The sequence below is a fragment of the Zosterops lateralis genome, assembly GCF_965231275.1.
Source record: "Zosterops lateralis genome assembly, chromosome: 6".
In the NCBI taxonomy this organism is placed as follows: Eukaryota; Metazoa; Chordata; class Aves; order Passeriformes; family Zosteropidae; genus Zosterops; species Zosterops lateralis.
Genome location: NC_139761.1, coordinates 3,211,222 through 3,281,795, shown reverse-complemented (window position 1 = coordinate 3,281,795; position 70,574 = coordinate 3,211,222). Strand labels below are relative to the sequence as shown.

General features: G+C 45.6%; 3 protein-coding genes across 4 annotated transcripts; 2 read left to right on the top strand and 1 right to left on the bottom strand.

Annotated features, from left to right (window-relative positions):
• The first annotated feature begins 22,835 nt into the window (after positions 1-22,835).
• Positions 22,836-32,899, top strand: GMFB (glia maturation factor beta). Of its 2 annotated transcripts, none has more exons than XM_083864313.1 (7): positions 22,836-22,933; positions 25,479-25,575; positions 25,971-26,020; positions 26,957-27,008; positions 28,031-28,111; positions 29,338-29,411; positions 31,718-32,899. In XM_083864313.1, the coding sequence occupies exons 1-7, from the start codon at positions 22,931-22,933 to the stop codon at positions 31,787-31,789; spliced, it is 429 nt and encodes a 142-aa protein (XP_083720439.1). In that variant the 5' UTR covers positions 22,836-22,930; the 3' UTR covers positions 31,790-32,899. The 2 variants fall into 2 exon arrangements, with proteins under 2 accessions (XP_083720439.1, XP_083720438.1); XM_083864312.1 differs by lacking the exon at positions 22,836-22,933 and adding an exon at positions 23,372-23,404.
• A 15,253-nt stretch (positions 32,900-48,152) lies between these two features.
• Positions 48,153-55,345, top strand: CNIH1 (cornichon family member 1). The gene is made up of 5 exons (XM_083863175.1): positions 48,153-48,289; positions 49,461-49,529; positions 52,958-53,070; positions 53,508-53,651; positions 54,430-55,345. The coding sequence occupies exons 1-5, from the start codon at positions 48,209-48,211 to the stop codon at positions 54,455-54,457; spliced, it is 435 nt and encodes a 144-aa protein (XP_083719301.1). The 5' UTR covers positions 48,153-48,208; the 3' UTR covers positions 54,458-55,345.
• A 2,706-nt stretch (positions 55,346-58,051) lies between these two features.
• CDKN3 (cyclin dependent kinase inhibitor 3) lies at positions 58,052-62,879 on the bottom strand (the record flags this gene model as incomplete). The annotated part of the gene is made up of 7 exons (XM_083863955.1): positions 58,052-58,138; positions 58,835-58,938; positions 59,462-59,493; positions 60,577-60,799; positions 61,554-61,598; positions 62,229-62,284; positions 62,668-62,879. 7 exons carry the CDS (start codon positions 62,877-62,879, stop codon positions 58,052-58,054), a joined length of 759 nt encoding a protein of 252 aa, XP_083720081.1.
• Between the last annotated feature and the right edge of the window lie 7,695 nt (positions 62,880-70,574).

Sequence of the window (70,574 nt, the reverse complement as noted above, 5' to 3'; positions counted from 1 at the left end):
TGGGCAGCCATTGACTTCCTTCTCCTCCTTCATGGCCATGGGTGCGAGGAATTTGAAGGGCTCTGCTGTTTCAATCTATTGAAATCTATTGAATCCAGAAGTGAGAGAATCCAGACCACTCTAGTGGTGAGTTTTGGGGTTTGGCCAGTTTTTTGTATGTATTTGCTTGTTTTATGTTGTTTAATGATGGTTTTCCCCATACACCCCATTCTACCTCATTACGGTTTACCCCAGTTATCGTTATTAATCAATCATCATTTGTGTGACATCTGGATCCTGTCTATCACTTAGAGGCCTCACCCTTCGTCTAGAAAATTCTTGTGAAGGCTTCAGATGATTGGCAAGGTCTAGGTTCCCCGTCCCCTTTTATTCCTTGATTTGTTCTATGGTTTGTCACTTAAGTTTGGGGTCACTCACTTCCCATTCAGGATTGGTTCCAAGATGTAACTTCCCCATTCCCCCATCCCCAGATTTAAGGGGAGAACCAGCAGGATTGGCAGGCTTTTCAGTGGAAGGTTCCTGGGGAAAGGAAGTGGCATGAACCTAATAAAACCCAGTTGAACCTTCCCACCGGAGTCCCATTCCTTCATTTCTCAAATTGCTCATGCTGCTGCTGAGGCAAGGATCCACAGGAGCGGAACTGTACTCTGGAAAACAGAACCACACCTTCTTGTGGTGCTGGTGCTACAGCTAGCCAGGGGGAGAAAAGGCAAAAGCCCTGAGAGAAGCACTGCACCATTGCAACTGGTGCCCACAACGTGGGGCAAATCTCAGCAGCTTGGCAGGCATGTTCACAAGGCTGCCACGTAGAGTGTCTGTGACTGCCACTAGACCGCATGGAAACCTGTTTTCTATATGCATCTGTTTGTGTTATACTGTTTCCCAATGGTTCTTCCCACATACCCCACGTTTTACTCCATTGTGGTTTACCCCAGTTACTGTTATTGATCAATCATCATTTATGTGACACCTGGATCCCGTCTATCACTTCAAGGCGTCACCTTTTGTGTAGAAAGTTCTTGTGAAGGCTTCAGGCAGAGTCTAGGTTCCCTGTCCCTCTTTATTCCTTGATTTGTACTATGCGTTGTCAGTTTGATTCAAAGTCACTCCCTTTCCATTCTGGATTGGTTCCAAGCTGTAACCTCCCTACTCCCCCACCCCCTGATTTAAGTTGAAACCCCTTAAGAATGTCTGGGGGATCCATCATAGAGTGAAGTGGGTCCTTGATGGCCCATTAAACAGAGAGAGCTCCCGGAGGGAGTTACCTGTGAGTCATGGGCAAGGCATTGATGGGCCATGAGCAGGGACAGCCCAAAGGAAGGGGGCCTGGGAAAACATTGCCCCACTTGGTTCCAACAGCTCATGAAGATGGTGACAGAATAAATACTTTGTGTACATCCTACACTCCCAGGACACCCTCCCCAAACCCCTCCCTCTCACTGCGCTCCGAGGTCTGCCCCCCCAGATGACATCATCTGAGTGCTGGACCACTCCCCCTGAGACTCAGAGGCCCTGCCTTGCCTCTGGTTCCTAAGGTAATCAGCCTGGTTCCCATGCCTCCTCCCTCCCTTCAAATGATTGCCAAATAGGGGAGGATGAGTCAGAACCAGGGAATTCCAATTGCAGCTGACCCCAGTTGCCTATAGGAGAACTAGAGGTAGAAATGCCATAAATACAGCAACTGCCACCGAGGTGAACATCTATGAAGTGAAGGCCAGTGGGAGTTGGGTCCTACCCAAGTCTCAGATATCCCTGCTCCTCTTCTTGAAAAAAGTTAAAGAAGCAGCAAAGCAAGAGTTTCTCAATATGCAGACTTGTAGTGGTGTGTTTTGGGGCTTTACCTGTTTTCTATATGCATCTGTTTGTTTTATACTGTTTCCCAATGGTTCTTCCCACATACCCCACGTTTTACTCCAATATGGTTTACCCCAGTTACTGTTATTGATCAATCAGCATTTATGTGACACCTGGATCCTGTCTATCACTTCAAGGCATCACCTTTTGTGTAGAAAGTTGTTGCGAAGGCTTCAGGTGACTAGCACAATCTAGGTTCCCCATCCCCTTTTATTCCTTGATTTATACTGTGTGTTGTCAGTTTGATTCCGAGTCACTCCCTTTCCATTCTGAATTGGTTCCAAGCTGTAACCTCCCTACTCGCCCACCCCCTGATTTAAGTTGAAACCCCTCAAGTTCAGTGGGCTTTGGTGGGCTGACTCCTGGGTGGAAGGAAATTGTGTGAATCTAATAAAACCCAGTTGAAGTTCCCCACCAGAGTCTCATTCCTTTATTTCTCACATTGCTCACGCTGCTGCTGAGACAAGAACCCACAGGATCGGAACTGTATGCCAAAATACGGAACTGTACCTGGTTGCCAGTGGAACTGGGTCCTACCCAAGCCTCAGATATCCCTGCCCCTCTTCTTGAAAAAGTTAAAGAAGCAGCAGAGCAAGGATTTCTCAATATGCAGATTTGTAGTGGTGTGTGTTGGGGCTTTACCTGTTTTCTATATGCATCTGTTTGTTTTATACTGTTTCCCAATGGTTCTTCCCACATACCCCACGTTTTACTCCATTATGGTTTACCCCAGTTACTGTTATTGATCAATTGTCGTTTATATCACACCCAGGTCCTGGTCTGTCACTTTGAGGCCTCACCTTTTGTGTAGAAAGTTCTTGTGAAGGCTTCAGGCAGAGTCTAGGTTCCCTGTCCCTCTTTATTCCTTGATTTGTACTATGCGTTGTCAGTTTGATTCAAAGTCACTCCCTTTCCATTCTGGATTGGTTCCAAGCTGTAACCTCCCTACTCCCCCACCCCCTGATTTAAGTTGAAACCCCTTAAGAATGTCTGGGGGATCCATCATAGAGTGAAGTGGGTCCTTGATGGCCCATTAAACAGAGAGAGCTCCCGGAGGGAGTTACCTGTGAGTCATGGGCAAGGCATTGATGGGCCATGAGCAGGGACAGCCCAAAGGAAGGGGGCCTGGGAAAACATTGCCCCACGTGGTTCCAACAGCTCATGAAGATGGTGACAGAATAAATACTTTGTGTACATCCTACACTCCCAGGACACCCTCCCCAAACCCCTCCCTCTCACTGCGCTCCGAGGTCTGCCCCCCCAGATGACATCATCTGAGTGCTGGACCACTCCCCCTGAGACTCAGAGGCCCTGCCTTGCCTCTGGTTCCTAAGGTAATCAGCCTGGTTCCCATGCCTCCTCCCTCCCTTCAAATGATTGCCAAATAGGGGAGGATGAGTCAGAACCAGGGAATTCCAATTGCAGCTGACCCCAGTTGCCTATAGGAGAACTAGAGGTAGAAATGCCATAAATACAGCAACTGCCACCGAGGTGAACATCTATGAAGTGAAGGCCAGTGGGAGTTGGGTCCTACCCAAGTCTCAGATATCCCTGCTCCTCTTCTTGAAAAAAGTTAAAGAAGCAGCAAAGCAAGAGTTTCTCAATATGCAGACTTGTAGTGGTGTGTTTTGGGGCTTTACCTGTTTTCTATATGCATCTGTTTGTTTTATACTGTTTCCCAATGGTTCTTCCCACATACCCCACGTTTTACTCCAATATGGTTTACCCCAGTTACTGTTATTGATCAATCAGCATTTATGTGACACCTGGATCCTGTCTATCACTTCAAGGCCTCACCTTTTGTGTAGAAAGTTGTTGCGAAGGCTTCAGGTGACTAGCACAATCTAGGTTCCCCATCCCCTTTTATTCCTTGATTTATACTGTGTGTTGTCAGTTTGATTCCGAGTCACTCCCTTTCCATTCTGAATTGGTTCCAAGCTGTAACCTCCCTACTCACCCACATCCTGATTTAAGTTGAAACCCCTCAAGTTCAGTGGGCTTTGGTGGGCTGACTCCTGGGTGAAAGGAGATTGTGTGAATCTAATAAAACCCAGTTGAAGTTCCCCACCAGAGTCTCATTCCTTTATTTCTCACATTGCTCACGCTGCTGCTGAGACAAGAACCCACAGGATCGGAACTGTATGCCAAAATACGGAACTGTACCTGGTTGCCAGTGGGAACTGGGTCCTACCCAAGCCTCAGATATCCCTGCCCCTCTTCTTGAAAAAGTTAAAGAAGCAGCAGAGCAAAGATTTCTCAATATGCAGATTTATAGTGGTGTGTGTTGGGGCTTTACCTGTTTTCTATATGCATCTGTTTGTTTTATACTGTTTCCCAATGGTTCTTCCCACATACCCCACATTTTACTTCATTATGGTTTACCCCAGTTACTGTGATTGATCAATCATCATTTATGTGACACCTGGATATCATCTATCACTTCAAGATGTCACCTTTTGTGTAGAAAGTTCTTGTGAAGGCTTCAGGCAGAGTCTAGGTTCCCTGTCCCTCGTTATTCCTGGATTTGTTCTATGAAGAGTCAGTTTGATTCAGAGTCACTCCCTTTCCATTCTGGATTGGTTCCAAGCTGTAATCTCCCTAATCCCCCACCACCATATTTAAGTTGAAACCTCTCAAGAATGTCTGGTGGATCCATCATGGAGTGAAGTGGGTCCTTGATGGCCCATTAAACAGAGAGAGCTCCCGGAGGGAGTTACCTGTGAGTCATGGGCAAGGCATTGATGGGCCATGAGCAGGGACAGCCCAAAGGAAGGGGGCCTGGGAAAACATTGCCCCACTTGGTTCCAACAGCTCATGAAGATGGTGATAGAATAAATACTTTGTGTACATCCTACACTCCCAGGACACTCTCCCCAAACCCCTCCCTCTCACTCCGCTCCGAGGTCTTCCCCCCAGATGACATCATCTGAGTGCTGGACCACTCCCCCTGAGACTCAGAGGCCCTGCCTTGCCTCTGGTTCCTAAGGTAATCAGTCTGGTTCCCATGCCTCCTCCCTCCCTTCAAATGATTGCCAAATAGGGGAGGATGAGTCAGAACCAGGGAATTCTGGTTCTGAACACCAATTGCAGCTGACCCCAGCTGCTTATAGGAGAACTAGAGGTAGAAATGCCATAAATACAGAAATACAGCAACTGCCACTGAGGTGAACAGCTATGCGGTGAAGGCCAGTGGGAGTTGGGTCCTACCCAAGTCTCAGATATCCCTGCCCCTCTTCTTGAAAAAGTTAAAGAAGCAGCAAAGCAGAGGTTTCTCAATATGCAGACTTGTAGTGGTGTATTTTGGGGCTTTACCTGTTTTCTATATGCATCTGTTTGTTTTATACTGTTTCCCAATGGTTCTTCCCACATACCCCACGTTTTACTCCATTATGGTTTACCCCAGTTATTGTTATTGATCAATCATCATTTATGTGACACCTGGATCCTGTCTATCACTTCAAGGCATCACCTTTTGTGTAGAAAGTTCTTGTGAAGGCTTCAGGTAACTAGCACAATCTAGGTTCCCCATCCCTCTTTATTCCTTGATTTGTACTATGTGTTGTCAGTTTGATTCAGAGTCACTCCCTTTCCATTCTGAATTGGTTCCAAGCTGTAACTTCCCTACTCGCCCACCCCCTGATTTAAGTTGAAACCCCTCAAGTTCAGCAGACTTCGGTGGGCTGACTCCTGGGTGACAAGAGATAAAATAAAACCCAGGTGAAGTTCCCCATCAGAGTCTCATTCCTTTATTTCTCGCATTGCTCGCGCTGCTGCTGAGACAAGAACCCAAAGGAACGGAACTGTATTCCAAAATACGGAACTGCACCTGCTTGTGGTGCCGGTGGCAGAGCCAGCCAGGAAGCACAGGGAAAAGCCCCAAGAGAAGCACTGATCACCACAGGCAGGGTTCCTGGTAAAAACCAGACTTCTGATTTTGTTTATTATCATTTTAATTTTGATTGCTTTTTGTTTCATTAAGTGCATGGTTTATAGGTTAATTTACAAATTGATCCCCGATGCCATTGCACCCCCTGAAGTGAACCAGGTCACCATGCCAGCTGCTCCTGCAGATTGGGAGGACCTGGATGAAGTCTCACTCAAAGTGGATTAAATCCTACCTCCCAAGAGATATTGGCTCTTCTCTAGAGGAATGGTCCACCAATCATGAGTGGGACAATGTCCTGTACCTCAAGACCAAGCGCCCCTCTCCTCAAATGCAAGACACCTTCCTTTAAATAAAGGAAAAGGGGGAGATGTAGTGGTGTGTTGTGGGGTTTTACCAGTTTTCTATATGCATCTGTTTGTTTTATACTGTTTCCCCATGGTTTTTCCCATGTACCCAGTGTCTAACCCCATTGGGTTTACCCCAGTTACTGTTATTAATCAGTCATCATTTATGTGACACCTGGGTCCTGTCCATCACTCTGCAGCTCACAGAGAAGGGGTGACCTTCCGCTGCCGTCACCATGGCACAGGGGCCGAGGGCACTGGTGGCACCGTGTAGTGGTGTGGCTTCAGTTTTATCAGTTTTATGTATGTATTTGTTCCTTGTTTTATATTGTTTTCTGTAAGTTGTAATGGTTTGCCCCATGTCACCCATGTTCAATCATTTTTGGTTGTACCCCAACCCCAGTTATGTGTCCATCATAAGTTATACAGCCCCTGGGTCTTGTCTATTCCTTTGGGGTCTCTCCCAAAAGTCTAGAAAATTCCAGTGAGGGTCTCAAGTGATTGGACAAGACTTCGGCTGTCTCCCGACCTGAGTTATTGATTTGTTGTAATATGTGTCATTTACCTGCAGAGCCATACCCATATGATCCCCGATTTGTCCTCAGTTAAACCCATCCCTGAGTTCCTCCCCCCAATAAAAGATGCTGCTTTTTTCCCGCTGCTTCTGCTAGAGGGTCACTTCTGCTGAGGGGTGTCTGCTACGGCAGATACCCTGAACTGAGATTATCCCCACTGGGGATGAATATAGCCAGTAGTTAATACTGAGCAGACTCCCTCTTTCTTTCCTGCTGTCGTCACTTGACTCTTTTGGGCAAACAAGACTCCAAGGGATCGGTGAAGTTCGTCCAGCTACCAAGCTGTGCCCTTTCCTGTCGTGGTGTCAGGGCTGGCCGAAGCAGAGACACACAGACACCTCCACAGGTTGGCACCCAAGCACTGCACGGGTGGCTCCCTCCCCCGAAAATGGTGGCTGCGTGCAGTGCTCGTCGCTTTTCATCCCTTTGCTTCCTTTCTTCTTCCCACAACCCCCTGCGCTACTCTTCCGACCCCTGCCTCTCCCAAACCCAGTTCCCACCTTTTTCCCATGAGGTTTCCTTCCTGCCTTCTCCCCAAATCCCTCCCTCTCACTCCGCCCCAAGGTCTGCCCACCAGGTGACATCATCTGAGTGCCAGACCACTCCCCCTGATGGCCAGAGGCCCCCCAGTTTACGGTTCCCATGCCCTCCCCTCTGATTCCCATGATTGGGATTCAGAGGAAGATGAGCTGGAACCTAGAAATTCAGGCCCCAGCCAAACTCCATCCCTTGCACCAGTCACCTTACCACAGGTCAAAGGGTGGAAATGTCACCAGCACATCCTGGCAACCCATTTCTCATCATGCAGTGAAGGATCTCTGCAAAGCCCTCAAAAAGTATAGGCGTTACAGTCCCTACTTCAGAGGATTGCTGAATGCCCAGCTCACCGGGATGACAACAGCCCCATTTGATCTTAAGCACCTTTTCCGATGTCTCACAAACACCACAGAGTACAAACTCTGGGAGGCATAATGGAAAGACCTGCTGAAGAGGGTCCTCCAGAGCTTGCTAGCAGATCCCACAACTGCTGTGGATGAGAAAGGGGTCAAACTCACCCCCAATCACCTGAGTGGTGATGGCCAATAGGCATTGGCTCCAACCCAGGCCTCAGACATCCCCATCCCAGTTCTTGACAAGCTCAAACATGCAGCAGAAAAAGCATTTTTAAGGATGCAGCCCCCAGATCCCCCTCCTACATACTCCAGAATTTTCCAAGGCCCAGAAGAACCTTACACTCAATTTGTTGAAAGGCTCTCACAAGCTGTTGAGTTATAGGTCCGCAAGGAGCATGCAAAAGAAGAAACATTAGAAGAAATGGTGTTCTCCCATGCAAACGAAAAGTGTCGCACAGCTATACTGAGTTTGTTGTGGGAGCCCCCACTGACGCTCCAGGACATGCTGTGAGTGTGTGAGCGAAAGGTGCCGCGGCTGGGCCAGCCAGTGAGTCATGCAAGAGGGAAAGCTGCCATCCGGACTGCTGCTGCCGTGGAAGCTGATTCATTGAATGCTTCATCTGCCCCACAAGCACCGGCCCAAAGCAATCGATCTTTTAAGAAGAATGCAAGCAGGCCGTGTGCACTGTGTGGAGAATGGGACACCGGTGTCAACAGTGTCCCATCAAAAAAGACTTTGACAAGTTCAAGAACAGGGGAGAGAATGAGGGAGGTGGGGGGAAAACCTTTAAAAATCAAAAAAACTAAAGGGCGAGCGTGGGTCCACCCAGCGTGCAGACAAAAACTGGGTGGCCCAAGCCAAGTGGGGGAGAAGGGGAAGAGGAAAAAAGGGAGAACTGAGGGAGGAAAATAATACTCTCGTCTTGTTTCCCTAGCCAGGAAGTGACACCGGCTCCAATTCAGGAGCCAACACCTGCCTTGACAAATTCACCAGACGTGACACCTTCTGACAAGGACCTAGCCACACTGTTGCTGACAACAACCTCTGTCTACGAGCCTTTCAGGCTTCGCCTAACAGAGCTGTTGCACCTGACTGACTTCGATTGGCGTTTTGTTTCAGTCAATTCAAACAAACCAGCTACTTGGTCCCAAATTGAAGGGAAGTCTGTAGTCATTGGGGACTGCAAATTCACCCCGCGTGAGGTCGAAATTGCGCCGGGTCTCATTACATCAAATCCCAAGCGTTTTGTCCTCTGGCTGCATTGTGTAAACCCACCAGTCTTCCTCCCTAAGGGACAGATAATCGCCCAGGTAATTCCAGTCCCAAGTATACCTGTGGAGGATGGTGTCCCTGAAGTGAATGCTGTAAGGGTGATTGGGGAGGACAAGCCTAAAGAGAGGTGTAGGCTGATAATAGGTGAGGAGACCAAAACCATTAAAGGTCTCTTAAACACTGGAGCATATGTGACAATCATTCCTGAAAGAATGTGGTCTTCACATTGGGCTTTGCAGAGTGTGCCTGGACACGTCCAGGGCGTAGGGGGTCTTCAATTACCGAGGCAGTCAGAGAGTGCGGTGCAAATTGAGGTGCCAAAAGGACAATTGGCGAGTCTCCGTCCTTTTGTTTTAGATTATCCGGAGCCCTTACTGGGGAGAGACCTCATGGCCCAGTGGGGAGTCACCATTAGCATACCTGACTCCCCACAACATTTTCAAGTGGTGGTCACTGCAGAGCGCCCCACCCAGAAGCTGAATTGGAAGACTGATGAATTGGTTTGGGTAGAACAGTGGCCGCTTTCTAAACAAAAATTGAAGGCGCTCAATGAGCTCATTAAGGAGCATCTCAAAAAGGGCAACACTGAGGAGACCACCTCACGGTGGAACTCTCCAGCGTTTGCCATTCAGAAGTCGGATAAAACCCGATGGCGGCTCCTCCACGATCTCTGCCAAATTAATAATGCAACTGAAGATATGGGCTCTCTCCAGCCAGGGATGCCGTCCCCAACCATGCTCCCAAGAAACTGCAATCTAGCTATAATCAACAACAAAGACTGTTTCTTTCATATTCCCCTATACCCGGATGACACCCCGTGGTTTGCGTTCTCAGTACCCACCATCAACCGAGAAGCCCCAAGGATGAGGTACCATTGGAAAGTTTTACCCCAGGGAATGAAAAACAGCCCTGTGATCTGCCAGTGGTACGTCTCTTCCCTGCTGTCTGCAGCACGTGCAGTTGCGGACAAGGCCATTATTCATCATTACATAGATGAATGTAATGACAACCCCAAATGACAACCTGTTGACTCACATGCTTGGCCTAACAATGATTGCACTGGATGCTGCAGGAGTCAAAGATTCAATGGATGCCACCACGGAAGTACCTAGGCCTGGAAATCGGTAGTTATTGATTTGTTGTAATATGTGTCATTTACCAGCAGAGCCATACCCACATGATCACTGATTTGTCCTCAGTTAAACCCATCCCTGAGTTCCTCCCCCCAATAAAAGAGGCTGCTTTTGAGAGCTCCACGCTTTTCCCGCCTTTTCCCACTGCTTCTGCTAGGGAGTCACTTCTGCTGAGGGGTCTCTGCCAAGGCAGATACCCTGAACTGAGCTTATCCCCACTGGGGGATGAATAAAGCCAGTAGTTAACCCTGAGCAGACTCCCTCTTTCTTTCCCGCTGTCATCGCTTGACTCCTTTGGGCAAACAAGAACCCAAGGGATCGGTGAGGTTTGTCCAGCTACCAAGCTGTGCCCTTTCCTGTCGTGGTGTCAGGGCTGGCCGAGGCAGAGACACACAGACACCTCTACAACACCTGGGTCCTGTGTGTCACTTCGAGGCCTCTCCCTGATGTCTAGAAAGTTCTGTTGAGGACGCCCAGTGATAGGCAGGTCTTGGTTCTCCTTCCCCCTTTGTTCCTTAATTTGTTCTATGGTTTGTCATTTGTGTTTGGGGTCACTCCCTTCCCATTCTGGATTGGTTCTAAGCTCTATCCTCCCTACTCCCCCACCCAGATATTTAAGGTGAAAACCCGGGAGTTCAGGGGGCTTTGGCGGGCTGATTCCTGGGTGAGAGGAAGTCATGTGGATTTAATAAAACCCAGATGAAGTTCCTCACCGGAGTTCCATCTCTTTATTTCTCGCATTGTTCATGCTTCTGCCGAGGCAAGGACCCACAGGATTGGAACTATATTCCAGAATACCTTTTATGCAGCACCGGTGCCAGAGCTAGCCAGGAAGCGCGGGTGAAAGCTCCCAGAGAATCGCTGCCTGCCTGCAATGTTATGGTCTGGTTTTTATTTAAATGGTTTGCTCTGTTGTCCCTCTATTGTAATAGGCCCTCTCTGGTTGTACCTTCCCATGGAGCTGTCAGTTTTCCCTAGCCCTGCCTCTTATTCCTGATTGTTCCATGCCAGTCTCCTAAGCTGCCTCCCACATCCCTTGTCAATCTTTTTTGTGTTTGCCCCTTCCTCCACAAAGTTCAGTGTTCAATGACTGATCGGTGGTTCAGAGTTGTACCCTCCTCTTTTTTTATTCCATTAGTTGGTATCATACCATCCAATCCCCTGAGCCAAATTTTATCATGACTAAATGATGGTTCGCCACCATCAGCAACATGGTAGGGACTCAGAGAGGATGGGTTATTCTGTAAAAATAAAGGACAAATCTAAGACAAAGTATTTAGAAGGGTATCTAAGTCATGATGAATGCGCACCCTACTCCCAAGCCAAGGTCAGTAGGCTCTCGGGTGACCTGCACCAGGTCCTCCACATGCTGCTGCGACACATCCTCATCCCATCTTTAGATAAGATTTTTGCCTAATATTACAAAACTATATGTAGACTCCAGTTCTACATATAAACATTTAATATAAACATAGGTAAACTTTGTATTTATAATGAAGCTGGGAGAAGATAGATATAGATACAGGTTATCGCAGCCCCAACAGGCTGCAACTCTCAGAGCTGTTGGTTATGAGTCCACAGTGGCCGATAAGAAGACAGACAGGCCCACTTTAATGCAATCCAGAACAGCACTAGTTTAAATAGGCAAAATAATGAACCCATGGAAAGCTGAGCAACGGATGTGGGATTGCACCGAAAGGGCAAGATCCAGGGTGAACACAGTACTTATATAAGGTAGGGGTAGGGGTGGAGTATGAGGGACTGGATCCAATGGGGAAATACAATAACAAATATGCATGACAATGCAGTGAAAATGAACCAATCCTTGAATAAGGAACAGGGAACATTCTAGCGCTAACTTCCATATAATCTCCCAGCAAGATACACAGGCTGTAAGGCAGTAGCTTCCGTAAATCAATGCCCTCAGAGGTTGGTCCTCCAAGGCTGGAGACTGACACTGAAGGTTGGATTGACCCCTACAAAAGGTAATTTATATACAGATCATATATACACTATCATCAGGCAGCTCAGCTGTCATCAGACACCTCTGTGCCTCAGGATCTCTTTCAAAGGTTGCAGAACAGGAATCATTTGAACCCGTGTGGCACACCAGTGTAATCATGAATGGCCTCAATTGTGGGCACCTGGGTCACATGGGTCAGGTGCCTGAAAAGCCTGCCTTGGTGGTTCAACCACTCCAAAGTCTGGCCAAAAGCCAATCTCCACAGGAAGCCTCTTGTTGCCTACAACAAAGTGGTCAAGGTCTGTCTTCTCCAGGTAGCGGTGCAGGTGCTCCATGATACCCAGCAGGAAATGCCTCCTGAGCCACCTTGGCAGGGGTGTTCAGGAGACGCATCACAACCATTGTTAAGGTGTAGGTGGAATGGCCTATGTCCACCTGGATGCAGGTGAGGAGCCCCTGCATTTGTAGTGCCAGCTGTGCTGCTGGGCCCACACAGATACATGCCTGAAGAACTTGATCTCAGCCATGGCATTGTCTCAGGTCACCTTGTGCTTGGCATGTTTCCGAGACAGAAATGGTGTATTTGATGACTTCAACTTGACTGGCCATTTTCTTCTACATTACTTTCATTGGCCTCCATATTTCCCTAATCTCTTTGAATCCCGTCTTTAAGCAAAGCTTGATTCCCATCCTGTGCTGTCTTGGTGCTATTCCAGCTCTGTGGGCTGGGGCTCCCTGTCTCATGGCTGCTCTCCCGTGCCTCGACCAATGGTAGGAGCAGCACTTCAGCAATAGCCCAGATGGGACTGCCCCAAGGCACTAACAATGCTGTGCACCCCAGCCAGGGTCAGTAGGGTCCTGGGTGCCCTGCTCAAAGTCCTCTACTTCCTGCTGCCAAACATTCTCATCTTTCAAAAAAATCTTCATACAAGATTTTGGCTAATATTGCAAAACTACATATATAACACGAAGTTTTACATACATAAATTTTATATATACATATACATATACATTTTTTTATGTACAATGAAGCTGTCCAAAGAGAGCTATAGAGACAGATAATTTATATACAGTTCGTATATACACTATCATCAGGTTTAAAATGGGGAGTGAGGTATGCTGGTAGAGTGTTTCACTCCCCATTGATTTAGGAATTGCTTAAGGTTTTGAGAGATGTTCGCAAGACTATTGTCCATTTTGATGGCCTGGCTGAAACCTCGGAGGCCCGAGCTTGGACTGTCGCAGATCGCTGGCCGTCCCAGAGGTGCCGCAACCTTCCCTGACAGAAGTGTCCTTAACAAGACACCCGACCTGCCAAGAGCACAGGCACACATGAGGTGATGGTGATTTAGCTCAGTTGTGAGGGCTGCCTGAGTGGCAAGGTGGCACAGCCACTCCAGGTGACGCAGGAACAAAACGAGAACGGATCTTCTGGCTTCCGGGAGACTTCTCCAATGAACAGGAACTGGCGACCAGAAGACCCTGAGGGCTCAGGGAAGCGGGATTATATAGAGGCTCAAGAGGGTGGAGTTAAGAACGTGGACCAATGAGGAAAAGGACTGAGGAAAGAGCCAATCAGGGGAAGGATCCAAAAAGAACCAAATGGGAGAAGGGAAAACCAGGAACTCAAAGATTAACGTTTATTAATAATGGCTCATGGGAGCACTTAGTTTTGCCCACCATGAGGGAGAGGAAAGTCTCCTAAGGAGACATCCCAGGGGGAGAGCACAGCAACCTAAAAGCCATTCATCAATTGCTGGCCCTCCAAGGAAGGGCAAACTCCTGGGTGGATGGCCCAGGGGCCATCACAGTCTGTCTTCTCCAGGCAGCGTTGCAGGTGCTCCAACACATCCGGCATGAAAATGCCTCCTGAGCCACCTTGGCAGGGGTGTTCAGGAGGTGCATCACAACCATCGTTAAGGTGTAGGTGGAATGGCCTATGTCCACCAGGATGCGGGTGAGGAGCCCCTGCATCTGCAGTGCCAGCTGTGCTGCTGGGCCCACACAGATACATGCCTGAAGAACTTGATCTCAGCCACGGCATTGTCTCAGGTCACCTTGTGCTTGGCATGTTTCCGAGACAGAAATGGTGTATTTGATGACTTCAACTTGACTGGCCATTTTCTTCTGCATTACTTTCATTGGCCTCCGTACTTCCTTAATCTTTTTGAATCCCATCTTTAAGGAAAGCTACGCATATAACACAAAGTTTTACATACAGAAATTTTATATATACATATAAAATTTTTAATGTACAATGAAGCTAGCTAAAGAGAGCTGGAGATACAAAAGATAATTCATATACAGTTCATACATACACTATCATCAGGTTTGAAAATGGGGAGTGAGGTATGCTGGTAGAGTGTTTCACTCCCCATTGGTGTAGGAATTGCTAAAGGTTTTGAGAGGTACTTTCAGGACTATTGTCTGTTTTGATGGCCTGGCTGAAACCTCGGGCGTTGATGAGGTTCCAGAGAATCTCAGCTAGTCCCTTCCAAGACCGCGTCAAGAGTGGCCCCTCCCAGACCAGGATCAGTTGGGTGGAAGTAGAGCAGGGCTGCTTTGGGCAACAGCAAAGCTGCTCTCTATGACCCTTTGGTGCTAAAGAGACATGTTGATGTCTCTTCCCACCATGACTCTGTCTTGGTTGCTGCTGCGGTAGTGACTTTTGCTGAGGAAGAGACTAACTTCTTGAAACTTTTAGCCAGGATCCTTTTCAATATCCAATGGCTAGGTGAAGTAAAACAATTATGAGGACAAACCACAAAACATCCTTAACAACTGATGATACCCATCCTGACAATCCCCACTCCTTACAAATGCTTCCCCAACCAGTCCTCTGTTTCTTTAATATTTCCAATCATCTTCATTTCTTCAGTGGAACGAACCATGGACACTCTGAATTTTCCTGGATAGATTAAAACAACACATCCCTTTGAAATCTTCAAACCTGTGCCCATGCACTAGCATTAAAAAGTCAATGGCTGCCCAGTTCTGCAGAGTCGCCTCCCTGGTAAGCTCCTCGTCTTCTAGGAGGTTACTGAGGGCAGCTGATTTCAAATTCACCTGCCCTGTCACCCAACACTCTAGGTGGCCCAATTCACCTAGAGCCTTGGCTGCTGCTACCCAAGGCAAGAATACGGAAACAGCAACCCTTTTGGATTTTGACCAATGAAAAACTTCTGATCCACAACGTTCGTCAAATTGGCTCGTGCCTGCGGTGGTGCGGTGCTTCCCTCAGGGCTCCTGCCCACACTTCCTGGCTGGCTCTGGCACCGGCGCCGCAAGCCAGTGCAGTTCCGTATTTTGGAATACAGTTCCGTTCCTTTGGGTTCTTGTCTCAGCGGCAGCGTGAGCAATGCGAGAAATAAAGGAATGAGACTCTGGTGGGGAACTTCAGCTGGGTTTTATTTTATCTCTTGTCACCCAGGAGTCAGCCCACCGAAGTCTGCTGAACTCAAGGGGTTTCAACTTAAATCTGGGGGTGAGGGAGTAGAGAGGTTACAGCTTGGAACCAATCCAGAATAGGAAGGGAGTGACCATGAACTTAAGTGACGACCCGTAAGAATAAATCAAGGAACAAAGGGGGAAGGAGAACTGGGACTCTGCCAATCACTGGGAGTCCTCATCAGTTTTCTCGACTTCAGGGTGATGCCTTGAAGTTACAGACAGGACCCGGGTGTCATATAAACAATGACTGATTAATAACAGTAACTGGGGTAAACCGTAATGGGGTAAAACATGGGGTACATGGGAAAAACCACTGGAAAACAGTATAAAACAAACAGATGCATATAGAAAACAGGTAAAAACTCTAAACACTCCACTACATGGGCTGCTTTTTTGAATTCTCGATTCGGTTTGCTTGCCCATATTTGCAATTTGAGTCATGTTGGGTGAGATCAGGGACAATGGGCCTACGGTGCATGGACCTCTGACAAGGCGAGAGGGGATACCAGCCCATGCCCCATCACCACAGATCACAAATAGTCCTTTACCCAACCTACAGGGATAACCACCTTCGGTCCAGGGTCTACTAGTTTTTGCAAGGGAGGGACACCAATTGGCAGCAGTAACCTTCTAGCTGTATTGCATAACTGAATCAAAAAAGTCTTTCCTACAACAGGGCTAATAATTAAACTGAACACAAAGAGATGCAAGAGAGGATCCCAAAACCTTGAATTCTTGAGGCTCTTTATCCAATTTTGGGAATTTCTCAACCCAATTATTCCAAAAAATAAGGGGGTTGGTGACCAGGCATTGAAACTTGTAGCAGGAACCGCCTCGATAGTTGACACAGTAAGGGGTTGCTAAAGCATTTCTTTTTCTCTGAGCCCCTATTAAACTTGGGGGAAATTCAGAAGGCTTAAATGGGATCCCCAGCAGGCAAGTCGACAGGGGATCATCTGCGGCAGCCGTTGACAGACAAAGATGGTCCTGTCTCAGTGCATGAGTGAGGGTCATGCAGACGTTTCTTCTAGGCTGAGGGATGAGCCACGCTTCCATGGACTGGACGAAAAGGAGCAGAAACCAGAGATGTTCTGACCTGCACTCAGTATTTTTGCCTAATATTGTAAAGCTATATATATAACAAAAAGTTTTACTTATATACATATCATATATACATATAAAAACCCCTTTATATGTCTAATGAAGTTGGTTAAAGATATAGTTACAGGTAATTTATATACAGTTCATATATACACTATCTTCAGGCAGCTCAGCTGTCATCAGACACCTCTGTGCCTCAGGATCTCTTTCAAAGGCTGCAGAACAGGAATCATTAGAACCCACGTGGCACACCAGTGTAATCATGAATAGCCTCAGTGTGGGCACCTGGGTGGGTCATGCAACCAGGTGCCTGAAAAGCCTGCCTTGGTGGTTCAACCACTCCAAAGTCTGGCCAAAAGCCAATCTCCACAGGAAGCCTCTTGTTGCCTACAACAAAGTGGTCAAGGTCTGTCTTCTCCAGGCAGCGGTGCAGATATCCTGCAGGAAATGCCTCCTGAGCCACCTTGGCAGGGGTGTTCAGGAGACGCATCACAACCATTGTTAAGGTGCAGGTGGAAAGGCCTATGTCCACCTGGATGCAGGTGAGGAGCCTCTGCATTTGTAGTGCCAGCTGTGCTGCTGGGCCCACACAGATACATGCCTGAAGAACTTGATCTCAGCCACGGCGTTGTCTCAGGTCACCTTGTGCTTGGCATGTTTCCGAGACAGAAATGGTGTATTTGATGACTTCAACTTGACTGGCCATTTTCTTCTGCATTACTTTCATTGGCCTCCATATTACCTTTCTCTCTTTGAATCCGTTCTTTAAGTGAAGTCTTTTCTCCTTGATTGCTACCCTGTCCCGCCTTGCCTCAGCTTCAGCTCTGTGGACAGCTTTCTCTGCCTCATGGCTGCTCTTCTGAACCTGTCACGTCCGTGTCTCAGGAGTCTCCTCCCGTCTTGCCCCAGCCAGCTCTGGCACCGGTGACAAGCAAGGTACGGCTCGGTAAAAGGACAAACCTTGCCGACCCTGTGAGTCCCTTCACCTGCGTGGCTGTAGTCTGATGATGGTGAGGAAAAAGGAGGACTCAGCAGAGAGGTTTCCACTGAAGTTTATTGGTACTCAGTGAGGAGCAACCTCAACTCCGGGAGTCTGCCTTGGCTGAGTGCAGACTGTCCCAGTGCAACCACCTTTATTGGGAGGAAAAACAAGGGGAAGAATTAGGAAGACAACCAGTCAGGGACAACTAGGGATTGGCTCTGCAGATGAGGGATTTCTCCAGGGACAATCCTGGGGGGTAATAAGGAACAGTTGGGATTCTGTCCAATCACTCAACCACCTCACTGGAACTTTCTAGATCCAGGATGAGGCCTCGAAGTGACAGACAGGACCCGCGGGTTACATAACACGAGACTGACAGTTAACCGAAACAGGCAACAACCATATAGAGAAAGAACATGGAGGGTACAAACAACAAACCATGAATACAAATAAAACTGAAAAACACACCACTGTATGAACCACAGGCTGAAAGGCAGGAGCAGCACTTCAGCAACGGCGCAGATGGGGCTGCCCCAAGGCAGCCATGAGCTGAGCTCCCCAGCCAGAGTCAGTAAGGTCCTGGGTGCCCTGCTCAAAGACCTCTGCTGCCACACATCCTCATCCAATCTTTACATAAGATTTTGGCTAATATTGCAAAACTACATGTGGGGTTGCAAGGTTTTGTTTAAAAGTTTCAATGTAAGTTTAGTATAGTTTTAGTTACCCTAGATGGGCCCCCTGTCTTGGAATTTCTTTCTTTTCGTAAGTTGATAAAGGTTTTTGTGCCGTTTCTGGTTTTTGCCCAGAGACTATTCCCAATTGGTCTTTTCCCCGTGATGTTCCCTGCTCATCCTTCCCAATGTATTTTTTTCCCTGTCCATCACTGGAGTTCTGATCTCCAAGGTCCAGGAGATCTGGCCAGCAGTTGGCAGATGCCCCAGAGACCCCTCCCCAATTTACCTTTGATTTGTTACTAGTTATGTAACCCAGTTGGCATTCGTTGCTTTGCTTTGTTTTATTGGTTTAGAGCTTGTATCCAGCGCTTGAGCTTTTCCTGGACAAAACCCCCCCACAACCCAGGTGCGGGGTCTCTCCCGAGGCATCAGGCCTAAGGTGAGGGGTTCCCCTGCGTTCCCCAATAAACTTTTGTTCCCCAAACCTCCGAAGAGTCCCCTCTTTCATCATTTATACCACGGCCGTGGCAGCAAAGGTCGAGGTGCTGCAGAGCCAAGGACCCACACATCGGTTCTGTTGAGGCGTATCAGAGCAGACCGGGTGATCCAGCTGAACAGTGGGCTGACCAGAGAGAGATACGCGTACCAACAACTACATATATAACACAAAGTTTTACATACATAAATTTTATATATATACATTTTTTTATGTACAATGAAACTCTCTGAAGAGAGCTATAGAGGTGATTTATATACAGTTCATATATACACTATCATCAGGTTTAATATTGGGGAGTGAGGTATGCTGGTAGAGTGTTTCACTCCCCATTGGTGTAGGAATTGCTTAAGGTTTTGAGAGACGTTTGCAGGACTATTGTCCATTTTGATGGCCTGGCTGAAACCTCGGAGGCCCGAGCTTGGACTGTTGCAGATCGCTGGCCGTCCCAGAGGTGCCGCAACCTTCCCTGACAGAAGTGTCTTTAGCAAGACACCCGACCTGCCAAGAGCACAGGCACACATGAGATGATGGTGATTTAGCTCAGTTGAGAGGGCCGCCTGAGCGGCAAGGTGGCAGAGCCACTCCAGGTGACGCAGGAATGAAACGAGAGCGGATCTTCTGGCTTCTGGGAGACTTCTCCACTGAACAGGAACTGGCGACCAGAAGACCCTGAGGGCTCAGGGAAGCGGGATTATATAGAGGCTCAAGAGGGTGGAGTTAGCAACTTGGACCAATGAAGAAAAGGACTGAGGAAAGAGCCAATCAGGGGAAGGATCCAAAAAGAACCAAATGGGAGAAGGGAAAACCAGGAACTCAAAGATTTACGTTTATTAATAATGGCTCATGGGAGAACTTAGTTTTGCCCACCATGAGTGAGAGGGAAGTCTCCTAAGGAGACATCCCAGGGAGAGAGCACAGCACCGTAAAAGCAGTTCATCAGCTGCTGGCCCTCCAAGGGCGGGCAAACTCCTGGGTGGATGGCCCAAGGGCCATCACAGTCTGTCTTCTCCAAGTAATGGCGCAGGTGCTCCAAGATATCCAGCAGGAAATGCCTCCTGAGCCACCTTGGCAGGGGTGTTCAGGAGGCGCATCACAACAGTCTCCTCCTGCTCCTTCTCCCAGTTGCTGCTGGAGATCTCTACTCAGTCACTGCTCTGTGCCTCACACAGTGAGGGAGGGTGGCTGCGACAGGTCTTTTTGGGTTCCCTGACTTCAGGGCAGATGTGGCACAGAAAAAGGAGTGGGTACAGTGGTGTGCCCGAAAAGGAAAAATCATCTTAATAAGAAATAAAATAGAGACGATGCCCAGAAACCAAACACAGTATGAGGACAGAACTTCAAAGAATATAAACAAGGGAGAAGTGACAATATATGACTTGGGCTGGATGATTCTGGAAGCAATACCAGATATGGAACACAGACAACCAATAGGGGAACAGAACTTGGATTCGTAAATGTAATTACTGCAAAAGCTCTTGGGAGGATAGTTTTAGCTCACCCTAAGATAAAGAAATGCCTCTCTCAAGGCTTGAAGCCAAGGCCTGGCCTGTTGGGGGTGCGACCTGGCTGGCTTTCTGACCCCGCTCAGCTGATGCCCACATCTTTGCTGTGGCTACACTACAGCTCCAAGAGCAGGAGCAGCACTTCAGCAGCAGCCTGGAGATGCCACTGCTACACGCCAGCTCACAGCAGAGCTCCCCAAGCCCTGGCCCTTTGCCCCTGGCTGTCCTGCACCAGCTCCTGAAGCTACTGAGTCACCTCCCACTCCAGGTAATCAAAGCACCGCTTGATGCACTGAAATGTGAAATCCATACAAACTACCCTCCACCAGCCGCGGGGACTGGATAAGGCTTTAGAAAGCAAGAGAAGGATTATTGTGCCTACGTCCTCTGCATTCTCCAATCCCAGACTGTATTTTCTGCATCCTAGCTATTATAAATGACAATATATATGCATGGCTTTTGCAAGTTATTATTGATCACAATGATTTTGATATAGTAGTATTTATAAATGTACTTGTTCATTATCTCATCTGAACAGTAACAGTGACAAGAACCAGGAAAATAAACACCAAGAGAAAAACGCAAAGACTGACCCTCTAGAAATGGAGGAAATTTCAAACTGGAAAGAGCCTCAAAAAGAAATTAAATATATGAATTTCATCTACAGGATGGCATGAAGACAAGTCAAAGGTATTCCTGGATCATGTAGGCTTACAGGAATGTTTGAACCTGTATAATCCTCATGAATATGCATTCAACCAATGTAATGAAAAAGTATAAAATTGTTTTAAGCTAACAGGGTGCTTTTGGCAGTTTTGCCAAGCACCACAGCACTGGGTACAGTCCCTTTTATCCCTTTTAAAAAAAATTTAAAGAGTGAGCCTTGTTTCTCACATAACCTTCCAAAAACTCTGTGAAACCCATAGGAAAGGGGGCTGTTCCGCCACCATTCCCCCTGTCCCTTATGTCCCTGTGTTCAGTTGGGCACAGAGAGGATGGGGACTCCTGCATGCCCAATGTCCTGTCTGCCTGTCAGGCCTGTCCCAGGGCAGCCTGGCTGTGATTCCTGTCCTGTGTCCCCCCACCCCTACTGGCCCTGCTGCCCCTGTTCCCAGCGCCTCTGGAGGAAAACTGTCCCTTGTCACTCCTGGGCTCTTGGCAGAAGTGTTGGCTCCTGGCAGTGTGCTTGGGCTCCAGGTGCCCTTTCAAGTCTGCAGAGCACCATAAGGACTGTTGCATTTCTGTGCTTCCACAGAGAACTCTTGGAGCCACAGTGGTGGCACTTGGGGCAGGATTCAGCTTGGCCACCCTGCCAGAGACTGGAGAGCTCGGTGTGTCTCAGCTTTGTCCCTGGCAGCTTCCAGTCACAGCTGCAGTGGCAGTGGCTGTGAGATGACCCAAAGCCATCTCTCTGGCAGCACATGGCTGTGCTTTGCTTTCTCCTTGGGGATTAGATGAACTACTGGCAAGGAATTGTTGTTAGCTGGCACAGGCTGCCCTGAAAAGCTGTTCCTGCCCCATCTCTCTCTTTCAAGGCCACGTCAGGCAGGAGGATTTGGAGCACCCTGGTCTAGTGGAAGGTGTCCCAACCCACAGCAGTGCGGTAAGAACTGGATTATCTTTGGGGTGCATTCCAACCCAAACCAGACTGTGACCCTGTGATTAGGTGGGAAATCAGGAAAAGGTTCTTCTTTCTCCAGAGGATGGTCAGGCACTTGAACAGGCTCCTGAGGGAACGGTCATGGCCCCAAGGCTGACAGATCTATGAGCATTTGGTCAATGCTCCCAGGCAAAGGTGAGGCATTTTTGGGGTTTTCCTCTGCAGAGCCAGGAATTGGGCTCGATGATCCCTATGAGGCGGGGTCTCTCCCACCTCAGGATATTCTGTGCTTTTGTGTGAGGCTTCGATAGCTGCTTAGCAATCTCGCATTTCTGTGCTGTTTGCAGAAGCCCTTGGTGAAAATCTGCAGTTTTCTCTTATAAATTTGGTGTTTAAATCATTAGCCTAATTCACTAGAAGTCGTCTGCGACGTGAAGGCTGCAGCTGTACTTTCATTCTGAGTGAGGAAAGCAATTATCTTCTTAAATCTGTAACGGAATCCTGAGTGCACTGGAAGTGCATTTTCCTCTGCTCTAACATCATCTAAAAATATGAGCGGCACGGAAAAGGCCAAATATTCACTCCAGCATGAGGAAAACCTCACACTAAGACCCTATTATGGTTTCGTGCCCAGCTCTGCCTGCTCCGATTTGTGACTTCTGTGCTGGAGACGCCGCATGACTTCCAGAATTACTCTCCACTAGCACCGCGAGCAGCACAAACTTCTGATTCGCCTTTATGCTTCAATTCCAGGCTTTAAACGTTCAGTTTTAGCCCTTTTTGAAAGCACATAAAGGGCTGTAAAACCGGAGCCGCTCCGCCGCGTGCCGCCCTCCCTCAGATCCCCAGAGCGAAATGGCGCCTCAGGGCGAGCCCGCGAGTTGCCAAGGCAACGGGGAGGGGGCGGGGCCGGGACTGCGCGCCAATAGGGAAGGAGCGTGTTGCTGAGGGGGGTCACGTCATCCCGCGTTTTCCCGCCTTCCCTTCCCGTCCCGCCGCCCGGCGGGTCTTGAACCTCCCCGCTGCCCGTAGGAGCGTGACGCCCGCCCCGCCCACCCCGGGAGAGCGGCGGTGATTGCTCGGAAGGGGCGGGAGGAGGGCGGGGTTTGAGCCACGCAGGCGCAGTGAGGGCGGGGGCGCAACCCGGTGAGGAGGAGGCGGCGGCGGCGCGCGAGCGGCGGCGGTTGGTGCGCGCGCCAAGATGGTGAGGCGGGAGCGCGCGCCGCTCCCTCAGCGGGGACACGGCGGGATCGGGAGGGGGAATCCGGCCGGGAAGGGGGGCTCACCCCGCTGAGATAACGCACAATTAGATTCAGAAAGATTCGATAAGGGAATGATAGAATAATCAGCAGGAGAACGCTTGGTCTGACCCTCTGAGGAACTGGTTGTGTGTCTGTGAAACGACTGATGGGGCTTGATCGCACCTGGTGGTTGTTGCTTGTCTTGTAGTGTTTCGAGCTAATTCGCTGTAGAACCGTCTGATTGTTGCTCATTGAACTAATTAATTCACCCGAGTGGTGAATTTGGACTTGAGCTGCGGTTGCTGGTTGGAATAGACCAAGAGAAACAAGGAGTAGTGGATGAATCCAGTGGGGTACTTTACATTAATATCGGCTGATGGGTAAAGAAATGGTTGTGGAAAAGGGAAGAGTCACGCATGCTGCTTTCAGTAAAGGTTTGGGGAGGTGAACCCTCCTGTGGAAAGAGCACTCGCAAAGCAAATCTGATCAAATCTCGGGCTGTTTTTGCTGTCTGCCTCTCGAGTGAGAGCTGTGCTTTGGGAAATATCTGTTTACTTGTCAGTTTTATGGTGAGGGCAGTGGGTGTCCCAGGGGGATCTGCACAGGAGTGTCCAGGGAGCAGCAGCAGCATCGCCCTCGCTGGTGTTGGCAGGCGTGTCCGTGTCTGTGCAGCAATCCTGCCACGGCTTTCTTGAGTTTTTGTTAAGCCCAGCGTCGGTGAGCCGGCTTAGCCCCGATTAACAGTCTGAATCTGATGTTACCAAGTGTTTTCCTTCAGGTTCCCTCAGGGATTTGTGTTTGTGTGGCTGCACAGGTGTGTGAGCAAGAGCGTGGCTTGTCTGCTGGGAGAAGCTGGCGAGCCCAGAGGACTGGGAGAAGAGGTTCTTTCACAGAAGAGCATTTCATATAAAATATAACCTCAGCTTTGAAATGCAGCCCTGAATCCTGTTGGGTTTTTTAATTGAGACCTCCTGGTGAGAGTGGGTATTAGTGACATTTTATATAGAATACAACTTCAACTATGAAATGCAGCCCTGCATTCTGTTGTGTTTAAAATTTTTTATTTAGAATATTTTTTTTCCTGAATGAGTGAGAGTAGTGGGTATTAGGGATATTTCACAGAATCCAGGATGAGTTAGGTTGGAAAAGACCTCTGAGATCATCGAGTTCAGCCTCTTTGGGTCAGAGGGACCCACTCACTGATCAGTGGGAGCCAAGGGCAATCTTTGACATTTAGGGGAAAAAAAGCAAAATCAGGGAGGCTGTACAGGCAGTGCCTGAGCTGTGCTCTCACAGCAGAGCCTGATTTCCTCTCCAGCTGTCCAGAGGAAGCAGAGGGATGAGACTTTGTGCCAGAATTTGGTCAAGGTGGAAATCTCTTCAGGAACAACAACAAATGTGGGGTGTTGGAAGTGGGGAAGCGGAGCCACCCTTCTGGTTTTTGGGAGGAATCTCACAATGTTGAACACGAGGAGACAGAACTGGGAGCTTAAATAGTGACATTCGGGTTTAAAACCAGTGATTTGTCTCCATGCAAGAGCTCTTTATTAGAGCTTTTGATTGGTAATCTTGCACAATTATTTTTTATCTGAGGAATTTTATTAAGGAAACCTTGAAATACAGTTACTTTGGTACAAAGTTCTTGATGCCTTGGGAGTTCACACATACAGTTTAAGCTGCAGATTTTAAGTAACTTCTTTATCAAGCTGGCAAGAACCCCTTGGTGATGGAGGTTGTGTGTATAAAATGTTGCTCAGGAAATGGCAGTGGTTGGTTTGGTACAGTTCAGAAATTGCATGTATAAGGGAAGATAACCTGCATGGCTGCTTGTGAAACAATAATTTCCTTCCTCATCTTCAGTGTGATGACTAATATGGTATCTGAGCATCTCTGCTGAGAGCTTGGTGTGCACAGGGGGAAATGGCTGTATGTTTTTGGGTTAAAATGTCTGAAACTCTTTCTCTGTGTGTGTGAATCTCAGAAATCCAATAATTATTTTTGTGGGTAAAAATAAACAAGGACAATGTTGTTCTTAAAAACTAATAGTAGATCTTATTATGTTAAATGCTTTAACTACTTGATTCCATTTTTTGCCACTCTAAGGGACTCCCTTATTTCAGGGCTTGGAAAATGAAGTGTAAAATTTACTTTTTAAGTGTGGAACTGTAAAATCTACTTCTGAAGTGTAAAGTTTACTTCTAAGTGATCTGAGAATAATCCCACTTCAGGAGCAGTTAATGAAGTACTCCTAGTTAACTGTGTGGCTTTGAATAGAGAAATTAAAATGGATAAAAGTTCTGTTGATGTGTTTTTTAAAAAGAAAACCACTTTGCTTTCACCTGAGTTTTTTCTGGTTTATGTGACGCTCTGAAGCTTTGGACAAGCTGCATGCAGACTGTCTCCAGTAGGGTTTATGCACAGATATTGTGTGACACAGGGATTTTATTGTCTGTTTCACTTTCTAGAAGGATTTATCTCTCTCTCCCCTCTGCCATTTCCTTTCTGCAGAGTGAATCTCTGGTGGTTTGTGATGTTGCCGAAGACCTGGTGGAGAAACTGAGAAAATTCCGATTTCGCAAGGAGACCAACAATGCTGCCATTATAAGTAAGTTCCAAAGATGCCTGACAAAAATGGTCAGAAAAATCCTCTCTCCTCTTTTCTTCCCTGTGTAATGTGGCTGCTGTATCAGGTCAACACGAGCCAGGAGGGTGTTTGTTCTCTGAGCTGCAGCACTTCCAATTCTGCCTGTAATTTTAACAATAAAACAGTGCTGTTCTTAGGATTCAAGTCTCCATCTGCTCTTAGCAGAGTATTTATATTTAATTATGGCTCAGAGTCTACCACTGTTTTGTAAAATGATTTTGGGAAGTCATGGGATACACTGAAGAAGAAAAACAGAATCACAAGGACTGTAATTGTTGAGTGCTAAAAAGCTTCGTGAGTCCATTGTATAAATCAATTGAAAAAAGCATTGATCTGTGTTTTATTTTGATTTGTAGTGAAAATCGACAAGGATAAGCAGTTGGTGGTGCTGGATGAGGAGCATGAGGTTTGTTAAATGAATTGTAAATAAGAGTATCTTCAGCCTGCAATATATTGTTGTCTCTAAGGTACTGCCTTAGTTTCAAATTGTTATCAAACTCTTAATCTAATTTGGGTCATGAGCTTATTTGAATGCATGGTCACTCTGCATGTAAAGCACAGCACCATTAATAGTGAAACTATGCAGAAGCAATTGAGTTGACTAATTAATTGCACCAAAAAAAAAAAAAGTTATTTTAAAGCTGTTTTAACAATGTAAAAAGCGTCTTTGGCACCTGCTGGCTTTTTGAAGAGATTTCTGCTGTGTTTCCACGTAGATCTGCACATTTGCCTCTGAGCTGGTCTGCCATCAATTAGAAGCAGGATTGCTAATCCCCTGCAGACTCTAAATTTGATGGGTGGCATAATAAGGTCAGCCCAGTGTGTGGTGTTTCTTAATGGTCCATAGGGCAAAATTAAATCCTTCCCAGGGATTTGAGCATTAACTATAGCTCTTGTTCCCTAGAATTTGGATGTTAATGTAACACTTAAATGTAATGGGTACCCTTTTGTTTGCTGAAGGAGGAAGGACTGAATTTTTCAAACTTTTGATTTATGTAGCTGATTTTAACTGACTTCATGGTGTGTGCTTGCTTATTTCTGTTTAGCACTAAGGTTGGCAAAGCATGGTAGCTGCCAGCATAGCCAACTAGAGCCAAAACTGTTTGCTAAACTCATCATGCCTAAAATAGGGATGATTATTCATGGTAACATTAATTGTGTTCAGTCACAGGACTCTATTGGCAAACAAGTCTTCCTAAACTGCTGTAGTAATTTGGGAAGCCCTTATCAGTTCACCTGTAGATCAACATCTGCCTTGCAGGTGTTTCCCTGCCCATTATCCTGCTTTAATCTTCCAGCCAGAGATACTTGCTCAAATATTGCTTGTGTTTAATGTCACCAGGGTATTTCTCCTGATGAGCTAAAGGATGAGCTGCCCGAGAGACAACCTCGATATCCTTTCTATGCTGCTGCCATTTGGACTTACTCACTCCTGGAAGCTGTTCAAAATGTTGGACTTCACCTTTTTAGGCCAGTAATTGCTGTAGTGTGAACTTGCTGATCCTTTATTTGTGAAATAACCCAGGGATCATTTCTCAGGCTGCACTGAACTGTTGTAGCACTTGTTGAAACAATGACTCATTTAAGCCTTTCCTGACATTTTATTTCCTTTTAGGCTATATAATGTTTGGGGAAGTAAAGCAAAGCCATGCTGCTGGTAATGTAAAGAAGTGAGTAAAACGTACCAGTTGGCTATTTCTAAATATAGGAATCTCCCTGTGTAACTCTGGATCTGTTTTGGTACTTTCTCAGGATGTGGCTGTTGTTGTTTTGCTGCAGTTACTGATTCTGTGGGATTGCTGTGGGCATGTGATCCAGGGAGGAATCCCTGTTTTGAAAAAACAGGGACAAAAGAGGGTCAAGTAAATTACTCTTTAACTAATGAAATAAAAGGGGTACTTAAGTTACATGTGAAGAAAATACCTGCCCAATTAGCCTCAAGAGCTGGCTGGCACTGTTCCCTGTGCTGTTCTGAATCTTTCCTTTCATGTCCACAGTGCAGTGGGAGGCTGTAAAACAGGAGTCCTGGCTAAAACTCTGATTCAAATTCAGCAAAACACCTGAAACAACCAAGTTCTTGGTCAGCAAAGGAAGAATTAGGCTTTCATTAAGCCAAAACCACACTGGTGGGTGTGGGAAGTCTTTTTTACAAAGTTGGGAGAGGAATATTTGCGATGAGAGGGTGATTTTTAGTTCTGATGTGAAACATCACTACAGAGACAGCCCTGACATTGAGGCAGGGCCAGTTCTGAAAGTCAGATGTGGAAGTGAAAACAGAACAGTGAGGTTATTATTGCCAAATTAACACATCATCTAAAATGTAACTGACCTGTGCCTGCATCAAGCTCTGATAACTGAGGATTATATTCTACTAAAATAATTGATTTCTTAGTTTCTTTAACCTCAGAAAAAACATTTATTGTGTATAGTTACAAGTACCAGCATGAAGATGGAAGAGTTTCCTATCCATTGTGCTTTATCTTCTCCAGTCCAGTTGGTGAGTGAACTTTGTGATTGGTAGCTACTGTCTGTTGTAAATTTGGGGATATTCTTTTCTAGGGAAGATAAAACTGAGTACTTAGTGCTCTCAAGGAGATTTTCCTGCCTTTGAGGTTCACATTTAGGGCACTTCAGATGTATGATAGAAGAGATTCTCTCTTTCCCACTTCTGAAAGCTGCACTGGAGTGTTGGTTTCCTGCTTAGCTGGCCAAAAGGTGTGTCTGCCTAAATGTGTCTTTGCTCAGCAGCCCTCTGAAGGACAGGGCCTGGAGCACTCTGTGTCTGCTCCTGGAGCTTTAACCTAATTTAACCTGTTGACTCCTCAGATCTTGGGGAAGCCTTAAAACATGACCCTGTAAGGCTCAGGAAGTGAGTGGAGACAGGGCTGGAAGGCACTACCTCTGTTGCTGAGTGATTCTGTTTACCTGTCTCCTGCTATTCAGGCATTAGTGACTGGGAGGGAAGAAATTCCTCTTGTCTTAGAAGGACAAGGAAACCCATTTCTTTCTGAGGATCTTAGAATCCTATTCCTTTTATTCTGCCCATGAAAGGGTAGAATTCTAAGAGGGTTAGGATGGGATTTGAGAGGAGACTTTTCAGGGGGCCTGGATGTAACGGGCAGCAGTAGAGGATGCTGTGAGGGGACAGTCTGAAGGGCTTTTCACAACCATGGGGGAAAAGGAGGAAAAGGGGGCTCCCTAACCCAGATCTGAGCAGGTAAAAGTGCTGGGGGAACAGACTGTTCCAGGAGACTCTAATCCTGGATCATCCCAAGTTTGTAGAGAGCAGACAGAGCATCCTCTGCTTGTGTCACAGCAACCCCCAACATCAACTTACTGGACAGGGCACTGTATAATTTTAATAGAAGCCAAATTACCTGGGTCTTGGTTTGGGCTTACAGAGCTGAATTGCTCCTGGGCTTCCATCTGTATTCTGTATTGTAGTAGTGTATCTTGCTAGTAGTAATGGATTATCCTTGTTATCCCCTGGAAGGAGATAAACTGATTGCATTGTTTTACCCTTCATTTCTCAGATCTAGAATAAGTAGGTATATAAAAGAGTTTAGTAACTACTGAGCATATTCTTCTGTAGTTACCTGAGAATCTTTCTGTGAATGTCTTCAGCTTTCACTTTGAATTCTTAAAAAACCCCCTCACCTTATTTTTAAAGTGTTGCAGTCAAAATAACTAAAGAAACTCTCTTCCCCCCCTCCGCAACTACAGGATGTAAGCCTGAGCAGCAGATGATGTATGCTGGAAGCAAGAATAAGCTTGTACAGACAGCTGAACTCACTAAGGTACAACTGGCTTTTGAAATAACTCTTTCCCCCTTTACTGCAGGTTGTTGTTTTGTGTCTTGCTTGAACCAATGGCAAGAGGAGTTTTGTGAGAATTTGTGGTTACAGTGAACAGAGTCTGGTTTAGGAAGACTGAAGGAGGAGTATATGGAGATTTCTGTAGTTTAAAACACCAGGAGGAACAGTGTTCTCTAAAACAAAAATATCCCTCAGTAGGATGGACATCTTTGCTGTGGGGGAGGAATTTACTGATGGGAAGAATAGACTGAAGCCTCAGTGTGGTGTGGAACAGATCAGTTTAGCTGGTTCCTGGGGCTGGATGCTTGCAGAACAGCCTGCAGAGTAAGGAACATGTGCCAAGTGATGAACAATTTCTTCCTGTGTTGGGTTCTTCCAGTACTGACACCAGAAGAAATCACTGCATTCACTAGGCCTGGCTGGGTGCATATTTTAGAAAAGAAATGTCACCTGTTTTTTCATTTTGGAGATCTTTGAAATCTTTGCTTAATTGGCACCTAGACTCCTTTTTGCCTCAAGCAGTAAAGCTTAATAGAGTCAGGAGCTGCTTCAGGTTTTTCATACCATGTGAAATGACTGCAGAACTTCCAGCAGCACTGTTCCCTTTAGGTCTTACTTATCCTGCTGAGTCCTTTAACATGCCAGTAAAAATGTCTGTTGGGCCATAAGAGAACTATAAATCATAGAATGGCTTGGGTTGGAAGGGACCTTCATGTTCATTTGTTCAAACATCTCCCACTAGACCAGGTTGCTCCAAGCTCCATCCACCTTCTGCCTCCTCCAGCTGTACCTGGTGAGAAAAGACACCTCTGTTAGAAATTAGACCTCAAGTTGATAGCAGTCAATAGGAACATAGCAGAAGGTGGCAGAAACAATCAGCACAGCCCCAAGAAATCTTTTTTTAGATCTGTTGAAACTGCATCTTGGAGGGCTGCTAGCTGTGATAGAAAGGAGGAAGAGAGTTTTCAGTAAGCAAGAAGAAAGGGTTGGTGAGGAGAAGGTGAAAGCCCGGGAAGTAGCTCAGTTGGAGTTCTATCAAATTCAGCCTGAATGGCTTTTAAATGCAGCTCCAGGACTGAGTATAGAGGTTCATGATCATTCATCTTCCTCCTGAAGCCTGAGAACACAGGCTGTCTCCAGTTGGGATTGCCTCCTTGCTCTCCAAATGTGCTTTATTCTTGCCACATGCTGAGCTGTGTTTCATTTTAACTCATGCTGTGACTTCCTCCTGGTGTGATTTTTGCTCATGACTCAGCTGAGTTCTCTCATCAGTCTCTTGTGACTTGCATATTAGTTTGACTCCTGATAAGCTGTTCTGTTCTTGTAACACTGATTTTTGAGGTTTTTCTATTTCGAAGGCCTTGAATTTGTACAATTACCTGACTTTTGTGTTGGGCATCTCAAGACTCCAGTAATCAATGCATAATTAAAGTAGTTTCTCTTCAGGCTGTTAAAAAATCCTCCAAACCCTAACCAGTTACTTGCCTACCTGGAATGTAAAGAGTATATTGGTGTTTTGGACCTTGTTTTCTGCTTCAAGGCTGCATTAAAGGTTCATTAAAGATTTCACAAAGCTTTGGGTTAGTAGTTTTTAGGTTGTCTGGGGAGTTTTGCCCAGAGAAGCTGTGGCTGCCCTTGGATACCTGGAGGTGTCCAAGGCCAGGTTAGACAGGACTTGGAGAAATCTGGGATAGTGGAAAGTGTCCCTGCTCATAGCAGGGGATTGGAATTGGATGGTCTTTAAGGTCCCTCCCAACCCAAACCATTCTATGCTTTTAGGATTTTGTTGGGGGTTTTTTCCCAAGTTTTCTATTTTGCAGGTAAAATAATATGCTACTGGATATTATGAATTTATTTCAGTTCAAAGGAAAAATAACGCTGTGTTGTACTGAGCAAAATTGCTGAACTTTGTGCTTAAATCAACCCAGATATTAAATTAATTAGTATTCTTCAAAATACTGTCTTGCTGAGATAATGCTTGTGAGATGGGGCCACTTCAGGGTTATTTTAAAATGTAGTACTGTGCTTTTCTCATATTCTTAAGGGACAAGAGTGAAGCCTAGAAATAGCAATTACAAGATTCATGTTCATGTTAGTGATTTTTTTTTGCTGCTTAGTCTTGTGTATTTCCCTCTGATCTGATGCTTTCAACAAAGCACCTGAAAATTGTAGGTTGGTGAGTGGTTTATTGCAGCTCAGACAATGTGTGGAAAGGTACTGTTTGCATTGTGTGCTAGTCCCTTTCCAGTCCCATCCCTCAGGAATTGATGCAGTGCCATTTCATTTAGGTATTCGAAATCAGAAATACAGAAGACCTAACTGAAGAATGGCTGCGTGAGAAACTGGGCTTCTTCCACTAAGGAAAACCTCTGTTCTAAGTATTTATGTACCATCCTGGTGATACTGGAACCAGACATGAATACTTACATCCAAGCAATGCACTGTATTCACAGCTGTCTCCTGCAGTATCTCTCTTGTGCAGAGTTTGTGCAAAGAATGGCAGGTCTGTCTCCTTGAAGTAACAAATCTTTGCAGGTGTTTCCTTATTTGTACCTGCTAAAAGGGAATACTCCTCTGCAGGGACTCCTTTTGCACTCCTGTGACTAATATTTCTGTAACTAAAATAGTTCAGTTCTGGATTTATAACCGTGTACAAACATCATTTGGAAGCTGACGCTAACTTTTTCTGAGCTACAAACGCATCCTTATGACACACATTAGCCATTTGTATGCAGAATTTATGTACTGTTGTTGCTTTTTGTTTTTTTTCCCAACGATCCCCTGGGCCCCTGGCTGTGCTTCCAGCTGTGTGTGGGGCTCCAGGAGCAGCAGGGAGCCGGGACAGCCCCTGCTCCCTCCCTGCCCTGCTGGCTCCTCAGTCGCTGTCCTTGTAGGCTCCCAACAAACCCAGCGAGGACGTGGCTGCTGCTGCTGCTGCTGCTGGAAGTGAGTCAGTGTTGCCCACGGTGCCTCAGGTTTCCATCCCATTTTCCAGGGCAGGATCCAGCTTCTGCTTCCTGCAGGCCACCAGCTGGGCCTTGGTGCTGAGCTTGCCCGCGCTCCGCTCCCAGCTCTCCGTCCTCAGCTTCTTGCTTTGGGGCTGGGGGTGCTCCTGCAGGATGTCCTTGGGTTTTGTTTGGGCCTTGGGATTCAAGCGAGGTTTTGCCAGTTCCTCATCAGAGTCGGAATCCACCAGGATTGTGCCAGCAATGGGTGGGTGTGTCCAATTGTCTTGGTTTGGAAAGAGTGGTGTCTTCCAGGGAAAGCCAGAGCTTCCCTTCAAATGGAGAATGTAAACTCCCTCCCTCCGAGTTATAATTTTGAAATTAAGGGGCTTTCAGGCAAAGATAGGAGAATAGGAGTAACAGTTCTTTACTAGGAATGTTAAAAGTAAAAATGTAGTAGTACAAAAAAGCAAACAAAAAGAAAAAAAACCACTGAGAGTCAGAATACAACCTGACCCCCCCCCCGTTGGTCAAGGTGTTGTTGGTAGCAGTCCAATTAAGTCCTCCTGGAGTGACAGATGTGGTTCTAGCAGAGATGATCCTATAGTGTAGTTTTGCTCTGAAGGTCCAGTGGTGGTGAGATGGGTCCAGTCTACCTCTGGGAGTCCAGTGGAAACAGGCTCTTGTGGTGTTCTGAATCTCAGGTTTGGTCCAGGTAGAAATGCTTGGCTCCTCCCGCTGTGTCGAGGGTCTCACAGTGGGTTGATGTAATTTTATCATCATGCAGTGAGCCTCGATGGCCCATGAACAGCAGAGATCCCCTGGAGGAAGGACGGGTCCTGAGAGAGATAAAGAACACTGCCCCAACTGGTTTAACAGCTGCCCATTAACAGAAGACACCCACCCTCCTCCCCTCCTGGAGTTATGTGGAATAGGTTATAGAAGAGATGAAAAAACCTCCCCAATCGCTTTCAACAGATGGCTTTAGAATGCACACTGCAGGTTACATCTTGCATTGCAACCCAAGACAGCAGTGCAGGCAGTGTTGTAGGTGCAGTGTAGCCAGTCAGCTCCAGGATAAGGCACTCTGAGCACGTTTGTGGTGACACAGGATGCTGTGGTGACTCCAGTGCCCGCCGTTCGGGTGGCTGTGCAGGTGCACTCAGCACCTCTCCACAGCAGCCAGGCTCCGCTTCATGGTGCAGGGTACAGCTGTGCAGAGGCTGAGGAGGTTTTGGGCAATCAGCATGTCCCAGCACAGGCCGGTGGTGCTGTTCTACACCCCTGGAAGAGGTGCCCCAACACGAGCTGGGAGCACAGCCCTGCAGAGCCGTGGAATGCTCCTGCATCCGTGGGAAAAGTCCAGCACGGAGCAGCAGCACAATTTCACGTGGCTGCTTTGCCCGTCCTCATCTCTTGTGCACCCATTCCAGTGTCCACACCTCCTGCTGCTCCTCCCAGTGCCCTCTCCTTGCTGCCAGCCTCAGTGTCTCTGCCGCCATTCTTGCGTCGTGTTGGGTTTTTAACTGCCTTAAAAAGTCCACTAAAAGCCTCCAGGGCTTTATCACATTGATGGCTGCCTCATCTCCTAGGGAGGCTTCTTCCATTATCAACCCACTCCCATCTTTTTAAATCTAGAGTGGTTCCTTCAGTTATATACAGTCCGTGTTTCTCAGGCTATGATAGCAGGCCAGTAAAATCTGCTCATTGTATCTTATCCCATGTTTCTTTAAAAAAGGAATCCATACCTTCATAATGGGATCTTCATGTACTGAGGCCCACCCTCCCATATTTTTCTTACCTGACAGCATCTTCTCCCATAGATGGGGGTCCACACAGCCCACACAGCTTTCTCCACCGCCTTTTCACAGCTGTATCTGCTGCTCCACCAGGATTCCACAGCTTTTTCCACCGTTCTCCACAGCCTTTCCTGCTGCAGGCAGCAATTTCCTCTGCCCTCTGCTTCCTTGCAATATCCACAGTGGCTTGTTGCATCACTGCAGTGGTCACCAGACGTTGCATGTGATGTGTCCAAGGCAGGGAAGCAACACCACACACTGTCACTTAACAGATTTTTTGACTTAATGTCTTCTCAATTTTGGAAACTACTCCCTGGAAGCATTGTTTGGTATTAAAAAGTCAAAATCCTTGTACAGCAAATCCATCCATTTATCTTTCCATCGAGTCCATGTGAACTGTCTCAAATTCTTGGAACTAATTTTTGTCATTCCAGTAATTCCTCAGTTGCCTGAGTCAATCTTTCTAAATTTCAGGGCAAAGCTTTGACTGTCTCATGCTAATACAGTCTCACAGGAACTAGCTGATAACTAAGGGCTGAACTACAACTCTGGTTCCTCTTGTACAATATTTCTTCTTGCATCTCTGTTCTGACACTGTTGAGAAGTTTACCTCTGCTCATTTCCTGTTATCTGAACACCTGGTGATACTGTGTGCCTTTCATTTGTTAGCTTTAAAAGGACTTGAGAATTTTACACTGCCACTTCTTACAAATTTGGTAAAAACTTTGTTAAAGAATCCAAGTAATATTTGTTCCTAGTGCCTCGTGCTGCAGTTGACATCTGTTAAGACAAAAAGCCAACCTCATTTTCTTTGAAATTCCAATCATCTGCTCCATTTGTAGGAGTCAGGAGGTTAAAGCTTTTCTTGATAATGAACGATTTATATCTCTTTTGTTTAAAAGTTGGCCACACGTAGCTTTTGAGTACTTTAATTGCAACCTCTAACTTTCTTAATGGCTTTTTGGTCAGAATTACATTCCAGATGAAGCTTTTGCATTTTGATTTTCATCTACTTAACAATTCATCTCTTTGAAACAGCAAATCTAATGTGAAAATAGTATTTAACTTTTATAAATGACCAGTCTTTTTACAGGTCCGTTTTATATTGACTAGAGTAGTTGTCTGATGTGGGACACGTTCAGCCCGTGCTGTGGCAGGAGGAGCACTCATGGGACAGTCTCTCCCTATCTCACTTGTGAGTGTTTGTTGTGCTGCTGAACAAGTATCTGCGTAAAGAGCAGCTTCCTGTTGATAACACACCTTAAAATACAGCTGCCCCAACCAATCTGCTCGCTGGGAAGGAATGCAGTGTTAAATTTGGAGGCCAGTATTTCATGCTGTGAAACCTTTGCTGAAAGTGGGGTTATTTTTCATTTGTCAACATAGGCTGTGTTAGTGGTGAAACACTAATTCCTTCAAGATCGCAAGGAATTAATTTGCAAAGCTCTTCAGTGTTGGTAAATCTCTTCCTAGTTTGATGTTATTGCTCATTTATTTGTATATAAATCTGACTTGAGAGGAGCTTTTCCAAATACATGTTGGAATGATCCAATTAAATTGATCTTTTGGTGCGGGAAAGAAGTGCTTGTAATTAAATTTCTTTGTTAACTTACTGAACTGGAAAAGCAATTTCATTTCCCTGGACGAAAAAATGTGGATTATGAAACTGTTGCTTGATCATTCTGTACTGCAGATCAATAAAAACAATGTCTTTTGTGACAAACATTGTATAAATAAGAGTTTGGCTTAAAGGATAATGTCATTCCAAGCATCAGTCTGGAAACAGCAAGAATCTCTTTTGAGGTGTTTTTTTGGGATTGTACTAAAGGTGAGGCATGTCAAAGTACAGCGTGGGCGAGAGGGAAGCTGCTGCTTGGAATGTTCAGCTTGATTTGCAGTGGGGAAAAACTGGATTAATCATATCTGTTGTACTTTGTACACTGGTGGGCTGCCAGCAGCCAACTGCTGCCTGCACAGGTCTGCACAGAAGTAACTGCACAAGAGGCCTGTATCAGGAGGGAAGGGAGGAGCTGCTGCGTGAAATGATTGAATTTGACCTTTCATCTCTGGATTGCTCCACCTTCTGCCAAGAAAACATTGCTCCTTACAGCTGAATCTTCAGCTGAGTTCTTCCACTTTACGTGTTCTCGTGCCTCACTTAAGCACTTTCTGCCTTGGGTGCTGCCCCTGCAGCCTTGCAGGGAGCAAACAGATCCTCAAGAGTGTTAAAGCCCAGTTTCTCCTGAAAGGTGCTGTTGGTGCTGCTCAGCCCACCAGTGTTACTCTTCAGCCAGCCCTGCCTGGCAGCTGTTCCTCCCTCCCCTGGCTGAGCTGTGGAAGCAGCTGCAGGTTCTGGGAGGATGAGTGTGCAGAGGGTGTTTGCTGTTCCAGCCTTGTTTGTGTTCTCCTTGGTCTTAATGCAGTGTTTTGACACAACTGCCTGCTGCTGATTGTCCTGGGCTCTTGAGATGCAGGTAGTGCTAGCACTTGATTAAACAAAGACATCATTATGTTCAAGTCTTTCCTGCACAAATAATCCTTGTTTTCATAACATCCTTTCCCCACCTTATCTGCAGAACTGTGTGTTCTGTGCTGCTGCCCCCTTAGACTCAGTGGGAGGCAGATGAGTCCATGTTCAGGCAGTATGTTCCAGCTGGTCTTTGCTGGTGAGTTGCCCATCTCTAACCACACATTTCTCTTGAATTTTCAGACCTCTAAAGGACAAAAAATTAACCTAGGGGAGCCTTTGTAGCTAAAGGTCTGAGAGTCAGCATTTTCCATTGGTAGCTCCTATTTTTCAGGAGTTAGTAAGTTGGCCATAAAATCTTTGGTCTGGAGTTAAAGGTCTCTCCAAGGGAGACTTCTGCCACAATTAATTAGGTTTGCTTTAAATATTGACTAGATGGCTGGGATACAGCTCTTGTAATCCTATTCATTGATGGTAAGCTGAATTAAAGCATGAGTTTGCATGTCAGCCCATGAAATAGACTTGTAGTGTTTTGAATATTTTTAACAAAAAAATGTAAATGCTGGTATTTGATGGTTTAAGTGTATTTCTAGTATCATGAATACTGTTCTATTAAAGGAGGCAATAATAATGCAGGTGTTGACACCTTTTTCACTTTTCCAAAGGAGCATCTTTGCATTTGTACCAGGATTCCATTTTTGTATCTTTAACTGTAAAATAGCTGGTCCAGAAGCGATGGCAGGGGTCTGACTCAAACAGGCAGAAGCAAGAGAATTCAGTTTCTTACTTCAGGGCATTCCAAAAATAAACATCATGAACACTTTTTTATACATACATGTAGTGACTGTGAAATGGAGCCACGATGGGACATGAGAAGGGGCTCAGTGGAACTCCTGTGTTTGTTCTGTGGTTCAGACTCATTGCCTTAAAAGGTGTGAAAGGTTCATGGCCAGATCTGAGAATTTGGCAGTTCCATGAAAATACCAGTAACCAGTACAACTTCCATCTGCTGTTTAGTCTCTGCTACTTCACATTGCATGTTTACTTTAAACCAAATCTTTTATTGCTAAGCATGGTGCTTGTATTGGTTTAAATAAAATGTTTCATTAAGAGGTTGTGTTGCCTTGTTTTAATTGTAAAGTGGTCCCTGTTTGACAGGGAAGATCTGGTAATGCTTGGTGTGATCTCTCTCCTTTTCTCAGCTTCCTGGAATTTGTGTTGGACTTGTAGTGTGTCTTCAGTTTTGACTGCTCCCTCATTTGCTGTTGTACCTAAAATAATTCCTGTTTCCATCTGCTGTGCTGGGGAGGAGAGGAGCTCTTGGAATCCTGCAGGGAACTGCTGTGCTCTGCTGCTTTGCACCTTTGTCACAGACCTCCCACCACCTCCAGATGAGGTGCAAGGCAGCGTGGGGCTCGGTGTCAGCCTGGAATGTCGCATAAACTTCCCTGTTCCACCTCTCCCACAAGGCTTCTGGCAGAACCTGGAGCTGTGGAATACAATACAGTGTGCAGGTGTCCCCTGAACAGTGTCAGAGTAGCTGTCAAGGACACCCCAAAGCTTAAAGGAGACAGAGGAACTTGGTACTTTTACCTTCCCACAGTTGTTGGCTCCTGTCTTTCCTGCCCAGGAGACCACTGCATTAATTTGACCTAAGCCCTCTTTTTCTGCATTCTTGCTGTTTCATCCTGTCACAATCTTTGAAGACTTTGATTCCTCTATTGTTGAAAAAACTCCCAAGTCTAATCCAAAGAATTCAGCTTCAGTTCCTGACATAGATTGTTTCTGCCAACACCAAAGAACAGCATTAATAGGCCACAGATTAGACATGACAGAAATAAACCCTTTTGCTCCCAGGTGAGAGAATTCTACGAAGGAGAAAATGCACAGCTGCTTCAGCACATCTGGCTCCTGAATGGCATCTCAGTCACTGAAAGGCAAAATCTGTTGCCAAAAGCTTGGGGAGGAAGCTGCTGCTGTGGGAGAAGAATGATTTTCTGTGGAGGGAGTTAAGCCTCGAGAGGCTGTGGAGTCTGACTGTGGTGAGGACACTCCCCTGGAGAGAAAACAGCCCCCAGGCTTCAGGGCTGTGGTAAGCCCCCTAGGGAAGAAACCTTAGGAGGCTGCTATCTCCCATAGTGATAAGGTGTGTTCCTCCCCCATAAAGCTTATCAGTGCCAGATTAATTGATTGTACCCCATTGGTTCTTTCTCTCCTTCCTCCCATTTACCTCAATTAATTGCTCTGATTTTGATCCTTCCCCTGGTTCATCCATTTCTCAATCCCTAACCTGCCTGGCCAAGTTGTGTAACCCTGCCTCCCCTGTATAAAAATCCCTGCTTTTCCTGGCTCTCTGGTCTTCTGTCCCAGGATCCCTCTGAAGAATAAATCTGGAGAACTCCACCAGAAGGCTCCATCCCTTTCATCTGTGTCACTCGAATCCCATCGCTCTCACCAAAGAGCTGAATCACACCGGTGGCTTGGATGTGCCTGTGCCCCCCAGGATGTCCTTTTCAGGACCCCTCCACCACCTGTGCACAGCTGTGACAGTTCTCCAGAAAAAGAGAGGAAAGAAAGGAATAAATAGCTCTCCTGTGGGAAGAGAGGGTCACCTGTGGGGTCCTGTGGCATTCTCTGCTGTGTGCTTCACTAGGAAATGGGCAATAGTTTATTGGTACTGCCACGTGGCAGATGGTAAAAACAACAGCAGAATAAAGAAAATTGCCAGGAGATCCAGGGATATGAAGGGAAGGGCAGTTGCTTCCATTCAGGAAAGGTCATTGGATTATAATAGCTATGATGAAAAGGTCAATTGAGTGGTGATTAAAGTCAAAGCAAAATACAGAGTAGGAATCAAAATGGCAAACCTCTACACAGCAGGACAAACCTGCAGGTACCTGCAGCCTGAGCATCTCAGAGCTGGTGCTTTCCCTTCAGGTGTGTGAAGAGACGGCTTGCCCAGGGCTGGGAGTTTGCTAAGGAGATCCTGTGGCTTGGCAGGGTGTCTGGGAATAATATGGAGGAGAGCTGTGGTTTGTTCTGGAGGAGCTGAAAGAGGAATCATAGGATGATTTGGGTTAGAAAGGACCTTAAATACTGTCCAGTTCCACCCCTGCCAAGGGCAGGGACACCTTCCACTATGCCAGGCTGCTCCAAGCCCCATCCAACCTGGCCTTGGGCACTTCCAGGGATGGAAGCTGGGGCAGTCACTGTCTGAGTGTGACAGTGTGAGTATGCCTGTGCCTGCTGTTCCACGGGTTGTGGGATTGACTGGAATACAAACTGGCTCCCCCAAGCTCCTCACAGGTGAATTTCCTGCAGTTTCCTATTTGGTGCAGGTGAGGGTAGGAAGCCAAGCACAGGTGGGTGAGATTCTGATACGGTGCCACTGACAGAACAGATATTGAGCAGCCTTGAGAGGGAAGGCTGGTGGGGCCATGGGAAGGACATAAGATGTTCTCTGGGTGTAAGAGTGGCAGGAATTTGTTCAGCTGCACTCCTGTATGGCAGGGATGAGGATTTAAGGTGGGCCTCACCCCTTGGCATGAAGCTGAAGATGTGACAGGTGGATCATTCCCTGTACTTGTTAGTTGGCACAGTTGTGTCAGCTGCAGTTTTGGTGACATGCTACAAGGTCTAAATAAATTAAGCTCAGCTTCCTGTGGGAAAGCCTGCACAGAGGGGTTTATAAATGCTAGAGACTTGGCTTCTACATGTGCAACTCCTGTTTGGTTACATTCTCTGCAGGGGCTTCCCTTAGGGCAGGTAACTGCTTCTCTCTGGCAGCCAAGGGAGAGCTGTGGGGATCATGTCATTTGTTCCCATCTCCTCCAGAAGGGAACTGAGCCCAGGGAATTGGTCCTGTGTGCTGAGCTGGCCTTGAGGCTGGTCTGGGCACACAGTTTAAGTGATAACTGCTGGGGAAGAGAGAATTTTTCTGGGTTCTGAGAGGCAGCCTGGGTGTTCTTGAATAGTACTCCTGAACTGCCAAATATGTAGGTGTACAGTACAGCAGAGAAAAGGAGTTGTAATTCCCCAAATACGTATCTGGGATCAACATCTTGGGGAATTGGCATTACTCTCTGGGCTGCAGAGTAAGGGAGTGCACTGGCTTGGTTTGTGCTGTGTTCTGGCACAGGAAATGTCAATATCAGTATTGTTTTAATAAATACAATTCTGAGGTACAAGGACCCCTGGCTTTAGCTTTTAACTTTTCCAATTAATACACATTTGTATCTGGCAGGTTTCTGTATTGAAATGTCGAGCATAAGGCTGAGCAATTGCATACCTCTAGTTTTCTATTAACACTCAATTTTCATTTTGTGAGAAGCAGCAAAGGGTGAAGTACCAAACACTGAATATTCTCTGGTGGTGGTTTGGACACTGCTGGCATGTCATCAGCCTGTTGGAGTGAGTCCACAGGAGGCCACCAAGTTGATCAGAGGGACAGGGCACCTCTGCTGTGAGGAAAGACAGAGAATTAGGATTGTTCAGCCTGGAGAAGAAAAGGCTTCCAACATCTGAAAGGACTCTGAAAGAAAAATGGAGAGAGAATATTTACAGGTCTGTGGAGTACCAGGACAAGGAGGAATGGCTTCAAACTGAAAGAGTAGGTTTAGATTGAATATCTAAAAAAAAGTTTTGACTGTGAGAGTGGTGAGGCACTGGCACAGATCATCCAGAGAAGCTGTGGATTTCCTGTCCCTGGAAGTGTTAAAGGCCAGGCTGGACAAAGCTTGGAGCAACCTGGGACAGTGGAAGGTGTCCCTGCCTATGGCAGGAGCATTGGTACCGGATGATCTTTAAGGTCCCTTCCAACCCAAAGCATTCTGGGATTCCATGATTCTAATTTCACATCAGTGTCAACTTGGGCACCATTCCCCTCCCAGCTCTTGCAGGTTTTTTTTTCCATGTCTGCTGTTCCTTTGGGTGCTGGATGCTGTGATTCTGCATGGATAACAGGCTACCCAGTGCAGTGTGTATGTGCAGCATCCTGTGCTCTGTCCAACCTTCCTGTCTTTTCTCTAGACATGAAGTGAAGGGAGTGATTTCATTTGCATAGATGTGGTTAATCAGAGTGGCCCATTGTGTCCCACCACGGGGGCATCTCCATCTCCACTGCCCTGTCCTGTCATGTTTCATTCCTTCAGGGACTGCAAACATGCTCTGGGTTAACCCTGTTCACCTCTGGAGCAACATGAGGTGTCTCCTAGAGAACGTGATGGAGCTGGGCTGAAACTCCCTTGACAGCTCTCACAGCTCCTCAGCAGGGGACAGAGGGGACACAGGAGCAATTATCATCCAGAGGGACTCTGAATGCAGAACAGATGTAAACACTGGGAAAACAGCACGTCTGTCTTTCACGGCAAATTTACTCCTGTGACAGGGAAGTCCTGTTCAGGCTGTTTGAAAGGCCCTAAGAATGGGGCTCTCTTCCCTTTCCTGGAGCCCTTGGCTCACCAATTAATATAATGCACCCTTGAAATCCCTGTGCCAAGCAGCAGCTGGTGTTGTCACCTCGTTTCTGTGGAAAATGGGAAGACAGCAGAAGAAAATGGGGCAAAAAACATTCAGTTGCAAGGGGCACCAGCTATCCTGTACTTTCACTGAGCCTTAGAGGATGGAAGCAGAGTGAAAATCAGGCATCATTGTCCCTATGAAGCTGAAGGAAGAACAAGAGAACTAGCATTTCTTCAAAACAATGTCTAATTTTAAATATCCACTGTTGGAAAAAATTCTGGATAATTGGAAGGAGAACGTGCTCGCCTTGCTCACAACTGCAGTCTGCCTGGCCATCTGCTCTGCCAGCAACAAATCCTGGATTGATCTACGAGTGTGATTAATTCAGCGAGGACGGCGGGATCAAGGGATCAGCCAGAGACAATATTTATACCCTACCTCCAACTGTGAATGTGCAATTGTTTGGTTCAGGAGTACAAAACAAATTGTATGGCTGTATTACGGGGAGAATAGAAAAACAGAAGCATCCTCTCAACAGCCGTTCTTTCCTTGGATGGCCCCATTCCAGGGTCTGTAAGTAAAGTTTAATACAAGCTCCTTTTCCTGTCTGGGAGGTGAACAGAGCTGTTCTCATCTACAGAGAACTTCTGCATCTTTAGTACTGCTGCCTCATTCCTGTGGTTTAGTCCAAAAACCTTGGAGGTACTGGCTCTGTGCCTGTGGATTTGGAGTGTGAGTCAGCCACTCCACCCAGCTCCCCGTGCCTGAGGTTACTGGTGGGAGAACTGCTGCAGACACAGCCAGAGCAGAGCTGGACTTCAAATATCAAGAACAACCAGTGAGGTGGATTTCTAGCACTGGTAACAGCTTTGAGCTGATTTGATAATACGGATGTAGCTGGAGAGATCAAAAGCAAGATTTGTGAAGGAATTTAGATGTGGATGGAGGCTTTTGAAATCCTATTTAGTGTGATTTAAGTGTGTAAACACACATTGGGCCTGAAGGTGCCATACTAAAGGCCACAAGGGATGTCTGCGAGAGAACGGGAAGACCAAAGTCAGACACCTCCAAAGCTTATTTTTTTTTTAATACAAAGCTGAAGTTGTATGTATCTTGCCTCCTTTTGGGCAGGAGCAATAAGGATGTTAATCCCTGGAAGTGTTCCAGGCCAGGCTGGATGAAGCTTGGAGCAACCTGGTCTAGTGGAGGGTGTCTCTGCCCATGGCAGGTGGTGGGAACTGGACGATTTTAAGGTTCCTTTCAACCCAAGCCATTGTGGGATTCTAGGAGTTAAGGACTCAGGGTGACATTTTTGGAGCCACCACTGCTACAGCTTGGCCAATGCAAAATGTTTTGGAAAATCCCCCTCTGTTGAGCAGCCAAATCCTGAAATGCATTATAATTATTTTTTTTTTAAATACAACTCTCAGTCCCTTTTCCTTCCTTTATCATGTTCTGAATTGTGTGGAAAGCCATTAACAGGAGCTCTACCCAGTATGAGAAAAACAAACCCTGTTATTATGAGGACAGGTGGAGTATTCAGTATTTATCCTATTAAATGAAAACTGTTGCCATCTGACTGTGAATGTTGGAGGGATTGAGGCCACGGGTGGATTCTGTAATGAGTCATGGTGAGATGCCTGGCAGCACCGGTGTTCTGAAATTGGGTTTTAAATGTGGTTGTTTCTCTCAAGGCTGGCTTTCATGTGCAATGGAATTTATAATGTTAATTTGTTTATGTGATCACTACTAAATGAGACAGACTAAGCAGGGATGTTGGAGGTGAGTTAATTAGAGCAATAGGAAACGGTATTTGCCAGTGTGGAAGGGGAGTTGCACTTGCAAGTGCAGGGATCTGTTTATCCTGCTGATCAAAGACTGAACCAATGTCTGTTAGTGGATAAAGGGGGTAAGTGGGTAAGGAGTTTTGTGCTCTGGTTGCTCCTGGTGTGTATTTACAGGTGTGCAGGAAGGTGACCTTGGCTGGACTCTGTTAGAGATACTCCGAGAGTCTCTGCTAAATTCACAGAATCCCAGAATGGTTTGGGTTGGAAGGGACCTTAAAGCTCATCTCATTCCACCCCCTGCCATGGGCAGGGACACCTTCCACTATCCCAGGTTGCTCCAAGCTCTGTCCAAGCTGGCCTGGAACACTTCCAGGGGTCCAGGGGCAGCCAAAGCTCTTCTATGCCAGGGCCTCACTGCCCTCACAGGGAAGAATTTCTTCCCAGTATCCCATATAACTCTGCCCTCTATCAGTTTGAAGCCATTCCTCTTTGTCCTGTCACTCCACACCTGTATAAAAAATCCCTCCTCCTCCTTTTTATGAGCCCCTTAAATTGTAGATAAATATTCAGATTTTCCTCTCCTGAAAACTCAGTAAGCCAAGTCTATTAAAGTCAGTGGGATTTTTATTACCAAGTTCAATAGTATTAGATTTCTCATTGATATCTATAACTGAAATGACAATTTTTAATGTTGAAGGATGTGGTTAGCCTGTGCATAATTCAGAGAAATTGCTCCATAATCTTTTCTCACAGTTCTCTGCCAAAATCTTCCTCATGAACAGCCTGTAACACACTGAATTATGACTGATTATACGGCTATTTTCCGATAAGGACAAGTACTTGAGAGGGATTTAAGATGAAGTGAACAGACATTGACATTTTCCCTGGGGATTTCAATCAGGATTAAACACAGTGTGTCCAGACTAACGGGAAAGTGCATTAAGAGCTGTGGGCCATCTCCAGAGCTCCTCCTTGGCTTCCTGACATTGTTTACAAAGTTTAATCAGAGAAGATACTCAGTCATTGTTTGATTTGAGATACCAAATGGATGTGAAATGAGAATTGATTAGACCCTTTTCTACAGAATTTGTTTTTCATTTCCTTTTGTGTTATCTTAAAAAAAAGAAATTAAAAAAAATCAATCCATGATACAAGAAATCCTTCAGTGCAGAAATCTTTGTTGTGCGAGATTACAGCTCCCTTCCGCTTCTCCTGACAAGATAATTGCAGTTGAATGGTATGCCAGCACCCGAGGGAATAAAACACTGCATTCCTTGAGGCAGAAGCAGGATTAATTACAAATGCAAGTATGTGGCTGACACACCTTTTTACTTCTGGTACTGCACATCCCTGTTGCACAGCATTTTCACATATAAGAAATCATCAAATGAAGAGGTGTTTACCTTGAATGGATCAAACTGCAGTGGAAAACCAACATTCCCCAGCCCCAGGGTATAACAGGATCTCTGCACACATCCTCTGTTTCTCTGCCTCCCACAGCTCTTCTGAGGCAAACTGGCCTCCTGGATGGCTTTGGAAAAGCCTGACCCAGGGAGTTTGAGTGCTGGACATCAGGTTTTCCCGCACAGTTCAGTCCAATGTCTGTGGGAATAAGCGTGCCTGTGCAGCTCAAGGCTACTCCAAATAAGAAGTAAACAATTTGATAATAAATAAGGCTAAAGAAGCATCAAGTGATACGAAGAAAGCTATGTTATTGCAGAAATTGTTGTTTCTGTTCTCCTGAGGAGTGAGGGATGAGGAATGGTTGGAAAGTGGCTGTGATGCACTGCCAGGGCCTCTCTTCCTAACCCATCCTGTCACCCTGAGCTGGAAGGAAACCACAACAGCCTCAGCCCTTACTGATATTCTCGCTGCCTGGTGGTCTTCTTGTCTATCCTACTTGCAAGACAATGGGAAAGCTCCTGGGACAGAGTTGGGAATGGTTCAGAGCAGCTGCCTGGACTGCAGTACCCACCCCACACTCTCCTGCAGTACCACACCCACACTTGTCTTACTTTCTTATTAATCTCAGAGTCACAGAATCATAGACTGGTTTGGGTTGGAACAGTCCTCAAATTCCAACTCATTCCAGCCCCCTGCCCTGGGCAGGGACACCTTCCACTAGAACAGGTTGTTCAGGGCTCATCTTCACTGAAGTTTATTTTGAAATCTGTTTTCTGGGTTTCACATAGAAGTTTCATGGGTTGTAATGACACCACAGCTGTTTCATTTGGAGTACTCTGTGGATGAGATGAGTGATTTTATACTGGAACATCAACTTTATCTTTGCAACAGCTGATATCCTAAAGACAGCTCATTTGCTACAGTTTTTCCGGTATTTTGGTGAAGGAAATAAAGTTTCTGCTCATCTCTCATTGTGACACTCCATTAATTGTGTATAAAGCTTTCCCAGGAGATAACACTGGAAAATATTATTTGGTTTGGCAGCTGTTGGTTTTATGGAAATCATCCCTCACTCTGCTCTGGAGGAAATGATTGCAGCAATGTCACCCCAGCTTGCCTTTACTGCAAGGTGTCACTGCTTAAACTGAAACAACTTTTACATGACCTTTAGAAAGGAGAGTGGGGTGATCTTCTCCTCCAACTGTTTTCTCATCTTGCTGTTTCCTTTGGGCAGGCTCCAAGTTGTATTGATTTGGGATTGTATGACCAGCCTTCCCTTCCCCAGGGCTCACACAGCACAGCCTACTCCAGCATTTCTTCCTAAATTTGCCATCTCCCTTTTCTCCAGATGTAGCTTGTGCTGAGCAGGGAATCTTACATGATTGGGTAGGGATAGGACATGGGGGAACGGATGTAAACTAAAAGAAGGAAGATTTAGATGAGGTATTAGGAAGAAATTCTTCTTTTTGAGGGTGGTGAGGCCCTGACATGAGTTGCACAGAAAAGCTATGGCTGCCCCATCCCTTTAAGTGTTCAAAGCCAGGTTGGACTGATCTAGTGGAAGGTCTACCTGCCCATGGCACTGGCTTGAAAATCAATGGTTTTTAAGTTCCCTTTCAACACAAACTCCTGGAATAGCTGGCAGAAATGGCTTGGACAGGTTTACCCTAGGCTGGGTTAAGAACTGGCCCAAAGAGTGGTGGAGAATGCTGCTGCACACTGGTGGTGTCCCCAGGGATCAGTGTTGGGCCCAGTCATGTTTAATTTCTTTATTGATGATCTGGCTGAGGGGATTAAGTCTAGTATTAGCAAATTTGTGGACAATGCCAAGTTGTGTGGGAATACGGATGTGCTGGAGGCGAGGAAGGCCCTGCAGGAGCACCTGGACAGGCTGGATTGATGGGCTGAGACCAACAGTCTGAGGTTGAGTAAGACCAAGTGTCAGGTCCTGCACTTGGGTCACCCCATGGGGCGTTCCAGGCTGGGACAGAGGGTCTGGAAAGTAGGAAAGGACCTGGAGGTGCTGCTTGACAGCGGCTGGACATGAGCCCAGGTTTGCCCCAGTGACCCTTGCCCTGTGTCAGCAATAGTGGCAGCAGGACCAGGGCAGTGATTGTCCCTCCGTGCTGGGCACTGGGGAGGCCACCAAGTGTCTGTGCTGGGCTTCTCAATTCAGGAAGGGCATTGAGGGGCTGGAGTGTGTTCAGGGCAGGGAATGGAGCTGGGGAAAGGTCTGGAGCACCAGGAGGGAGCTGGAAAGGGGCTGAGCCTGGAGAAAAGGAGGCTCAGGGGGGACCTTGTGGCTCTGCACAATCCCTGACAGGAGGGGACAGCCGGGGGGGTCGGGCTCTGCTCCCAGGGACAGGACAAGGAGATAATGGGCACAGAATGCCTCAGGGGAGGTTTGGATTGGATACTATGGAAAAACTGTCCATGGAAAAGGTGGTCAGTTATTGGGAAAAGGCTGCCCAGGGATTCTGAGTCCCCATCCCTCGAGGTGTTCAAGGAATGACTGGAAATGACAGTCACCGCTCCGGTCTATTGACAAGGCGGTGACAGTCACAGCTTGGACTCGATGATCTCGGATGTCTTTCCCAAGCCCAACCACCCCGTGACTGGGTGATCCCACGATTCTACGCCAACCCCGCCTCACCCCGCGCCCTCCTCCCAAACTTTAAGGTGAAAAAGCCGGGTTTCTTCTTTTTTTTTTTTTTTTTTTTTTTTTTTTTTTTTTTTTTTTTTTTTTTTATTTATTTGTGGTTGGTTGTTGTTCCATGTTCCATGCCCCTCACACTCCCCCCCGCCCTCACGAAATGGCGGCGGCGGGCGGGGCCGGCAGGGGGCGCTGCGGGCGCGGCCATGGCGGCTGCGCGGGGGGAGCTGAGGCGCCCGGCAGCCCCCGCGCGGCCCCGCCGCCATGGCCTTCACGTTCGCCGCCTTCTGCTACATGTTGGCGCTGCTGCTCACGGCCGCCCTCATCTTCTTCGCCATCTGGCATGTGAGTACCGGCACCGCCGAGTGTGGGGACTGCCCCGGGAACGGTCCTGCAGAGCCCTCAGGGCGTCCCCGAAACGCCGCCGAAGGAGCGGGGGAACCGCATCCGGAACCGCCCTGGGAGCGGGAATCGGCCTCTGCGGATAAAATGGGTTTTGTACGGGCGTGGAGTGGTTGGACAAGGGGCAGTGTCTTCCCGCTGGTAGAAGGCAGGGTTAGGTGGGGTGTTAGGAAGGAATTGTTTGTGAGGGTGGTGAAGCGCTGGCACAGGTGCCCAGAGAAGCTGCGGCTGCCCCTGGATCTCCCTGGGAGTGTCCAGGGCCAGGCTGGACAGGGCTTGGAGCAACGTGGGATAGGGGAAGGTGTCCCTGCCCATGGCAAGGGGTTGGAATTGGATAATTTTTCAGATCCTTTCCAACCGAAACCATCCCATGATTGTGTGATTTGCTCCTCGAGCGTGGCACTGGGAGAAGAGCCAACAGGACCCTGTCTGGGATGAGATGAGATGCTCTGAGGGAGGATGTGATGCTTGGCAGGACATTTATTGTGTGCAAGTGCCTTTTGTACTTCATGCTGCATCTTTGTCGTTATTTTTATGTCAAGAAAAAGACCGGTGTACTTTTTTTTTTAAAATCGATGCAGTTTTTGGAGGCATAACCTGCTCTATGTGATCCTCCTTTGACAGGGAAGTTGGACTGGATGGCATCCAGAGGTCCTTTCCAGTCCTAACAGTCCTGAGATTCTGGGATGTGTGTGGGGTCAGCATTTACCTGGACAATGAGGAATAATATCTGTTGGTTTTTAAGCTTGCTCTTGCTTTTTCTGAGTTAAGGAATGTCATGCCAGGTTCCTGCTGGCCACCAAGAGAGTCCTGGGTGAGGTTTGGGGTCTGCACAGCAAGCAGGATGGAAAACTGATATAGGAAATTCATTGCAGATGGGAAGATAAAAAGTTGGAGAGTAGTCAGAGGCTGTTGAATATCTGATGAAACTACTGCTTTTGTATTTGTAAAACCTGTTCCACATATGTGTTACCTGTGAGTTGATGTAGGCAGAGCTCAGGTGAAATTTTACTGACAGCAAAGGTAGCAGATCTCTGCCAAAATGCTACTTGTAATGGATAAAATACACAATTCATTCTGGTGAATCAAAACTCTCTCATTTTTTTCCATCTAGATTATAGCATTTGATGAACTGAAGACTGATTACAAGAACCCCATAGACCAGTGCAATACACTCAATCCTGTAAGTAGCACAGTGAACGTTTTGTTTTGCTAAATAAATACGTGTAAAGTGCTTATTTTTGGTGTTATCTTGATGCAATCAGCCTGGGCAATAGAATTGCATCTGGGTTGAGAAGCCCTCGCTGTTGGTAGAAGTTCTAGGGAGATTCTTTGTCTAATTCTTTACTTTCAAGTTGAATATTCTGACTGTTATTAATCTGATGGTGATCTTGTCAGCTGTCATACTAACATTCTTTCAATCTGCTTTCCACATTTTCGGCACAAAGACAGTTGAAAAGGTCAAAAAGATTAAAAGAGTCAAAATTGCATTAAAGGTGTGTACTGCTTTTCAGTTTCATGTTTTTGAACTTCCCTTTCATTTTGTTAGGAACATTTGTAATACTATTTAGCTGTTTTGTTTAGTCTGCCTGTTCATCTGCTTGTTACTTGTTCGGTGGGGTTTATAACAACCTCATGGGTTTCCATATTTTGTGCCAAACCAATTCTGCTTGCTTACCCAGCAACGTGGGGAAAACTGTTACATGCCTTTTTAGGTGCCAGAAAATGACTTCAGGCGTAAATAAATTGTGGTCTTCAAGCCAGATTTACTGAATTCAGATTAGAGGAGAATACCTGGGGTTTTTTTAAGCACTGACCAAGTCAGCTCTGATCTTTTTTTTGAGGATTGAGGTGAGTGGAAGGTGATAGTTGCTCTCCTCACTTCTGTGTTCCAGGATCAGGGGTGTGTCCCAGTGTCCTCTCTTGGATGCAGCTCTGACACTCCTTGGCTTAGGAAAAGAATTTGAGACAAACTATTTGCCTGCATCTCTTACAGGCCAGCAGCATCAGGGAGGCTTGTTAAAGAACACAGAGGTTGATCCTGCAGCATTTTGTGCATTTCTTATGGCTTTTTCCTTGTGTGTGTTTGTGCCCAGGCTGAGGGAGGATGCAGGGGCAGCACAGCAGCGTGGCCTGAGCTGTAGCTTTAGTGTGTTTTAAGGAAAATATGCAACAAAAAATAAATTTACTGTAATTGTGGGGGGGAAAAGAGCACAGCACACAAATTGAAGTGAATATTTCAGTGTGAGGAGGGGAGGAGGAGAGGAGGTTTGCTGCTAGGAGAGCTGTGCATCTAACAGTTTCCCTTGCTTGGTCTGTTCCAGTCATCTCTGCTGCAGTGTGGGAGAGGCCAACTCTCATTACATCGATGCATTATGACCTTACTGCAACCTTTGTAGTGTAAAAATGTGCATGTTTGACCAAATATTAACCTTCTGCTGCCCCATGTGCATGGAGTGTCCTTTTTACATGGCAGCTTTGCAAACTGAAAGTCTGAAATAACTAAATAACTTCATATTTGCTGTTCCTGAGGAGGCAGATCAGTCCCCAAAAGTGAAGTTGGGGCTCTTGAGGGGATCTAGTTCATGATGCTGGACAAACACACGAGTGTCTTGTTCTCCTGTACAAAGAACCAAAGATCCTGGTAGGAATTGAGGCACCTCAGTGGGAAGATTAGCCTAAAATAGTAACTCCTTAGTGCAGTGCTGACTCCTTCTCTTCCCTGCTCCTGTTATAGTCGTGTCTTTTCTCAGCAACCAGATCCATCCTCCCTCACTTGTGTGATAAATATGGTAGGCTCTGATGTAATTCATTTTTCTTTAGGACAAGCAGGGAGGATCAAGGTGGGGGAGATTGGAAAGAGGCAGGTATTCTGGTGTGTGGGAGTAGGGTTTAATAAACAAGAAAAACATATTTTGAGATGTGTAGGTAAATAAATACAGATTTTTCAGCCCTGCTGAAATCTGTCTGAGCAGGTGCCAAATGCATCGTGTGTTGGACAGGGTGGTTGTTGCTCTGCTGTAAATAATTGGCATATGTAAATGGTAAGTATGCAAAGAGGGATCTGGATGGAAATATTGACTTGAAACATTTTGTGTACAACAGCTGAATTTTGGTGGTGTTGATGCGAGTTTGCTTTGTTTGATATTCTCCACTTAGAGAATTAGAATGTTGTAGCAAAGTAGGTGGTGAGCCTGTTTGCTGGTAGCTTTTAGATTTCTTGGAAGGTATTTTTGGGTTTAAAAAAAAAGAAGAAAAAGGTTTAAAACCACTGAAACTTGGTGTAATCATCTCATGCAATGTTAATCCTGTATCATAAAAAGAGGACAGAGTGTGTTGTGTGTGTACATGCACACACACAGAGACAATTTAAACCTTTGGGTAAAAATGGGATGTTTTCCATGAGGAGAAGTTTTACTGGGCTGAGTTGAGAAGGCAGAAGCTTTACAGATCTGCTGCTTCTGCTCTGGAGCCAGGCTGGGAGAGCTGGGAATGTTCCCCTGGAGAAGGGAGGGCTCCAGGGAGAGCTCAGAGCCCCTGGCAGGGCCTGAAGGGGCTCCAGGAGAGCTGGAGAGGGACTGGGGACAAGGGATGGAGGGACAAGACACAGGGAATGGCTTCCCACTGCCAGAGGGCAGGGATGGATGGGAGATTGGGAAGGAATTCTTTGTCATGGGAGTGGTGAGGCTCTGGCACAGGGTGCCCAGAGAAGCCCCTGGATCCTGGAAGTGTCCAAAGCCAGGTTGGACAGGGTTTGGAACAACCTGGGATAGTGGAACTGGATGGTCTTTAAGGTCCCTCCCAACCCAAACCAATCTGATTTGTGTGATTCCTTCTGAACCTGGTAATAAAGCAGCAAATAGCAACACTTTGGGGTGACTTGTCTAAAACTTAACTCCTGTGTTGGGCGTGAGATTTCGCAGCTCTTTGCATGTTGTTTCCTCTCTGTACCCTCTCCATGTTGTTCTTATTAACAACACTAATCTACGCAGCATTCCATGCTTCCTGTGATTCCATAGTACCTGGTACTGAGCTCTGTGGGCTTCTGCTGGAAGCATGATGCTGTGGAGCATGCACAGTGGGAACCTGTGAGGGAGAAGTGCCCGATTCCCCCCAGAGTGTCTGTGCAGAGCAGCTGCTCCGTGCAGACCCGTGTGTGCCACCCCACGGGAATAATTTCGACTTTGAAAAGTTCTGGATCTGTGAAGGCTTAAAAAAAAAGCTGTAAAACAGGAAAACGCAAACGTCTTTTTGCCTATAAACCATTCTGCAGAGCATGTTTGCTGCTGATATTTCTCTGTTGCATGAGCAGAAATATCTCAGTGGCCTCTTCTGAGTGTCACACATTAAGCGTGGAATCTGTTGATTTAATAGAAGCAATAAAAAAATACTGATCTGACCATTAAATCTTATAAATTTTCCTCCTTGGTTTATGAAAATCATGTGAAAACAGCAAGGCACATAGTGCTGGTTGCTGCTTTCACCTTCCACAGTCTTGTTAGTGTTGGTTTTAAATAACATTTTTAAGCAATTGTGTGCCTCCAAAGTAGCTGAAATGCCACGTTTTGCTCTGTGTAATCGAAACTTCTAACTCACCTTTTTCTTTTCCAGCTTGTACTTCCAGAGTACCTCATCCATGCATTCTTCTGTGTCATGTTTCTCTGTGCAGCAGAGTGGCTCACACTGGGTCTCAATATGCCCTTGTTGGCTTATCATATTTGGAGGTAATTTTGGCAAGTCTGTTGTGCTCAGTGAATTTGTTACTCATTCTCCTGTTGCTGTCTTCCTGTCCAGTGGTCTGTGTCTTGGGGAAAACCCAGATGCTTTCTGGGAAAGTTCAGGTCATGGCTGTATACAATAAGAACCATCACCTGGCTTTCTCAGGTGTTTTAATTTTTTATTCTCTTGTGCTGTGCCAGAATTGAGTTGTGTGTGTTAAAGTCACTGACATCTCAGAGGTGCGCTGAGACAATTCCCAGTGTGGAATGCCAGTGGGAATGGCAATTCCATTCTCCTCTCCCATTCTGTGAGACATGGGAATTGAGTTTCTTCTCTGTAAAGGATGTTGTTACTCCTTGTCTCAGTTGCATTCCCTGGTGGGTGGGGGCAGGACCCACGTTTCCCTTTGCTGTCCCCCACACCTGCCTGTGCCTCGTTGCAGGTACATGAGCAGACCCGTGATGAGCGGCCCGGGGCTCTACGATCCAACCACCATCATGAATGCAGATATTTTAGCCTATTGCCAGAAAGAAGGATGGTGCAAACTAGCGTTTTACCTTCTATCTTTTTTTTACTACCTATATGGGTAAGTTTTCCCCTTCGGTCTGAAGTTTTGGCTCAGTGCAGAGAGAAATGCTGTTCATGTTCCTTCCTGTGCTGGGAAGGAGCCTGTGAGGGCTGGACAGGGACTTTGGACAAGGGTGTGCAGTGATAGGACACAGGGAATGGCTTCCCACTGCCAGAGTTAGATGGGATATTGGAAAGGAATTCTTCCTTGTGAGAGTGGGGAGGCCATGGCACAGGGTGCCCAGAGAAGCTGTGACTGCCCTATCCCTAGAAATGTTCCAGGCCAAGTTGGAGGGGACTTGGAGCAACCTGGCCTAGCCAAAGGTCTCCCAGCCCATTGCAGGGGTTGGAATGAGATGATCTATAAGGTCCTTCCAACTCATACATAACATGCTGGGAATCTGTATGATCATCTCCAGCGCCAACTTTCCTGTAAAAGAATCCACATTCACTACTGGATTCTGCTTTAAAACACAGATCCTAATTTGGTCAGAATTACTATTTTTAATCTCTGTTCCATGACTATAGACTAAAAAGGTCCAAACTTTTCTTCTGTTTAGCATAATACAGTAAGTCCCAGAGTATTTTAATTAAGAAGCTGAAACATTGTTTTCAGAGGAAAGTTTTTGATGTAAATGTGATTTTATTGAAGTCAAAAGTAGAAGAGTTGTGTTAAATCTTCAGTCACAATCCATGTATCTCACATGGGCCTGTTCCTTATAATATACACTGTTGTAATTAAATGTGTAACGCTAATCAAAATTATGCATCTTAATATTTTTTCTTTTCTTTTGCAGCATGATTTATGTTCTGGTGAGCTCTTAAGAAGACATTCAGCAAGCTTTGTTCCAGTTAAGTGCATGCAAAAGCCACAAAAAAACATGGATTCTTTACAACAAGAACCTCTGACCAAGATTAAATCCGGAACCTGATGTTCACAATTGAGTTAGAAAACAATGCCTCCCCTATTTTTAAAAATATTTCCACATTTTATACTTGTGGAAAGACTGTTTTCTTATATTTTACTGGGATGCTGAAATTAATGAATTATGTGTAAATTAATATAAAGATGACTGGGGTTTGAAAAGTTTTGACTTTGCACTCCATAAGGAACAGCCATAACCTTTGAGTAGGTGTTGGTTACTACTAGCCTTAGTACTCTAGGGATTTGCTGTAGGATGGGCTTTGTAGTGGCTCACTTGGACTTGTGTATCCCACTCTTTTCTCTAAATCAGCCCTGGCTCCAAGTGCTTGGGAACGACTGGAATGTTCTGTGTATTGCCCATAGGTGACTTTGGTCTTAGGATATTAATTCATGGACACAAACGCAAAAATAGTTCTATTTTGGTTTGGTTTTTTTTATTATTATTATCTGGATAATCTTCCCCCTGTATGTGCATGGTCCAGAGCCTTCTGTATCTTCTCCAAACATGAACCCTGCTTTAATCTCCAGCCTGTGTCACTGTGGTCGGAGAAGCTGAATTGTCCATCAAGGAATGAATTTAAATGGTTTTTGGTTGTTTTTTTTAATGTCTGTGCTGTCTGATTAAAATGGACAAACCTCCAACATTTATCAAGTCCAATGATGAAAACACTCTTGGGTTTAAGAGTAGTAAATACTACAGACTTTTTCAAAGCAGAAAGTGAGATTGTGAAACTGCCCCGCTGTTCCTTAGTGCAATAAATGATAATAAAAAACAAATCTCAAATTCAGCAACACTTCTTTTTATGTGGTGCCTTTTGTTTTGTTTTTAAATTCAACAGATCCTCATTGTGTTCATCAGTTGTTTTACAGTGGATAATTGCATTCCCTTTAAAAATAGAACATGGAATCTTTACCTCTGGAAAAGGGAAGCTCAGATTTCCTGCTTTTTTTTCCTAAAGTTAAATAGTAGATGGGCAGGGGGAGATGTTTCAGATAAATATTACATTGTAAATTGTGACTGTGAACAGCTGCCTAATTTACAAGTAATAATTAGAGATCTTTTTCATTTACCTGTGCTGGAGAACAACGCAGAGTTTCCCCGTTCTAGTAAAACTTTTTTTTTTTTGCATAAATTGTGTGTTTGTTCACTTTGGGTCTCTTGGGTGTTAGGGGCAATAAAAGTATGAATGGCTGCACTGGGTTCCACCAGAAATTGAGATATTCCAACACGGGTGTGTGGGGCAGTGGCAATGGCTGGGGAAAGGAATCTGAAACAGGGCAGGTGTTGAGTATCTGCCTGAAGAGTGAGAAGTTTGGAAATTTGTGTGTTACAGATGGGCTTTGGCATTTTAAAAAGCTCTGGATGGCTTTTCTGCCATCAGTTCAGTTGTTTTTTGAGCACTTTTGTAGCCTGGTCTGAAAGATCACAGAATACCAGAGCAGTTCGTGTTGGATTGGACATTAAATTAAAACCCATCTCATTCCACCCCCTGCCATGGGCAGGGACACCTTCCCCTGTCCCAGATTTCTCCATGCCCCGTCCAGTCTGGCCTTGGACACTTCCAGGGATCCAGGGGCAGCCACAGCTTCTCTGGGCAATCCTGACAGTGAGTTCTGCTGTGGAATTGCTGTGTGTGAAAAAGAGGCATTTAGTTCTGCCAGACTTCACCTAGTGACCCGACACTCTTATTTTTTACGACATGGTGAAAATGTCTCCCTTTCCATTTTATTTGTGCTGAGTATGAATGAACAGACTTGACTCATGTCATCTGTCAGAGGGGCTAAGTGTGATCTCTGCTTGGAAGTCCTTCCACATGGTTTGGGACTGTCCTTTTTCCTCCACAACTTTCCCCTTTTCTATGCTATTATCACACAAAGTTTGGGTTCCCAGGGGATGGGGAGTGATAGTTTCTAGGGTTTATTTTATATACTGGGGTTAAGAGAATTCAGGCTGTGGTAACTCCAAATTTTTCTTTCCTAAGTAATAATAGTCCTGACAGCTTATTGCTGTGTACATAAAATTGTTTTTCTCACATTTCCTTGGATTTATTGAGCATTTCCCATGCCTCTACTGCTCAAGCCTTCAGCATTCCATTATTACTTTTTTCCTTGTGCAACCATAATTTTTAGCTTTTCACAGCACAATTTTTGAAAGGCTTTTTTTGGAAACTCATGAATATTGTTCCTGTTGGATCATTTTTATTTTTCTGCTGCTTGGCTCTTCCAGAGATGTAAGAGATGACTTCAGCCTGTGGAAGCAAAGCTCATTAAACCTTTCTTATGTTTGTATATTTATTAATCCATTATGGAAACAAGACTGGCTACAAGGAGTGGCCCTTGTGTGATGCCTTGCTGAAATACCAAGCCTTTGGCATTCCAAATGTGGATCTGATCATTGTTTTTGGGAGTTCCAGGAGGAAAAAAGATTATGGAGAAAATAAAGAAAACATTTCTCTTGCCCTCAGCAAGCTTCCTGCTAAGTAATGTGATAAATATTTAATATCTGAAAACCATTAGTTGCAAGGATTAAGTACTGAAGCACATTTGGGGCAGGGTATTTGCTGTAAATGATTCTGTGTTGTGGAAACTGCTAAAGTTCCTGTTGTTTGCCATAAGAGTGGGAAGGGAATGGCAGTAAACACTAATTAATCTGCAGAAATCACCTTTGTGCTCGAAGTTCAAATGTTAAAAGATAAATTCTGAAGTTCACAAAGCAGGGACTTGTTCAACTCCAGCCCCCTGGTGCTGTCTGGAGTCTTGTCCCAACTTTTGACTTGAGAATGTCCTGAACTTTATCAAAATCCTGAACTTTATCAAAAGCCAGGAGCTGTTTCATCTTGCTTTTATGAATGGAAATAGTGAAACAGGAGGGCTGAGGATGTTAGAGGACTGTTCCTGTTGTGAGATGCTCCCAGCCCACAGCTGACTGTTTACTCTCAGTGGCGGCAGCAGGGCTGTGCCAGCTCACCCACGCAGCTGCAGCACTGTAAACCTGCCACAGTCACCTACAACCCCCTGCTGGGTTTGTCACAGCTTTTTGGTACAACACCTCCTGCTTTTGGAACGAGGAGACTCCTTCCCAAATACCCCTCAACACATTGTGCACAACTGTGACATTTCCAAATGAGTTGTTACAAGCTCCTAAGGGGTGAGTGCTCCAGCTTGACTTGACTTTGCTTTGCAGCAGAGCTGAGGGTGTGAGGGTGTTTTTAAACAGCTCCAGAGATGCAATTTCTATCCAGCTCCATTATCCCAGCAGAACAGCAATGGACACAAACACACTTGTACATGTATTTTTCAGGCAGTGAGTATTAAAGTCACCAAAGAGAGGAAGTTCTACACGTTCTCTGGGATTTCCTTCCCCATCCCAATACTTCACACATGGATTTGGAAGGCAGCAGCTGTGACACACAGGCAGTAGCACTGAGGAAAGGTCAGCAGAGAGTTGTTGTGTCCAGGAGTTTTGCACACAAAGGTGCCCGTGGCAGGATCAGCTACCGCGATGCCGATCTCAGCGCCGTGTCCTCCGTCGCCAGGTGCGCAGCCAAGTTCTCCCGGAAGTCATGGAGGAAATTGTACTGCTGGAAAGGCACAACAGGGCTGCACTCAGTGCTCTCTGCTTTAACAAGAGGCACCACCTGTCTTAAAAAGCTGTTTGATACCCCTGGATGAAAACTGCACCCCCTGGTCTGTTTGTTCTTCCTGTGCTTACTCCGCATCCTCTGGGATTTTCCACTGTCAGACACAGATTCCATGGATTCCTGTGGTTCCCCATAATGGCCACAGGTGATGCATCACCCCAAGGTAATGCAAAACATGGTCCTCAGAGGTGGGAGTTGACTGAATTCAAAGCTGTTTTATTTTGAATCATGAAATCATATAGGTTGGAAAATCTCTCTAAGGTCTTTGAGTCCAACGATTCCCCCAGCACTCTAAGGCCACAACCACCCCACATCCCCAAGTGCATCCACAAGGCTTTTCAATCCCTCCAGGAATGGGGATTCCACCACGGCCATGGGCAGCTGTGCCAGTGCTGGACAACCCTTTCAGTGTAGAAATTTTCCCTATTATCCAACTTAAACCTTTTCTGGCACAACTTCTCCTCTTGTCCAGTCACCAGTTTCCTAGGAGAAGCTGTTTCTTGAAAGCAGGAACAGCTCAAACCCCAGAGAGCAGCTCTGGAAAGACAGAGGCATCTCTCTGGGAGGTGAAGGAGGGGACTGGCTGAGCTCTGGCTGCTGTTTGGACCCCTGTTTTACCTGCTGCAGCCCCATTACCTTGATGGTCTGTATGGCCCCTGATCCTCTCAGGTTCCTGAGGCTCTCTATCACCTGCTGAGGTGCCAGGGTGTCCGAAAGCTGGAGCAGGAGACAGGCAGCCACTGTAAGGGAAAGTATTTACACCTGAATGCTGCTGACTGCACACAGCCACTGATTTGTCCCATGAAAACCACCCTGGCAAAACTATCTGGGTCCCAGAGCTCTTGGATCTATTGCAGAATCTTATTTCTGGGCACTGGCCCCTCTGTCTGCTGCTCCTGCCTAAGCCTGTGGGCTTTGGAAATAGGTGAAAACCTTCCCACTATTTTCCCAGCAGCTTCTGGGATGCAATTCCTAGGCTTTTCAGGAATGAGTGCCAGTACACCCAGTTAATTCCCCTTTGTGTCTTCTGGCCATATCACCACCCCTTCCTTCTGGGAACACACAGTAACTAACGCTCCCCAAAGCTTTAAGGGACAACACTGCAATGGAGACAGTTGCAGAAGAATTGGTTCATGTCCTTTCTCTTAACCAGGCTGCTCCTGGTAGTGGCAGTTTGGATTGCATCCACAGTGAAGCTTCCAGCAGGATTTGGCTCCATGGGTTTGTGGGATGGGTTGGTCAGGCATGGAGACAAACTCTTACCGAGACATGAGCGTCCGAGGCCGCCGTAACAGCTGGAGGAGAGAAAACATCTGGCTGTAATGAGCTGTAGCAAACTGCAGCACCCCCAGAGATCCCCCCAACACATAAATACATGGACACAGTTCTTGCCTTAATATAATCAAGAGGAGCAGTGCTACAAGAAAGTCAGAACAAGAATTTATCCATATTTTCTGTATTCTATTTCTATATCTACAGGTATCAATCCTGTTTATTCTCCAGAGCTTCTGTGTCTTTCCATGGAAACTTCAATTTTAAAGTTTCCCTTCATTCCTGGTAATAGTCCCAAAGGCACAGGAGGACAGGAAACAGCATGAGGATGGACAACCTCAAATTTCTTGAAATCATACTCCAGATGAAGGGTTTGAGGACAAGTGTGAGGAGAGCAGCAGGAACACCAAGGACTCAGTGGATGTCTGGACAGGAAGCTGTCAGTGGGATTATTCAGGGAACATGGAATTTAGAAAGCTCTTCCCCCTTTCTTCTGAGCTCAACTAAATAAATTCCTTTAAACACATTCATGGAAATTAGGAGTGAATTTTGCACTGCTGGAATCCACTGAGTCCCTGATAAGTAGTCCAGGGGTGTGTTTATAGAATCATAGAGTGGTTTGGGTTGGAAGGGACCTTAAAGTCACTTCATTCCATCCCCTGCCATGGGCAGGGACACCTTCCACTGGATCAGGTTGTTCCAAGCTCCATCCAGCCTGGCCTGGAACACTTCCACGGATGGGACAGTCACAAACTCTGACAAAGAAGTGTTTTAGCTCCCAACTGATCCTGTACACCTGACATCCAGGTAGGCTGGGAGCAAGGAGCCCTGTGGTGCTACTCAAAACACACTTTAAAACTCTTGCTGGACAGAGCAAGGGGAAATGGGACATTCTCATCTTGAAATGGGACATTCTGATCTTCTGAAAGGAAGAATTCTCTTCCAATAGCTGCAGGAGGAGGAACAACTAGACTTCACAGCATGAACTAACCCTAAAGAATACAACTGCCTTTTCATATCATTCTGTTTCCCCTGCTCATACATCTCCAGATATATGAGCATCGTTTACAGGAATGTGTGGTGATGAGGAGGCAGCCAGAACCTACTGTATCATTGTTTTCCGCTTATTTTCCAGGCAGGTTCTGAGCTCTTCCAGGATCTTGCAGCAGGTGGCAATGTCGGGAGCATTCCCATCGGGAATGGGGTGGTGGTGCACACACATCCCGTGCTGCTGGTAGGAGTCGATCAGGTTTGGGACTCGGTATTTGGAGAGCTCTCCTCTGGTACAGAGCACAAAGATATCCTGGATCCCACAGCTCTTCAGTTCTCCTGCCAACAGATTAAGACACTTGCAAATAAACAAAAGACTATTAAGATTAAGGATAAACAGATAAGCACCTTGGTCCTGAGTCTCTTGTTTAATCTTTGGGGCTAAGACAACAGGAGTGAGCAATTTTGGTTTGAGCACTCTTTATCTCCCACATTTCCCTTCAGGTAATCCAGGAGAGGAATTTTCTCAGTGCAGAGGGAATCCTGAGAGAAGCCTCACTGGAGAGCACATCAGCACTCAGGACAGCCAGTTATCCACTTAAGTATATTTCTGTCCCATCTCCAGTTAAAATCACAGAATCCCAGGATGGTTTGGGTTGGAAGGGACCTTAAAGCCCATCTTGTCCATCTTCCCCTATCCCAGGCTGCTCCAAGCCCTGTCCAGCCTGGCCTTGGACACTTCCAGGGATCCAGGGGCAGCCACAGCTTCTCTGGGCAATCTGTGCCAGGGCCTCCCCACCTTCACACCCAAGATTTCCTTCCTAAGCTTGGCTCACCCAAACACTGTGAGTATTTGCTCTTAGTCTCTGCTCTTTAGTGCTTACAGTGAATAGTCAGCACAGATCTTTACATAATTCCATCTTTTCTATCCCAATTTTCACTTTTCTCTGGGAGAAAGAATTGTAATTCTTCTTGATCCCAGCTACTCTGAAGGTGCCTCATGGGTGCTGTACAGCTCCTGCCTGGACATATCCTATTTATTCCATAGTCATGGAATATTCCTGGGATTGCCCTGGACACAAAGAAGACTCACCTATATCTTTCTGAAGATTTCTTCTGACATCCTTAAACCTGCAACCTGAATGAACAACAGTTATCACTCCAGGTGAGTGACATTTATGGGGTGGCTCCTGCAGCAGCAGAACAGAGCCCAGGCAGCCTCCCCCCAAAAACAAAACAAGCAACAAATAAACGCCCTGAATAAAACACAGATCTTGTTTTTGCAAGTAGATCCCTGGCTCTGAAGACAGTTTAAACACCATTATCTGCTTAATACTGTAATGTAATAGGATTAAAGAAAGAAATCTGCCCAAGGTTTTAAGGTGCTTTGTGTTTCCCAGATGAAAAGTTTTGGATATTTTAAGTCAGGATACAGCATAAAATCCCCCCAACAAAACACACACACAAAAAAATCATCCAACAAATAAAAGGGCTGAAAAAAGATCACTTGAGAGTTCAGTATAGATTCACCATGGCTGCAGTTTTGGTAGTTAAAAATACAACCAAAGTTTATATGTTTATTTTATGACTTTAATAAATGTGATCTTGCATTAAGATTGTTCTCTAGATTAGTTTTGGTGTTTCCAAAACATGTATTCCAGGGGTAGATTACAAAAGGAGTCAGCCACAACACAGAATTTTGGGGTAGAAGGTGTTACCCCTCTTCAGCTTTCAAATACACCTGCAAATTTCAGTGAATGCCTCTTACCTGGAAGGGAACATAATCCCAGGAACTCTGAAGAGTAGAGAGGAGACAAAGACAACCTATCAGAAAATAAAAAGTAAAAGAAATAAAAATCAGAAGGGAAGATTCCAATTATTTAAATATATAAATATCTTTTGAGGGGGTGTCAAGAGGGTGGGGCCAGACCCTTTCACCAGTGTCTGGTGGGGGGATGAGGAGAAACAGGCACAAAATGAAATATGGGAAGTGAATATGAGGAAAAAATGTTACTTTGAGGGTGACAAAAGGTTTGGGTTGGAAGGAACCTTAAAGATCACTGACAGTTCCCCAGCACCACCCCCAGCCTGGAAAGTCACCAGAGCCCGGCTCGGGTTTCCCTTGCCAAGAGAAAACCCTCTTGTTTCTCAGGATAGGGATTTAACACCGTTTCCTCAGGGAAAGGCTCCCGCGCGTGTCGCCTCACCAGGAGATGTGCAGCGGGCTCGCCTCCTCCTCGGCGGCCTCATCGTCTGAGGAGGCGAAGCCGTCGGCTGGAGCCGCAGCGGGCTGCGGGGAGAGCGGGGGGCTCACCGTGGGGCCGGGAGCCTCGGCGGTATCAGGACCCCGGTCCCGATCCCGATCCCGGTCCCGGTCCCGGTCCCGATCCCGATCCCGGTCCCTCAGCGGTTTCACCATGGCGCCACTCCCCGCCACCGCCCGTTCAAATTGGCCCCGCCCACCGGCCCATCGCCCAATAGAAAGCTGCGGCTCACTGGGCGTCTTCCCCCCGGCTTTATGAGAGGAGCACTCTGATTGGTGAGTAGCGACAGGGGGAGGTTTTAATATGCAAACAGCTGTGGCGATCTCTGCGCTGATTGGGTGAGGCGGGGAGGCGGGAAGGGGCGGTCTCGAGCTCTGGGGGCGGGGCTTCGTGAGGGCTCCGGGCTTCGTGAGGGCTCCGGGCTCCGTGAGGGCTCCGGGCGGGGGCGCGGGGGGAATCCCCCTCCTCTAATTTAATTTTAAATCTCTCGTGGGGGTGTGTTCATAACTATCGTATTCCCGGTGGTTCTTAGAAGTGATAGGGCAAGGAGGAATGAATTCACAAAGATACACGGCAGGGTTAGATGGGCTATTGGCAAGAAAACTCTTCCTTGTGAGGGTGCTGAGGCCCTGGCACAGGTTGCCCAGAGAATCAGTGGCTGCCCCATCCCTGGCAAAGCTCTAAGATCGGCTTCGACAGAGCTTGGAGGAACTTGCTCTAATAGAAGGTGCCTTCCGATGGCAGAGGGTGGAACTAGATGGGCTTTAAATTCCCTTTCAACCCAAAAGATTCCGTGGTTCCATGATAAAACATGGAGATGGATGTGAGCCTTCCCTCACAGAATATGCAAGAGCAGGGATGGTCATGAGCAGGTGCATTATGGAGGTGTTGGGTGGTCAATTCTGTGTGCAGAGACCACAGGACTTTCTAACAGTGCAAAATGAGCCATTTCTGCTGTTTTTAAGCCATGAACTTGAAGTCAAATATTCTTGTCATGGTGCTGCTTTCAATCGTGGTGTAAAACTAGTTTTTTAAGGCTCTTGTGTGGAGTTTTTATGTGAACATAACGAGCATGAAGGGTCGTTCCAGTGAGGAAAAAATACTTTTGGCTCCCTCTCTTTAAGGGCTGTGCTTAGGGCATTCCAATAGATCTCTTTTTGCAGAATTTCTGGTTTATTCTGTGACTAACTCTGGCCATTATTCAAGCAGAGGAAACACATAAATTAACAGTGTGGGATTTTGTTTTTTAAAATTGTATTAAGGCATTTCTACAGCTTGTGTTTAGACACACATAAAGCCAAGCTGTGAAGGATCCAGGCACAAACAGTGAATTTTGGCATCATTTATAGGATAATGCCGTGGAGATTTCCAAAGATGTTCCAAGTCAAAGGAATGGCTGGGCACAAGTGGTTTGAGCTTGGGGGAATTCCCAGCAGGACCAGTGCAAGGTCTCCAGGTGTGGAGATTTTAAAATTTTAGTCCTACATTAGGAACTTTGGTTCCACAGCTGGAAGTTTTATAGAAACCTGCCTGAGAAGGATTGTAGGAGCAAATTGCTTGAAATGGCAGGATTTAGGGTGGGTTCAGGGAATGAAGAAACAGATGATGAGAGGATCAAGGAGAAAAGGAATTTATTAAAACTCAGAATACGATAGCAGAGGTACAAAAATTACATTACTGAGCATAATGGGGAATTAAAACAATCCAGATGTTGCAGACTGTGATGAACTATGGGAAGAAATTCATCCCAAGGATTGAGGCAATGTGAGGACAGGCAGTCCCTGTAGCTGCAAACATGATTTTAATAACTCAGGAAAGGCACAAAGGAGCAGGTGTGTTGTTTGCTTTTGTTTTTAGCTGTGGTCCCATTAGATATTATGTACAACACTTGTACTCTGATCGAAGTGTGAAATTTGCTGTATTTTTTCCTCCCTTGTGATTGATTCTTGCCTATTCAGGAGGAAGTTATTGCAGACTTGAACTCTGGGGATTGCAGATTTATGGAAGCAGCAGCGTGGGGCTGATAAATAAATATAAAAAGAGCAACAATGGTAATGCACTTTTCTTTGAAAAGATCAAAAGAATTCTCAGTAATTTGGGTGCCTTCATGTAGTGGAAATCATAATGGTATTGCACAGGATCTAAAATGGTGATAATGGCCGTGGCAGAAATAAATAGGGATAGTAAGTGTGAAATTTCAGCTAGATATAGGAAAAAGGTTGGGAAAAAGCACCCCAAATCCAGACATGGGGAAGTCCTGTGAGTTTCCTTATGACCCTTGGCATCTTCCAGAATTAAATGGCAAATATTGTTTTTATTGGCTGATTACTGATCAGGGTAGTCTGTTTATTTGTTAAATTGAGGTGTTGCCCAGCACATCAAATTGGGATGTGCTAAAGCTTGTTTGTTGTGTTTTTTGTAGCAAAGATTAGTTTTCTGCCAGAAAGTGTCCTTTTGACTTATAAAAAGGAGAGCCTCAACATCAAGGCTTTACATTCTGGAACTCTTTGTCAGTTCACAGACTGGAGGCATGTGTGAAGTGGATCAAAATAGTCTCAGACATAGCTCAAAATATTGAATTTGGAAGATGTAATTGGTGAAAGGTGTGATTTAATCATAATTTTAAAATTTTAATTGGGTTTTTAGATAATTGGCTGGGCCAGGAGCTGCTGTCAGATGTTCCTCTGGGTACACCTGGCTCTTGTGTCTGCCTGCACCAACCAAAGTGAAGAGCTTTATATCCCAAGTTCATAACTTTTCATACCAGTAAAATGTTGAAATTCCAACTGCCAGACAAATACTGAGCCTAACCTGGTTTTGCTGTCCCTGGGTCATGGGGACAGTGTATTGTCCCTCATCCCTGGGGACAGTGGCATCTTCTGTCTGCCATTCAGCACTCAGGTTTCATGGATGAAATAAATAATGGATTCACATCAGGTAAAAGCTTGGAGTGGACGTGAATGTGTGGCAGAGACAGCCAGGGGAGTGGTGTGAAACGAGGAGTGGAGGAGATTGGAGGTACATCCTCCTAGGGAAAGATAAACCTCCAATAAACAAGCTCTATAGATGTGATCTTTCCTTGCAAGGAGATAAGATCAGGTCTGAAATGTCCAAATCATCAAAATAATTTGAAGAACATTGATAACTGATAACTCCAGACAGTAATCTGTGATGCCAAAGACGTGTCACTTCTCATTTTATATCTCAGTTTCTGGAATTTTAGTAAACCTAATTAATTAATGTTTTGTCCCAGGTCTCTTTGGGAGCCTTCCACCAGTCATATCACCACATCTCACCAGGAATTGTTTTATTTTTCCAAATTGTTGTTTATGGAGGGTAAAAAATAACAGGTGGAACAGAGTTTCAAGATTTTCAAGCATCTTCTCTTTTTTTCCTCTCCTTCCCTTTCAATTGTATGTTTGTAGAAAATGGAATCCCTATGTTATCACCACTCAGCAATGAGGATATGAATGGAAAGTTCGTGTTATGTGAAATAAAATAGTGTAATGTTTGGAGAAACAGTTGTAACTTGAGACAGAAAACAAACTTCTAGAGTGGAAAGCATTTTGGGAGTTTGTATGGATTTTCCTCATTGTTAGTTCTTCAGCCACACTTGTTATGTTTGGGATTCTCAAAACTGCACCAAAAAACCACTGATAGAAAACCTTGTGAATGGTGATTGCTCTGAGCCAAAACACTTGCTGAAGACAGGTTCTTTGCAAGGTTTGTTCTTTCAGAATAACAAACAATTGCCCTCCTACTCAGACTATTTGAGGAAACTTTTTATTCTTTGTGTGCATGTGGGTTTCTCTTGCATTCCATCACAACCCAAATACATCGGTGCCAGTTGCAGGCGCTGGATTTATGATGGATTGTTTTGCCAGGAGAGCACCGTGGAGGTGGAGTTGTAAGACAGAAAGAGGGATGGAAGCTCCATCCAGCCCTATAAATCCTCCTTGTCTGTTGGATTAAAACCAGAACTGTGTTGGCCCTAAAGCTGGTGATGAAAACCAGTGCTGTAGGTAAATGAAGTATTTTTATTTGACCAGTTTATATTGGTCACAGGTAATTCTTAGTGGAGATGCATTTCTACATTTCTATGCAGGACTCAGCCCTGCTGGTATTGAGACTGATGATGTATCAGGATACTTTGACTTGCAGTGTTCAGTAAACCCCTGTTTATTTTAAATCAAAATGAAGCTTTTTGTAGCTATAAAATAAACTCTAATGCTTTCTGGAGTCAAGAATCACACCATCCTGTGCAGCTGATATGAGATGATTGTTTCTTGTCTGCTCATTTTTTATCACAGTTTTCCTATTTATATATATATATATATATATATATATATATATATATAAAAAATTATTTTTTCTGTCTCTGTTAAATACACAAAAGTGGGTGATAAAAAAAAAGTCTCTGTAATGGTACTTTTTGTTCTGTTTCCATGACTTGTTCTTTCTACCATGGTCTGTATGTGACCTTGAAGAATTTGTTTTTAAATAAAATAATTCTTTAAAAACAAGATTTTTCTCTGCTGTACAACTTCTTTTGTATTTCAGACTGAAATTACCTGTCAGGAAAAAAAAAAAAAAAAAAGCCCTGAAAATATTTGTAACTTAGTTTTTAGTGCAGTTTGGTTTGTTTATGACTTACCTATGTCAGAGCCCTACCAGAATACAAGTAATAATCAGTAATTGCAGTACCTGAAGGGAACCTACAAGAAATATGGGGATGGACTTCGTACAAAAGCCTGGAGTGACAGGACAAGGAGGGATGGCTTTGCACTGCCAGAGGGCAGGATTAAGTGGGATATTGGGAAGAAATTCCCGGCTGTGAGGGTGGGGAAGCTCTGTCGTGGAATTCCGAGAGAAGCTGTGGCTGCCCCTGGATCCCTGGAAGTGTCCAAGGCCAGGCTGGATGGAGCTTGGAGCAGCCTGCGATAGCGGAGGGTGTCCCTGCCCATGGCAGGGGATGGAATAAAATGGACTTTAAGGTCCCTTCCAACTCAAACCTCAAACCCTTCCAGCTCAGTCTCTGCGATCCTCACTCGTTTTCCTCTCTCCTACACGGTAGAGGGCGATCTTGTATTAAAAATTTAGGTTTTACCCCCATCGAAGCCTTTCCCTTACGAATTGTCAGAAGAATGAAGGTTTTTATCTCTAGAAACACGTGGGATCAGATGTCTGCATTATTCCGTTATCTCTGTTAAAGATACTCGCAGTAACTATCAGGTTTTACACCACACAGCAACGCTGCTCTATAGTAAGTGAGAATTACTGAAGTAAAGCCATTATGATACTAATGGAGCAAATAATAGAACTCACTGTGCAAGAGCACTGTGAAAGTCTGGTGTGTTGAGTAATATTCAATAAGTCTTTTGAAAATTTTAATTTCTTTTTCGATTGAAGAAAAAATTATCTGGTTTAATATGTTACCTGAAGGTTGAGGAAACAACATGCTAAATGTGTTTTGTGTTTATTTCAGTCTGGAAAGTGTCTGCCCTTCATCTGTGCACACAGAGATGCCTGACTGCAAACCGAGGTGCTGAACCAGCTCAGGTGGGGAGCCCTGTTTACACAGACCCTTCTCATGAGTGTGGACAGTCTGCCTGAGCTAAAGCTCAAAGATTATTGCTCCAGTTTCTCAAACACAAAAGATACGAAGAGAGTTGATATTATATTCTTTGGAGGGTAGAGTTTTTAATCTGGTTTTTTAACACTTTTATTTTGTGTAACAGTTTGCATCCCCGACATGTCACCTGGAGTGCTAAAGCATTTGGTCCCCGTGAAGGAGAATCACTGAACTATTGCAGATGGCCCGGCTTGATAAACTTCTTTGTCAATTAATCTGTTGCAAATGCCCTCGGTCTTCTGAATGGGTTTTCCTCTCGCAGGCCTGTGATAGTTCCCTATGGCTCCAGGATGGAACAATCCTGGGCAGTAAAGAGATTGAGATAATGACAGTCCATGGTGACAGCAGGGCTGGCAGAGCCAGCCCGGGGGAAGAAAGACACATACTTGCCAATAGAAATACCTCCATCCTTTGGGAATTGTAGCTTGGGAATCAAAGCTGACCTCATAGACAAGAATGATGGAGAACAAGCTTTTGATTTATGACTGGATGAAGCTCAAAGTCTGCCCTTCTGATCCTTCCTTACAACACACCTTTTGTATTTTATATGAGCTCTTTCACTTTATTCTCAGAATGTTATCTCCTGGGGTATCGTTTTTAAGTCTTTCAGTGTTGTAATATTTCACTCATCTCCTTCATAGTAGGTAGTTTTTGTTTTTTAATGAAGCTAAAAACCCCTTTTAGTATCACAAGTAAACTGTCGTTTATATTTAACATGGTTGGTCAGCTGCTTTTTTTATTCTTTTTTTTTTTTTTCCCCTGAGTTTCATGAAAGCTAAAGCCATATTTACCTTGTAGACCACAGCAAGGGAATTCCATTTGCATTCACTGGTGCCTTGGTTGCCTCAAATACTTACTTGCACTTGAATATGAAAAAAAATGACATTTTTGGTCCTGGAATTTATGGGTCAGATCTTGGTAAATGTTGAGTTTTGCTGAGTTTAATGAAGCTGTACTGCTTTTCACTACCAGTCTCTAATTAAGGCATCCACTATAGTGATTGTAACACTGTGTCCCTCACCTGGGAATTCTGCTCTCTGCTACCTGCTCGCTTTGCCTTAGAGGCTTTAAGCAAAATTGTGAATTCTCTGAAAGTTTAAAAAATATTAATCTGGGTCTAAATCTTCTGATTTTGTTCTTGTGCAAGTCATCCATTGTTCCTATTTTCCAAATCTTAGCTGTGACATAGAAAGGGCATAAAAAGCATTTATGTGCCTTTTATGGATGGGAAGGACTGTGACAGCACAAGATCAAGTGCAGCTCTCTGCAAAGGATCGTTGTGTGCATCAGCTCTGTGGTATCTGCATTTGGGGTGTTTGTATTTCCATATATCTGTCAGTCTGTCTGTCATCTGCCTCCCCGTCCCCCTGACTTATGTGGCTGTTGATAAATACCCTCCATTGGTGATTAAAAGGAAGTGACCTCATCAGTTTGTCTTTGCAGCCACAAAGGTTTGGTTGTAACGTGACATTCCATCCTATTACTCTGGTTTACACCAAATTCAACAGCTTGTGGCCTGCAGATACTCAGGATAAAGAGCAGAAAGAGACTGACCTTGACAACCTCATTTCTCATTCCTTTCTTGTTATAGGTAATATAGCTGAAAATGTGGTTTTAATTATGGTACTAATGAAAACTGAAAATCCAGACAGACACTTGACAAACTCTGGTACGCTTTATATTACATTTGTGCTAACTACAAAGTATCCAGCTGGGTGTAACATTATATCTCTTTTCCTTGAGCATCCGCCTGACTTAAGCTGTATAATTAATGTGTACTTTGGCTGCAGGTCAGCTTACAGTTGGTTTTTTTAGAATTTTTACATTTTTTAAGATGCTGTAATGAAACGAATATGTTTATTACCTCTGTGCCTGCATTCCCCACAGGGATTTAATACCTGTGGAGGAGCACCGGCTGGGAGAACTTGAATAAAACACCTCTGCCAGCTGAGCCTGATGCATCAGAAGCCTGCTTTCAAAAGTGGGTGTAAGAAACAGAATCAAAGGATGTCATGTCCACAGATGTGTTTAACTTTGATTCACCTCCTTTGTATGGTTTGTTGATGTTAAGTTATGACACCGATACACAATTGCCCGAAGTAGAATTTGTGAGGGGATTTATTTCTTTTCTTTTTTTTCACTGGAAAGAATTTTGTTTTCAGAACTCACCAACGAGAAACTGATGTTCTCAGCTAGAGCCAGAAACACTAAAAGCAGG

Excerpts from the sequence above, each read along its gene's own strand:
- CNIH1 (XM_083863175.1), top strand. The coding sequence starts at position 48,209 with ATGGCCTTCACGTTCGCCGCCTTCTGCTACATGTTGGCGCTGCTGCTC. Across the intron at positions 49,530-52,957 it reads AGTGCAATACACTCAATCCT|CTTGTACTTCCAGAGTACCT; the intron begins GTAAGTAGCACA and ends TTTCTTTTCCAG. Across the intron at positions 53,071-53,507 it reads TTGGCTTATCATATTTGGAG|GTACATGAGCAGACCCGTGA; the intron begins GTAATTTTGGCA and ends GCCTCGTTGCAG.
- GMFB (XM_083864312.1), top strand. Across the intron at positions 27,009-28,030 it reads GCCCGAGAGACAACCTCGAT|TTATTGTGTATAGTTACAAG; the intron begins ATCCTTTCTATG and ends CAGAAAAAACAT. Across the intron at positions 28,112-29,337 it reads TATCTTCTCCAGTCCAGTTG|GATGTAAGCCTGAGCAGCAG; the intron begins GTGAGTGAACTT and ends CCGCAACTACAG.